A 72,089-nucleotide genomic window follows, 5' to 3' on the forward strand; every position below is an offset into this window, starting at 1 on the left:
CAGATGGCCAAAAGGCACATGAAAAGATGCTCAACATTGCCAATCATCAGGGAAATGCAAATCAAAACTACAGTGAGATATCACCTTACACCTGTCAGAATGGCTATGGTCAAAAAGACCACAAACAGCAAATGTTGCCAAGGTATGGGGAACAGGGAACTCTAGTACACAGCTGATGTGAATGTAAACTGATGTATGTAGCCATTATGGAAAACAGTATGGAGGTTCCCCAGAAAACTAAAAATAGAACTACCCTATGATCCAGCAATTCCACTCCTGGGTATATATCTAAAGAAAATAAAAACACTAATTCAAAAAGATACATGCACCCCCATATTCATAGCAGCATGATTTACAACAGCCAAGATATGGAAGCAACTCTATGTGTCTATCCACAGATAAATGGATAAACAAGATGTGGTTTATATATTCAATGGAATATTACTCAGCGATAAAAAAAGATGAAATTTTAGCTATTTGCAAAACATGGATAGACCTGGATGGTATTATGCTTAGTGAAATAAGTCAAACAGAGAAAGACAAACACTGTATGCTATCACTTACATGTGGAATCTAAATAAGAAAACAAATGAATAAATATAACAAAATGGAAACAGACACATATAAAAAGAACAAACTAGCGGTTATCAGTGGGAGGAGTACTGGGGCAGGGGCAAGATAAGGGTTGTGGATTAAGAGGTACAAACTGCCATGTTTAAAACATATAAGGGCTTCCCTGGTGGCGCAGTGGTTGAGAGTCCGCTTGCCGATGCAGGGGATGCGGGTTCGTGCCCCGGTCCGGGAAGATCCCACATGCCGTGGAGTGGCTGGCCCCATGAGCCATGGCCGCTGGGCCTGCGTGTCCAGAGCCTGTGCTCCATAATGGGAGAGGCCACAACAGTGAGAGGCCCACGTACCGCAAAAAAAAAGAAAAAAAAAAAACATATAAGATACAAAGATATATTGTACAGCACAGGGAATATAGCCAATATTTTAATAACTTTAAATGGAGTATAATCTATAAAAATATTATATCACTATGTTGTACATCTGAAATTAATATAATATGTAAATCAACTAGAATAAAAAATAAAGAAAAGATTAGAATAATCTAGGGAAATGTTATCCCTACACAAAAATGCATAAACAATTGAGAGTATTGGTTTATGTTAAATGTCTCTGTGTTTCACTTGGTCCCATTAGAAGATCAATAAAACCTGTTTGAAAAACAACAACAACAACAACAACAACTAATGGGAGGCAGGTAAACCCCCAGCATAGAAACTGAGCTCTTTCATAGTAGAGGTGTTAATAACATGGAATGAGATCTTAGCACAAAATTCGTAGGCACCTTAGAAAGGAAATATGAGTATTACTGACTCACAGCAAATAGACCTAAATAAACTAATACATAAACAGTATAAAACAGCATGATATACAAAAAGAGAACACTTACTGAAAGATTTCATGGCCTCCCTTATTGCAAGCAATGCCTGTATCATAATTGATGGAAACCAGGTATGTCAGCCTAAAATATGCCTCTTTGACATAAAAATTATTTTGCGCTGAAGGCAATTAAGAAGCGGTAAACAGGGCTTCCCTGGTGGCGCAGTGGTTGACAGTCCGCCTGCCGATGCAGGGGACGCGGGTTCGTGCCCCGGTACGGGAAGATCCCACATACCGCGGAGCGGCTGGGCCCGCGAGCCATGGCCGCTGAGCCTGCGCGTCCGGAGCCTGTACTCTGCAACGGGAGAGGCCGCAACAGTGAGAGGCCCGCGTACCGCAAAAAAAAAAAAGAAGAAGAAGAAGACGAAGAAGCGGTAAACATACAGAAAGATCCCCCTTCTCTGTCCAAAGGCAGGAAATAAATTCTTCTTTTAATGGAGATAGACTCTTACCAGTCCACAGATGGCGCCAGGAATCTGCAAACAAACCTCATTAAATGTAGATAAGGATTACCAGGCCCTAATTGGACTATCACTAGCCCATTGCACTGTCAGTACTTCACAAATTTATCCTTTCTTTGTCTAAAAGGTATAAAAGCTTCCTGCTCTGGTTTCTTCTTCAGGGCTTCATTCTCTTCTGAAAGCTCTCACGTACATGTAAAAATTTAATAAAATTTGTATGCTTTTCTCCCGTTAAAATAATAATAATAATAATAATTTTAAAAAGAAAAGAAATCTGAACGGCTGGTAGGTCTCCCAGCATTTACAAATTCTGCGACTCTGAAATACGCTCCCTCCCACGTCACAGCTCCTCTAGAGGCAGGGAGAGAAGCCTTCCGAAGGCCTGTGTATTACCTGAGATGCGAACTACATTTCCCAGAAGTCTCTGAGGCACAGCTCTATTAGTGCCGTTGTGGAGTTGCATGCTGGGAAAGAGAGGCCGTGCGTTTTCATCTCCGCGGATTCCCGGGTTTCTGGACTACGCTTCCCAGAGGGCTCTGGGGCACGGCCCTATTAGCAGCTCGGGGAGTTGCATCTGGGAGATGCGCTTTCTGCGAGGATTTTTATTCAAGCTCTAGTTTCCCGGTGACCCTGTCCGGAGTTAACCTCAACGCCGGCGCTCCCTCCCGACGCCGTCGGTTGTTGGGCCCCAAGCGGTGAGTAATTAGCATCCCAGGAGGAAAACAGAGCGGAATACGGCGAGCGATGGCGATGAGGGAGAAGGAGAAGAGGCCCGAAACGGAGCCTTGGCCTCTGGCTTCGGGAGCGCTGCGGAGGAAGTGCGATCGTGTGCGTGTGTGTGTCCCTGTGTGTGTGATCAGGGGCTCGGCCATGTCTACAGACTGAGATGTGCGCGTGGGCGTCGGTGAGGGAGACAGGCCCGGTCCCTGTGGTTGTGACGCACTTGCGCGTGAGTGTGTGTAGGGGGAGACGAGACGCGGCCCCCTCCCGGTTTGTGTGCGTCCCGTGCGTGTGAGCATCTGTAGCGGTGACGCGGCCAGGCTGTGCCTCCTCCACTGTGCTCTGTGTGAGTTACATGCGTGTGGGCTCTGCGGGGGTGGCGGGGCCCAGATGTGTCCCCGAGGCTATGAGATGTGCCGTTGCATTTCTGTGGGGTTGGCGCAGCCGTGTACCATGTCTCTGGCGTGGGCGTCAGCCGGTGTGACAGAGCCGAGCTATATGCGATTGTTCAGCTGTGACAGGTGCAGGACTGTGCTTGGGTGTGTGGCCCCGGATTGAGTGTGTAGCTCTGATGTCTCTGCTGCTTCCTCTCCCTTCACGTTCCAACCATGCGGGTACTTGTTTGGGCACAGTGGCCCCAAAGGAAAGTCAGAGCCTGAATACTGTAGTGAAGATGACAAGAATGGCACAGACATGGTCATGAGATGGCAGATTTAGAGCTAGAGGTGCTCTCCATCTAAAATTCAGGCTACCTGAATGACAGAATGGAAGGGCCTCCGGAATAAGATTCTTTTTTGGAAAGGAGAGGTCCCTGACCTAGGAGGTGGGGGTACCTCAATTACTAGAGTCTAGTTTCCACGAATCTCTGAAATACTCAGATGTGGGTGCCCTCTTATTTCTGATTGGTTTTAGATAAGACATGGGAACAGGTGTGGCCTCGGAGGGCATTTTCGGATGTAGTCTGTGCTCCAGAAAAGTCCTAATGTCTCACTCTGACCTCTCTTTCCTCCAGGCCAGCCGTCCCCCAGAAAAAGCATCCCAAGGAGAAAGAATCATCATCACACATCTTGATATCAAGGTTCAGATGAGTTACCTTCTTGTTCAGTAAATGATTTGTGTTTATAGCACTTAAGAATATTTGCTTTCCTTGCCCCGAAATGTCCTCTTTAATAGTGACTTGACCCAGTAATTTCTTCCCAAGAGGTGTGACAAGAGTTGTGAATGTGTATTCCCCATTGGCCAACCCTCTCCAATGAGTACTCACATATTCAATAAGCAAATTGTTCACATCCTCCTGTGTGGTCTTCTAAGACTCCGCTAGGATCGAAGAATACTACTGGGAGGTTAATGTTAGCACTTTTAGTGTGTGATTTGGTAAGGGGGATATTAATTTTTTAGGTGGAATCAAAGGCTAGCTATCTTTGATCTTTTCCACAGGGCTGACTTTCAGAGCACAGCAAGAAAGGAGAAGGTTTGATTGTTTTAGTCAGTTAATGACTAAGTTATCAGCTTTGTGAGGCTTTTAAGAGTGGGGTTTGAGCAAAGGTCTTTGTCATCAAAGGCAAGGATAGTTTTTTTTCAGTAATCAATAAATAGAAATTTGTTGTATTAGCCAGGTCTTATTTGAGGTCTGACAGTTTCAATATGTTTTGGTTATATCTTTGTATGAACTGTGAGAAGCAGTATGGTTTGATGCTGATTACGAGTTTTGGATCCAGAGCAGGGTTTGGCAAACTTTTTCTCTGAAGGGTCACATATTAAATATTTCATGCTTTGTGGGCTACATATGGTTGCATATTGTTCTTCTTTAATAGATTTTATTTTTTAGAATGGTCTTAAAGAAAAATTGCAAAGATAATACAGAGAATTCCCAGGTACCCTGCACCCAGTTTCTTCTATTATTAACAACTCAATTCTGAACCATTATCATTAACTGATGTCTTTGCTTTATTCAGATTTCCTTACTTTTTACATAATGGTTTTCATCTGTTCCAGGATCCCATCCAGGATACCACATCACATTTCGTTGTCACGTTTCCTTAAGGTCCTCTTGGCTGTGCCCATTTCTGACTTCCATTGTTTCTGATGACTGTGACATTTTTAAGTGGTACTGGTCAGGTATTTTGTAGGATGCCTCTCTATTGGAATGTGATGTTTTCCTCATGATTAGACTGGGTTTATGGGTTTTGGGGTGGAAGATCACAGCAGTAAATTACCACTTTCATCACATCGTAGCAAGAAGACATACTATCAACAAGATTTATGATTGGTGAGGTTGAAATTGATCATCTGGCTTAGGCAGTGTTTGTCAGTTTCTTCCACTGTAAAGTTAACTCCTTTTTTTCAAAGACTGTGTCACCCTGAGTGATGGCTGCATATTTCAAAACCCCAAGTACTAGAGCCTAGTCACTCCGACTCTTCTGTCCTCACATCTCTCTCTCCTCTTTCATCCCCCTTACTTACTTTTGAGGACCCTCGTGATTACACTGGGCCCACCTGGCATAATTCAGGATAGTCTCCCTATTTTAAGGTCAGATGAGTCGGGACTTTAAGTCCCTCTGCAACCTAACTCCCTTTTGCTGTGTAATGTAACATATTCACAGGTTCCAGGATTAGGACATGGACATCTTTGGGAGACTGTTCTTTTGCCTACCACAGAGCTATCTATTCAAAGTTCACTTAATGGCTGCAACATACCTGCCCCCTCATAACTGTAGTCCTTTTCTTTGTTAATTTTTTTTTTTAATTTGGGACTATCTTAAGGTATATTTCTTATAATGGGATTAATGCAGGCCTGCTGAAAAAAAATTTCAATCCTCTAAAGCACTTATAAAGAAGAAACAGAAAACTACCCATTACTGTACCTTCCAGAGATAATTACTGTTGATATTTTGGTAGGTATGTTTCCAGTCCTCCCCTCCCCCTCTAAGCATATGTGTGTGTTTTCTTTCTGGAACACTGAATCCTGCCAATTGGTCTGTAAGTGAGCCCAAGACTTTCCAAATCTTAGCTTGTAAAAGGAATCCAACTCAGCCAAGGGTCACATTCTACCTTTGTGCATGCGGAGAGGGGAGAGGCGTGCCCAGTGATCCCGTTCTTGCTTTGAAAAGAATCTCTCACATATTTACACTTTAAAGGATTAGAGAGGCACCATTTGAAACTAATCCCATGGCAACAGATTATCAAGAAAGACAGACTTTCAAAATTAGATTTTCTAGGAGTTGAGTATTGCTTTCACAGAACATGACAGTGATCACTGATACATAATAAATATGGCCTGCACAAGTAACATTTCCATGGGCAGATATGTGAAAAAGAGATGACAGGTTTAAAATGTTCACCTGAATCTCCCATGTCACATAGAAGACAAGATTCAACCACTTACTAATGTTCTCAGTTTGGCATCTTCTCAGTTTAGATTCTTTGAGCTGGAACTGGGTACAGAAATCGTGTCTGTCCCTCTCTTTGCTGGTGGCAAGGGAACATTTCCTCGTTATCTGTCTTAGAATCTTTTTTTGCTTATGTTGTTAATTGGAAAGACTTTCATTTTTAAGAGGATCTTGAAAGTTTTTAGTTAGCATTGATTATATAAACAGCAGTTTTGAGAAATACATATTTTAGCATAAGAAAAACGGGAAACGGCAGGCTTGAGTTTGTTTTATAAAAACGAATTAAGGGGTGTGGAATGTTATTGATCTTAAACCATAACAGCTAACTTGTATTAAATAATTGTTACATGTTTTTGTTTTATGTAGATTATCTTCTTAGTAGTTGAGAAAGTCATACCTGGTAGGTACGATTTTTATCCCAGTCTTACCTGTCAGGAAATAGATACTGTAAAGTTAGTAACTGTCAGAGCAAAGATCCATATCCTAAAAGTCAGACCACAGAGCCTTGTTCTTAAATTCATGAAGACCTCTTGTCCCAAATTACCAGTACCTTTTTAAACATACCTTCTCCGCTGGGTAATTCATCTTAAATTTTTTTCTCAATTAATGTAAGTCAATATCATTATTGGTAAATGTATAGTATGCCATTGTAACAGACTGCAATTGATTTAATCTATCCTCTACTGGGAGATATTTATATTACTACTTTTTTCATTTGTTAAAATGATCCTCTGGAAAATCTGAATAAAACTGATGGATTGTATCGACGTCAAGGTCCCGGCTGTGATATTGTACTATAGGTTTGCAGTGTATTGCCCTTGGGGTAAACTGGATAAAGGAACACAGGATCCCTCTGTGTAATTACTTACATCTGCACAGTGAATGTACAGTTATCTCAATTAAAAAAAAAACTATCCAATAAAAAAAATTCTCTGGGGTCTTCCCTGGTGGTCCAGTGATTTAGACTCCGTGCTTCTACTGCAGGGGGCGCAGGTTCGATCCCTGGTCGGGGAACTAAGTTCCCGCATGCTGCACCGTGCGGCCAAAAAAAAAAAAAATTCTCTGAACATTCTTGTGCATATATTTGTGTACTAGTATAGCTATTTCCTTGGGATAAATTCCAAAAAGTGGAATTTTGAGTCAAAATCATACTTCTGTTAAGCACCTACAATAGTACTTAGAATGACAGATGACTAAAAGGCATTGTTACCTGTACATTACTTGTAGTCCAGCAAGGAAGGGAAACTGAATAGAGAAATCTACGTAGAGATAAATGAAATTTATTTTCTAAGTTTTATGCCTTACATACTTTTTTCTAATAGTGTTGGATGCAAAGTGAAGACTAGCGGGGTCAGGTGATTTAGCAGTTATCTACAGGACACTGGCTGAAAGGACAAGTTCAAAAGCAAAATTCACCCTTGCATCAAGACATAAAACTAAGCAGTGTCAAGATAACTGTCAGTATCTACAGGCCATCACTTGGCATTGTAGTCATTTTTTTCCAGTCAGTACTCCAGCACATGTGGGCATATTTAGACATCAAAGAGTTGGTTTAGGTATTAGGTAGTGAAAGGAAACTAAGAGAAGTTATTCAGTAAAATAATCCAAAGATAATATATTCTGAGCCTTTTCTGCAAGTTCCAGAGGAGTCTGTTTAAAAAAGAGAGTGGAACTTTATCCCTTGAGAATCTAACTGTCTCTTAATAACTTTAAAATAAATAAATGCACACACATTTATATACGTTAAGCCAATGCATGACTGTTGTTAAAACACCTAACAAGGTATACTTAAAAAGAAGAAAATCAAGGTCAAAGGGTGTGTCAGGGTCGCCAAGACCACCACCAGGCTCAGTGATTCTCTAGATAGTGATTCAATATATCATTCTCCTTATGGCTAAGATTTGTTAGTGAAAGGATATACAGCAAAATCAGCAAAGGGAAAGACACCTAGGCAACATCGGAGGAAAGCAGACCCAAGCTTCCGAGAGTCCTCTCCCGGTGCAGTCACACAGGACATGCTTAATTCCTCTAGCAACGAGTTATAGCTACACATATGCAGTGTTGTCTACCAGAGCAGCTCGCCTGAGCCCAGGAGTCCAGGGTTTTTATGGGGGAGTCTGTCACATAGGCACCCTCTGCCCAGCACACACCCAGATTCCAGGCTCTCGGAGGAAGGTTCGTGTTCACTGTAAACCACATGGCTTGTACAAAAGCAATTTAAGAACAGTGAGCCACTTACCAGTCAGGGAATGGTTGGAACACACTGGAAAGCCAGCCAAGGACCCAGTCTTGCAAGCAGGCCTAAGATTAGCGGTTTCAGAGCCACTCTGTGGCTCTTTTCTGCACATGGGATATGTCTTTCTAGGCTTTTTCTATTTCTCTATTTCTGTTTTTACATCTCTCTTTCTATTGCTGTCTCATGGGTTTTTGTGTATGTGTGTGTCTCTATGTGTATTCATATATCTTGTATGTGTGTATATATCTATATAGATATCTTTATCATGTTATACATGTGAGTATGTATCTATATCTATATTTAGAATTTTACAAATGTATTATTGTAACATCTTTCCTACTGACAATATACCTAAAACATCTTTCACGTCTTTAAGTATTTCTTCCAACTTAGCATTTAATAGCCCACTAATACTTTTTTTTTAAATTTTTTGGCCACACTGTGCGGCATGTGGAATCCTAGTTCCCCGACCAGGGATCAAATCTGCACCCCCTGCATTGGAAGTGTGGAGTCCCAACCACTGGGCCACCAGGGAAGTCCCCTAATACATTTTTACACTAATATTCTGCATGTACTTATGCAGCCAGCTTTCCTGGATTCAGAGTGCCAGACGCTACCTGGGCAGTCCCTTCTCCACACTGTCCACCTGCCAAGTCTTGACTGACATCACACTGTCTAGAGGCCAGAAGAGCTCGAGTGTGCACGATGCAGCCTCTCCCCACCCTGGATGGTGTGCCCAAAGAGAGCAGGATGTGCCCAGAGTGAGACTGAGCTCCCTAAACACACCCAGTCTCAGTCCAGGTCACCGTCCCTCTGTCCAGAGTTAGCCAACTTCAGACAGTGAGGTTTGAGGGTGCAGTCTCCACACCAGACCCCCCTCAGTTCTCACACCAACTGCAAGTTCAGGAGTTTCCCAAAACCACCCTCAGGTTTCATAATTCAGGACTAGAAGGAAGAACTCACTGAGAGCTGTTGTACTCCCAGATACAGTTAATGACAGGGAAAGGATAAAGGTTAACATCAGACAAGGAAACAGGTGCACAAGGTGAGGGCCAGGAGGGTTCCCGTCCTGGGTCTTCCAGTGTCTTCTGCCTGTGAAGTCAGGACCTGTTATTCTGCCGACATCAGTGTGTGACAGTATGCTCAGGGTATTACCAACCAGGGAAGCATACCTGAGCTTCAGTGTCCAGAGTTTTCATCTGGGGCTTCAACATGTGGGCAAGATTGATTGATCACGTAGGCATGATGATTGATTGATTTGTTGTCCCGATGTTAATCTCAGTCTCCAAGTCAACTGACAGCCCATGACCCAGAGTTCCCCCAACCCCACCCATCACCTGGTTGGTCTTTCTGGTGTGGCCGGCTTCCACCATGAGATGCAGTGCAGCCTGCCCCTACCCAAAACAAAGACATTCCTGTCAGGTATGACGTAGGTTACCTCTCAGAAGCTGAGGGCAAAGGCCACACCTCTCTTTGGTCAAGGCCAAATTCTTTTTTTTTTTTTTTTTATGGTATGCGGGCCTCTCACTGTTGTGGCCCCTCCTGTTGCGGAGCACAGGCTCCGGACGCGCAGGCTCAGTGGCCATGGCTCACGGGCCCAGCCGCTCCGCAGCATGTGGGATCTTCCCGGACTGGGGCACAAACCCGTGTCCCCTGCATCAGCAGGCGGACTCTCAACCACTGCGCCACCAGGGAAGCCCCAAGGCCAAATTCTTAATCCATATTCCCCCAACAGGGAGCTGGCCAGGAATCCTCCCACTGAAATGTCTGGATCTGACTTCAAGACAAAAAATAAAAGTTCCTCTGTCCTGTCTGTGCAGCTGGGTTTCCTGGGGTTTCAGGGAAAACTTGTTTTGTTTTTTTCCAGAATCCTTTTAATCTTCTCCAGACGTGTTGTGTTTATGTGGGGGGCCTTGTGGGGAAAGAAGATGAGCGTTCTTTGGAAGAAAAGATGGAGAAGTGAAAAGGTTGTATTAAGTCATTTGGGGACCAAGGTGCACTTATTTTAATGCCTCTTTTTCCTTGTCTAGATCTGGCTTCTCTGGATTTTGTGTCTTCAGTAAAGGAGACCCCAAGAGGACCGATCAGTTCTTGAATTCTAAAACCATGGCCCATGTAAGTATGTTTTTCTCTTTCCTTCTTGAATTGTGATATTTAGCTCCTGTGGAGACTTCTTTGAAATATCATGAAGCCTCCTGCCCAAGGGAGTCCCATCCAAGTACCTACTTCTCAGCTCTTCCTGTTCCGGTGAATAATAATGCCATATAGCCTGTTGCCCACCTCTGTGACTAATGTTCACTTAACCCTTGAGCTAGTCACTCAGTATCTCTTATGTACTCACTTTTTTGTCAAGAGTAATTGGAACAATGGAAGCAGAAACTACCTTGGGAGAAATATTTGAGTCAAATCTACGATTTGATGAGTTGGAGACATTGGTCCCATTTGACCACACGAGAAAACTAGAATTCCTCACTCATCTCCACTGATCTTTTTCCCAGGCAGAGAAGAGGGAACGTTCATATTCTTTGGTCTCAGTCTTAGTGTGTAGTGAAAGCTCACACTTTACGAAGCTTTTAGAATTGCGTAGAGCTGTGATTAGGGCCTGTGGACTCAGAGATCATGTTCCTACCAGGGGACCCGGGAGGTAAATTTTGTTTTGCACAGACCTGTCTGTATGCTCCTGAATCAGTTGATACCAGTTTCCTCTAAATCAGGAACAAAGAAAAGGCAAGGCTAGCGGATGGTGACAGGTAAGAAGGTCATTTCATACAAGAGTAATAAATGATCACATACTCCTGGAATTGGGGAAACTTTAGACATTTTGCTCAACCTAAATGTGTAACTGTCATAATTAAATCTAATCCTTCCCTACGATGGAATAAAAAAATGCTTTTGTCATTACAAAGGTGGACTGCTTAAAAGATAACCTGGCAAAATGACGAACCCGAGACTTGAAAACATTCAAACGTGCAAACCCAATTTTCTAAGATAAAAGATCTTATATTACATTTGGGAAGTAAACCCCAGGCATTTTTTTTCTTTCTCCTTAAAGAGAAAAGGATGCTGTAGGAATCCATGCTTGCTGAGAATTCATGAGACAGGCCCGTTAGCAGGCTCTGTGCTTGTGCAGCGGAGGAAAACTGGGATTGGTTTATCCATTTCCTGACAGGTTGGCATGATTAAGAATTCCCCAGGGGCTTCCCTGGTGGTGCAGTGGTTAAGAATCCGCCTGCCAAGGCAGGAGACACGGGTTCGAGCCCTGGTCTGGGAAGATCCCACATGCTCTGGAGCAACGAAGCCTGTGCGCCACAACTACTGAACCCGTGCGCCACAACTACTGAACCCGTGCGCCACAACTACTCAGCCCGTGCGCCTAGAGCCCGTGCTCTGCAGCAAGAGAAGCCACTGCAATAAGAAGCCCGTGCACCGCAACGAAGAGTAGCCCCCACTTGCCGCAACCAGAGGAAAGCCTGCGCGCAGCAACAAAGACCCAACACAGCCAAAAATAAAATAAATAAAAATTTAAAAAGAAAAAAAAGCATTCCCCAGGGTGTAGGTGGTTTCCCTTGCAGCAGGAGGGGCTTCAGCCACAGTCGTATCCTCGCTGGCCCCTCCCCATATCACAGGCTTTTAATCTACTCGCTGTATCCATCCCTGCACAGAGCGTAGCCCTTCCTCCCCCCTCCCCCATCTGGAAACTGTGTGCTTTCGTTTCATCAGGGACGTGTGGGTTTGCGTTTCCAGGGTTTGGTGACGTTCTCCGATGTAGCCATAGACTTCTCTCAGGAGGAGTGGGCATGTCTGGACTCTACGCAGAGAGACCTGTACTGGGACGTGATGTTGGAGAACTACAGTAACTTGGTCTCGCTGGGTAAGTTGCCTGCCTCAGATAATCTGGACTCTGCTCTCTGCACAGTCAGCCCTCTCCTTTCAGGACCACCTTGCAAGATACTAGTTGAATTTCTTTCTTCCTGCACCCAAGGGATGTTTTGAGCTTTGTCCGGTTGGAAATGGGCGTTACGTACGCACCGTCACCTCCTCATCCAGCAGTGATCTTCCCACCTCTGTCTGGCCCCTCCTGTAATTACCTCTCTTCCTTACTGGCCAAAGGACTGATTAGAGTTATTTAATTTATTAGAATAAATGTATTTATTTTATTTCATGACCATCTTCAAAGAAACCAAGCTTCATGCTGTGAGCCTATGTTTACACCCAAATTGCTGTCGATGGTACTTTGGGGACCCACCTTTAGGAGAAATGGCTCTACACAGTGACTTGATTTTCTCTAGCAAACCAGACTCTATGTTTGATGTAGAGGTGGGATGAATGAACAGAATCTGTGTAAAACCACACTGAGCATATTGCATTCCCTACACATTGTACCTGAAATGAGGTTGAAAGTTATAATCTATGAATTCTGAGTTAAATATTGGATGATAATATCTTGTAAATATGTAAGGAAATTTCTTGTTTTTCTATTAGCAAAATAACAGCCATAATATTAATGGCTAATAAATACTGTGCTTGCTCTACACCAGAAAACATTCTGAGCCTGGTGTGTATGTATATGTACAAATACGTTTCGTTCCATTCTCACAAGTTTATGAGCTAGGAAATTAATACGTCTAATTTGTAGATGAGTATACTGGGGCACAAAGTGACTTAATCAAGGAAGCAGAAGCAAACCTGGAACCTAAGAATTCTGGCCCCAGAATCCGTACTCTCAACTGCCAGGTTCTGCTTGCCTCCAGAAGTTTAAATAAAGACCTTTTCGGGAATTCCCTGGCGGTCCAGTGGTTAGGACTCGGCGCTTTCACTGCTGTGGGCCCGGGTTCAATCCCTGGTCGGGGACCTAAGATCCCGCAAGCCTCGACACAAGACCAAAAAATAAATAAAAATAAATAAAAGTTTTTAATTTTTTTAAAAAATAAAGTAAATGTAGAATAGAATAGAATAAAATAGTCCTTTTCCCTACCCATCTGGTTTCCTGTTTGTCCTTCAGGCCTTTCTCTTTTCCTGAGGTCAGTTTTAGGTTGTTACAAATCTGACTAAAGCTCAATCAAAAAATCTTGAGCCAACAGTTTTCTTCTAAGTTCTACATCATGTGGCATTTCTTTTTTTGAAAGCAAGGCATCTCATTTCTAAGCCAGACACAGTTGTCTTATGGAAGCAAGGGAGAGAGCTTCGATAGTTGAGGAGAAAAGACACTGAAGTGCAGAGGAGAGCGCCAGCCAGCCCAGCTCAGGCAAGCCACCATCACCACAGGCGGCCCAGCTGGGCAGGGGGCAGCTGCACCCCTGAGGTGTTTGCAGAGCTCCCTACGAAGGTCTCAGGCCCAAGGCCTCTGAGGAGGAAGTCACCACCTTGAACTTTATCTTCACCCCATTCCCTTCTCAATTTGTTTCCCTTCTCATGTTTCACCCCTACTGAGTAGCAAGGGCATAGAAAACAGGACCCTGTGCCATTCGTAGTTTCTGAAAGTTGGTTGTTATCCTAGCTTCATGTGCTTTTTTCCTTTTTATCTATTTTTTGGTGATACTGCTTCCTGGGTTCTCTGTTCTTCCATCACGAAGCAATATCTGCTTATGTCTCTTTTGAAGCTGTGTTAGCAGTCACTGACACTCAGTACCTAGATTCAGTATTTCATTGGGGGTTCAAAATGGTGGTATTCTATCATTTATTCACTATAAATAATTCTTTAAAGAGAAACTGATCCACCTGCTAATTGGTTGTGTAGTGGAACTGCTCATATTGGATAAGAAAGATGAAAACTTTGTTCTTTAAAGAAAAAAAAAACGATCAGTTTTTAATAACAAAGGGCTGGTTTCCTAGCATGCTCCAAAGTTGGCCATTTAACATTTTTTAGTATCTGAATGAACTCATAAATTTCAACGTGTTTGATGTTTTACAGTCCCTAGAGTTAGCATCCTTATTTTTTTGTTGTTGTTGTTGCGGTACGCAGGCCTCTCACAGCTGCAGCCTCTCCCATTGCAGAGCATAGGCTCCGGACGCGCAGGCTCAGCCGCCATGGCTCATGGGCCCAGCTGCTCCGAGGCATGTGGGATCTTGCCAGACCAGGGCACGAACCCGTGTCCCCTGCATCGGCAGGCAGACTCTCAACCACTGTGCCACCAGGGAAGCCCCTAGCATCCTTATTGATGCTCAGATTTTTCTAAACATTTCCTCCTAAGTGTTTCACAATTTTTGTTATTAAATTTAATTCTACACACATCTTTTGAATGTTGGATCTTTTTATCCAGAATTACTTTTAATGATATTACTTGTGGTTTTGTGTGTACACACAACTATCCAACTGTATCTTTTTATTTTCCTACAGTAGTTCTATATTTGATTTTCTTGGTTTTCCAGGTTTGTCATCACATCTATAAATTGTACTCTTTTTCATCTTCATTTTTGAGATTTGTCCCTCTAATTTTTTTTTTTTTTTGCTTAATTGTTTCAGCTGGTAGGAAATAGTAGAGCTAATAGTAAGTGCCTTTTTTGTTTGATTTTAGCAAGGATGTCTCCAGTGTTTCCTCATTAAGTATTTGATGCTAGACGTGGAATCTAGATTTTAATAAGAGCCCTAGGTGATTCATATTTTTCCCACTGGAGAAGTTTTATTTCTGTTAGAGAAGGTTTTAGTTTGTGATAAGGTTTGTTTTTGTTTTCTTAAAAAGAAACAAAATATGTTGGGGTTTGGGGGTTTTTTTGTTCGTTTTGTTTTTTTCAGATTTGGAATCACCGTATGAGACCAAGAGTTTACCTACACAGAAGGGCACTTATGAGATAAATTTTTCCAAACAGAACTCAAATAGAAAAAGTAAATCCCTTGGCCTTGACTGGATGTGTGAAGGTGAGTTTGAAGGACCACAGGCCCCACAAGAGGGATATATCAATCAAATCAACTGTGGGAAAACACCCACTTGCAGAGAAAATACCTCTGTCCGACCACATCAGAGACTTCATAACAGGGAAAATTCCTATGAATGTAAGGAATGTGGGAAGGCCTTTAGCCGAGGCTATCAACTTACTCAACATCAGAAAATTCACACTGGTGAGAAACCCTATGAATGTAAAGAATGTAAAAAGGCCTTCCGGTGGGGTAATCAGCTTACTCAACATCAAAAAATTCACACTGGTGAGAAACCTTATGAATGTAAGGACTGTGGGAAAGCGTTTCGGTGGGGTTCAAGCCTCGTTATTCATAAGAGAATTCATACGGGTGAGAAGCCCTATGAATGTAAAGACTGTGGGAAGGCCTTCAGACGCGGTGATGAGCTCACTCAGCATCAGAGATTTCACACTGGTGAGAAAGACTATGAATGCAAAGACTGTGGGAAGACCTTTAGCCGAGTGTATAAACTAATTCAGCATAAGAGAATCCACAGTGGTGAAAAACCCTATGAATGTAAAGACTGTGGGAAGGCCTTTATTTGTGGTTCCAGCCTCGTTCAGCATAAGAGAATTCACACCGGCGAGAAGCCCTACGAGTGCCAAGAATGTGGGAAGGCCTTTACTCGCGTCAATTATCTCACTCAGCATCAGAAAATTCACACTGGTGAGAAACCTCACGAGTGTAAGGAATGTGGGAAGGCCTTCCGTTGGGGTTCGAGTCTCGTGAAACACGAGAGAATTCATACGGGTGAGAAGCCATATAAATGTACAGAATGTGGGAAGGCCTTTAACTGTGGCTATCACCTTACTCAGCATGAAAGAATCCACACTGGTGAAACACCTTACAAATGTAAGGAATGTGGAAAGGCCTTTATTTATGGGTCAAGCCTTGTCAAACATGAGCGAATTCATACAGGGGAGAAACCCTATGAGTGTAAGGAATGTGGGAAGGCCTTCAGTCACGGCCATCAACTTACACAGCATCAGAAAATTCATACTGGTGAGAAGCCCTCTGAGTGTAAGGAATGTGAAAAGGCATGTAAACGTGTAAGCCATCCTCCAGGACATCAGAGAATTCATGCTGCTGAGAAACCTTTTGGGTACAAAGAGCGTACAGAGGCCTCTAGTCAACATTCATTTCTTCCACGACAAGAGGAAAATCCGTGATAAGACTTAACACAAGAAAGCCCTCACTGGTCCCTCTTCTGCTTATGGAATATCAGAAGTCATATGAGAGGTGAATTGGGAGAATTGGAGAAATCACTTTTTCTTATTGATCACAACAGACTCAGTGGTAGACTATTTTCTACTGGATAGGTTAGTTTCCTGAATGCGTAGAAACCTTCCAATACCATTTCATCTCTGTCGTATTTCAGATTTGTTCTAAGGTAAAACTCTGCTAATGGAGCATATGTGGGAGAGCTTTTCTCGTGGTACATACCCCTACCTGTTTCCATCACCGTCCCACCTCTTTACTCCCTGTGAGGCACTGAGAAAATTAGCTATTAGTCCCTGTGCATTATCTGTGAAATGGGGATAATCACACCTACCTAATACTGCTGTTGTGATTAAATGAGTTTGGTCCATGTAAGCTCCTTGAACGTGTATCTGAAATGTTGTGTAAGCTCAATAAATATTAGCTGTTGTTGTTCTCATTACCATTAACGTTGCTATTAGGGAATTTTTACAAGAAGACCCCCTGCGGGTGCAGTGAGCTGAGAAAAGACTATCAAACTTCTAGAAGAAAATATGGGGAATTCCCTGGTGGTCCAGTGGTTAAGACTCCATACTTCCACTGCAGGAGGGCACAGGTTCAATCGCTGGTTGGGGAACTGAGATCCCACAAGCCGTGCAGCACGGCCAAAAAAAAAAAAAAATAGAAAATTTAGGAGATTATTGTCAAAGCATTGGGGTAGGCAGCATTTCTTAGTATACAGAAGACATTAAACAGAAAATAAAAAGTTATTAAGTTGGACTTCATCAAAAGTACAAAGTTCTGATCATCAAATGACACCATGAAGGTGGTGAAAAAGCAAGAAGACTGGGAGAAGATATTTACATAAACCTGACAAAGGATTCACAAAGAAAGGATAAAAAGAATCCTTCAAGTCAATAATAAAACAACAAATCAATTAAAAGGTGGAGGGAGACTTGCATAAGCACTTAAGAACACCAAATGGCAAATAAGTAAGAGCAGATGTGTTAAACGTCATCACTCCTCAAGGATATGCAAAGTAAAATCATCATGTGATGTCACTAGACACGCACCAGCATGGCTGACATTAAAATTGCTTATAAGCCAGTGTCTTTGTTGGATATTCAAACGGCCTGTTCAAGAAGGAACAGCGGCTTCCCTGGTGGCACAGTGGTTAAGAATCCTCCTGCCAATGCAGGGGACATGGGTTCAAGCCCTGGTCTGGGAAGATCCCACATGCCGCGGAGCAACTAAGCCTGTGAGCGACAACTACTGAAGCCTGCGTGCCACAACTACTGAAGCCCATGTGCCTAGAGCCCATGTTCCGCAACAAGAGAAGCCACCGCAATGAGAAGCCCACGCATCACAAAGAAGAGTAGCCCCCGCTCGTCGCAACTAGAGAAAGCCTGTGTGCAGCAACGAAGACCCAACACAGCCAAAAATAAATAAATAATAAATAAATTTATATTTAAAAAAAGAAGGAACAGAACCAGCACACTGGACCTCTCCAAATCCTGGAGGTCCCTCAACAGGGATGGGAAGGTGATACTCAAGGGAGGCAAGTGGATTTGCCCTGGGGAAGGGGCCAGGGCCTAGGATCAAGTCCTTGAGAAAGCTCAAGGAGCAGTTAGACTCTGGAGGGACCTGAGCTGTCTTAAGAGGGTCAGTCCTAGAGTGAAGAAAGTGGGTTGTCTTGGAGAAAGGACTTGAGCCCATGGTGGGGAATCTCAGCGTATGGGTGGGAGAGGACTAGAGCCCATGGGAGTGAGTTTGAAAAGCTAGGGGCGGGGCTAATGGCCATGGGAGGGCCTGGTGCATTAGGAGGGAGAGGCTTGAGCTCAGACAGGTCCTGGGAGACTGGAGAAAAGGAGAGAGTCCAGGAGGGGAGCCTCTGAGAGCTGGAGAACTTGAATGCTATCCATGAATGTGGCCTGGGAGATCTAGGGTGGGTGCTACAGCCAGTGGGAGAACTGTGGCACAGGGGATGGCAGTGTGGTTAGAGCCCAGGAGTGCCTTATGAAGGCTGACAGAGGGCTCAGAATCAGGTTGACGTAGGCCTTATGTTTGGTTTATCTCAGGGTTGGGGTTACATTTCACTTCAAGTTACTTTGTCCTTGGGTTACGTATACCTTAGTGTTAGGGTTAGGTTAAGGATTTGGATCCTCAGCAGGGAGGGAATGAGGGAACATGGAACATATTTGGGGGGAGGGATGCCAGACATATACAGACCATTCCACCAACAATAGAACACATATAGAACATTCTCCAGGATAGACCCTATGTTAGGCCACAAAATAATCTCAACAAATTGAAAAGATTAAAAGCACAGATTGAAACCTGACCACAATGTAATGAAACTAGAAATCAACAGAAGGAAAACAAGAATACTATATGGGAATTAAACCACACACTCTTAAGCAACAGATAGGTGAAAGAAGAAATCATAAGGGAAATTAGAAAATACATAGGAGGGAAAATCAAAACAAACCACAACTTACAGGATGCAGTGAAAGGCACGCTCAGAAGACAGTTTGTGGCAGGAAATGCCTACACTGAAAAAGAAGAAAGATCTCAAATCAATAAACTAACTCTACATGGTAAGAAGCTAAAAAAAAGAACAAACAAAACCAAAAGCAACAGAAGGCAGAAAATAATAGGGATTAGAGTAGAGAAAAATGAAATAGAGAATTTTTTTAATGATACAAAGAATCAACAGAACCAGAAGTTGGTTCTTTGAGAAGATGAACAAAATGAGCAAACCTTTAGCTAGACTGACCAAGGGGGAAAAAAGCAATTATGCAAAGAGAAGTCAAAGATAACTAGAGATGCTTCCAGTCTCTTCTAGGTATGTGTGGCTAAAGTGAAACATCACAAAAGCAAAGAAACTTGAACTCATTGACATTGCAAATAAACAGAATAAACCTGAGTGCATTCAGTTACACCAGACCAGGGTTCACCAGAGTTTTTCTGTTGAGGGCCAAATAATATTTTAGGTTTTTCAGGCCACATATGCTCTGGACTACATGTTCCTCTTTATTTTTATTATTATTATTTTTTACAACCTTTTAAGAATAAAAACCACTCAGCCGCTAAACCAAACAAGAATCAGGGCCACAGTCAAGATTTGAGCTATGGACCAGAGTTTACCTGACTGCTGCACTAAATCAATAGGTAAGCGTGGGAAAAGATTCTAGGTCAGCATTATCCAGTTTGGTAACAAACAGCCACATACAATCTTGAGCACTTGAAGTGTGGCCAGGTGGTAAAGTAAGTGTAAAATACACACTGAGATTTGATGACTGTTTGGAAGTAAAAAAGGTAAAATATCTCATTAGTGAGTTTTACATTATATGTTTAAATGATAATATTTTGGATATTTTGAATTGAATAAAGTATATTATTAAAATTAACTGTTTCTTTTTCCTTTTTTAATGTGATACTAGGAAAATTTTAATTATATGTGTGGATGTCATATTTGTTTATTCTGAAATTTGGCAACATTTGTCAAAAATTTTAAATGTGCATGTCTTTGACTCAACATTCCCACTTAAAAGAATATACTATTTTGTAGCATTAATTAAAAATTTTCAGGGCCTCTCTCACCTTCTGAGATGGCCCACACTCTGTCTGTGGAGTGTGTTTCTCTCTAAATAAATCCACTTCTTACCTATCAGTTTGTCTCTCACTGAATTCTTTCTGTGATGAGACATCAAGAACCTGAACTTCATTAAGTCCTGAGACCAGGTGTGTGATCTCAATTTAAAGACCTTGGGTTCAAGTCCCAGTCTGGGTTTTGGCTGGGCTCAATTCCTGGTACGTGGGTTCAAGTCCCAAATCTGAGTTCCACGGTTTCAGCTGGCAAGCCACGAAGGGACAGTGATAAGCTAGACCAACACCCTCTCATCGTCAACACCACTGGGGACACATTCTGTGCCGTTTCTTTGAGACAACTTTTTGGGCACTCTAACACCTGGTTGGGAGACTGCCTTGGAAGGGATAGCATCTAAAATCTCTTGTCATTTATAGATATTTTTGTACTCTGATGCTGTTAGAAAAAGTGCTTCATCAAGGAGATCATAAAAAGGCTATGGAAGCAGTTACAGCAGTTCCACATCAAGATGTATGGCTATGTGAGGATTCCAGCCCATACTGACTTAAAACAAGGAGCTGTCCTGCCCCTGGGCCCCTAGATCAGGCATCCAGAGATTTTTACTCCCTGACAGGAAGAGTCAATGTCCCTACTCAGCCCTGAAGCAGTTACAGATGACTATCACCCCTCTGCTTCCCATAAGAATACAGGAGTAAAATCTCTAAGAGGGGAATGAAATAGGAGGGGAAGGGGGCAGGGCATAACCTTTGAAAGAACAACACAGCCCGAGGCCATGACATAAACTGACTGGAACCAAATCGCTCCAAGATAGTGGACAAGTCAACTTCCACTAGACCTTGAGCCTCAGTATACAGTATACCCTCACTGTAACACATCAGCAAGCTAAATGATGTACCCACAGGCACCGTGACCGCTGCAACACTGATAAGGATCAAAAAGTGGGCATGGCCCAGTTCCTGGAAATCCCCACCCCTTCCCCAAAATAGCTGGAATACTCCTCCCACTCAGCCTATGAAATTACCCACCCCTATAAAAACCGACAACCCCATACCCCTGACGCCTCTCTCACCTTCCAAGATGACCCATAGTCTGTCTGGGAAGTGTGTTTCTCTCTAAATAAATCCACTTCTTACCTAAAAAAAAAAAAAAAAAAAAAAATTGGAATTCCCTGGCAGTCCAGTAGTTAGGACTCTGCACTTTCACTGCCAAGGGCCCAGGTTCAATCCCTAGTCAGGAAATTATGATCCCACAAACCCTGCAGCACGGCCCAAAAAAAAAAAAATTTTTTTTAATCACTTAAAAGAAAATTTTCCATAGACACATATCACCTTTCCCAAAGAACCTCCTCTTATTCTCAGGAGCTCTTTAGTGAAAATTACATTGTTGACTTGTTGTGGAGTTGTTTTGTTTTTCATTTTTCTTTTGGCAGGGTGTGGGGATTATTCCAGTATTCGTATGAAGCAAAACTCATGCACAAATCCATAGAAAACTTCCACATCTAGGTTATATGTGGTTATCCTGGAGGAACAGGCCGTCTTTTGCTAGACAGAATTCATATTCTTTAAATTATTATGTAGGGAATTCCCTGGTGGTCCAGTGGTTAAGAATCCACCTTCCAATCTGGGGCCTCGGGTTTGATCCCTGGTCAGGGGACTAAGATCCCACATGCCACAAGGCGACTTAGCCTGCGTGCTGCAACTACTGAGCCTGTGCACTCTAGAGCCCTTGCGCCACAACTAGAGAGCCTGCATGCCGCAACTACTGAGCCCACACACTCTGGACCCCATGCATCACAACTAGAGAGCCCATGCACTGCAACAAAGAGCCCACCCACCACAACAAAAGATCCCACGCGCCACAACTAAAACCCGATGCAGCCAAATAAATAAATATTTTTTAAAATTTTTTAATTATTATGTAATGAGTAACCTAGCCAACTGTGAAATTTCAAATAAGGGTAGAAATTAAGAGTATTTAAATACTTTGACAGAAGTCTTAGCTGGAATTAACCAGACTGGCCCACAGGCAGGACCTTTGTGGACATGGAAGACAAAGAGTGTACAGTTGTGCTTCAAGCCTGCAGGTAAACAGAAGAGATGAGGCACCGAAGATGGGAAGCGAATGTCTACTGAAGTTGGTGCAGCCGCTATGGGAAACAGTATGGAGGTTTCCCAAAAAGTAAAAAGAGAACTACCATATGACCCAGCAATTCCACTCCTGGTTATATATCTGAGAAAAGCAAAAAACACTAACTCAAAAAGATACATTCACCCCAAAGTTCACAGCATTAATGTTCACAGCATGTCTATTTACAATAGACAAGATGCAGAAGCAACCCAAGTGTCTGTCAACAGAAGAATGGATAAAAAAGGTGTGGTATATAAATACAATAGAATACTACTCAGCCATAAAGAAAGAATGAAGTTCTCCATTTGCAACAGGATGGACCTGGAGGTTATTATACTTATGAAATAAGTCAGAGAAAAACAAATACTGTGTAATATCACGTGTGGAATCTAAAAAATAAATGAATGTGTACAAAAGAGAAACAGAGTCACAGATAAAGAAAACAAACTAGTGGTTACCAGTGGGGAGAGAGAAGGGTTAGGGCAAATAGGGGTGAGGGATTAAGAGATACAAACTACTATGTATAAAATAAGCTACAGGATATGTTGTACAGCACAGGAAAATAAAGCCATTAGATACAATTACTTTAAATGGAATATAATCTATAAAATATTACATCACTGTGTGGTACACCTGAAACTGATATTGTAAATCAACTATAGCTCATTTTTTAAAAAATGAATGAATGTGTGAAGACAGCAGATGTGTATTAAAATATCCCAGTGGAAATATGGAGGTATCAAAAATCCAATAAGTTTGGGCTTCCCTGGTGGCGCAGTGGTTGAGAGTCCGCCTGCCGATGCAGGGGACGCGGGTTTGTGCCCCGGTCCGGGAGGATCCCACATGCCGCGGAGCGGCTGGGCCCGTGAGCCATGGCCGCTGAGCCTGCACGTCCGGAGCCTGTGCTCTGCAATGGGAGAGGCCACAACAGTGAGAGGCCCGTGTACTGCAAAAAAAAAAAAAAAAAAAAAAAAAAAAAATCCAATAAGTTTAAGAATCACTGTGTGATGTTATCTTAAAAATGAATGATGGGGCTTCCCTGGTGGCGCAGTGGTTGAGAGTCTGCCTGCTAGTGCAGGGGACACGGGTTCGGGCCCTGGTCTGGGAGGATCCCACATGCCGTGGAGCGACTAGTCCCGTGAGCCACAACTATTGAGCCTGCGCGTCTGGAGCTTGTGCTCCGCAACAGGAGAGGCCGCGATAGTGAGAGGCCCGTGCTCCGCGATGGGGAGTGGCCCCCGCTTGCCACAACTAGAGAAAGCCCTCGCACAGAAACGAAGACCCAACACAGCAAAAATTAATTAATTAATTAATAAACTCCTACCCCCAACATCTAAAAAAAAAAAATGAATGATGAATGTGATAAAGTCATCCAATTTCCCTATTTGTATTCCAGCTTTACTGAGGTATGACTGTAAATTAAAAATTGTATATATTTAGATTTTTAAAGAAAATTTTAAATAAACACAAAAAATTGTTTTTCATTTCACCAGTAACAAAAAGAAGAGAAAAAATTATAACAGCATTGGGAGTTCCCTGGTGGTCTAATGGTTAGGATTTCGGGTTTTCACTCCTGTGACCCGGGTTCCATCCCTGTTCTGGGAACTGAGATCCTGCAAGCTGTGTGGTGCAACCAAAAAAATAATAATAATACAACAGCATCAAAATTTTTAAATATTTAGGAATAAAAAATATGTATATATTTAGGAATAATTTCCACTCAGCTCTTTGGAAATAATAACAAAGTTATTGAATATCATTAAAGAAGATTAATAAAATGGAGAATCATACCACAAAAAAAGTAAATAAATACAGTGCAACTCTTGACACAATATATAGTTACCTATGTTTTCTTCCCATGTGGCAATCTATGTGTTTTTGCTGGAAAAAGGCACAAGAAGGCACTTCTTACATGCAGGTTAATATTTTATTTTTTCTCTGGTTTCTGGTTACCTTGTACTTTCTTTGTGAGAATTCATCTTGCTGCACAGATATGAAGCATGCACTTTTCTGAGTGGTTACTTAAAAAATGGTTACTTAAAAATTATACAACATAGAAGTCATTTTGTCCACTGGCATTAAATATAGGGCTGTAAATTCATCCCACCTTCACACTCCATAGAGCCTCAAAGTGCCCCTTAAACCAGAAGATACCTTCAGTGCACGGTGGGATTCCACACAGCGTCTATTGCCTGTGGTTAAGATGATTCAGCACCAGGGATGTTTTTGTCAAAAGTCTGGGAGTTGGAGGCTGGTGGCTGTTGATTATTCTTCTCCAAGCTGTGTCGGATCCCATATCCAAAGTATATGACAAATCCTAGTGGAGAAATAAGACAACGAGAAGGAAAAGTAGGTGCTCTCCCTGCTTACAAATGCCCAGCAGGCCTGCTATGATGGTGTCTGACACAGTTTGCGGGGAGAGGTAGTAGAAAGAGGATTGGGCTCAGTCACTCAAGAGGCCTTTTAATCCCAGAAAGCCACTTACCAATCACCATCCAGACACCAAATTGGGCCCAAGTCCCAGAGGTCATCTGCATCATCAGGTAAACATTCACAAAGATGCTCACGAGTGGGAGGACAGGCAAAGCAGGGACCTGCGGGCAAAGTCAGTTATTCCCTGAACACACCGCAGACGTCTGAAAGGCGGGCCTCCACCCCACATGGCCGAGAAGACTTCAGTCCTACTGCGTGTTCAGTGCCTACTGCAGTGTGGATCAGGGAAGGGTCCATTAGTTTTAACAATTCCTCTTCTTCCCTGGTCCAGCAAAGGATGTTTAGGTCTCAGAGCATGCAGACTTCACTCACTCACGTGGACAGGTGGGCACCTAAGGTCACCTACCTTGAAATGAAGAGGAGTGGGGCTCTGGGGCTGCCTCCAAATGATGACAGTGACCCCAGTGATGAGCAGTAGCAGCAGCACAGCTGCGGTTGTATACACGGGGTCTCCAGAGAACACGTGGCTGGGCCACTGGGCCAGTATCAGGCTCAGGATCGTCAGCAGGAGAACTGCAAGGGTCAGGGTGGAGGAGAACAGGTTCCACTCTGGAAGCCAAATAGCTCAAGACCTTGGGTCACACCCCTCCCCAAAAACTGCCCACATCACGAAGGGCCATCATATCTCCAAGACGCCTCTACTGCCAAAATACACACTCCCGTCCTATCCTGTCAATTTCAGAATACCACCAAAGAGAAATCCCCCTGCTCACCAAGCAGTGAGGCACATCCATAGATGATCTGGCCAGATTTCCGAGTGGGGATGGCGTTGATAGGGGCACACAGACGCTTTAGCATCTTTGAGGTTCCTGCTTCAGGTCCAGATTCCAAAGGGCTTTCTTCGGCTACAGGCTTCATCTCAGTTTCTTTCTCTGTTTTCTCAGTCTTGCTTAAATTCTGGTCTGGTTGGTACCTGAATTAGAGGTATTAAGTCAATATTAACAGCAGCCCCTACTCATCCAACATCAAGCAGTCAAATCCATCTCTTTCCCAACTTAAGCCTAGTGGGACATTTAGAAGGCAGCATGAAGGCAAACGACGATTATCCCCCCTTCAATCCCCACGAGCCAAAGACCCCCAGCCAAGGGGTAACGTAGTCTCACCTGAGGACAAGAACAGAAAAAGACACCAGGGAATAAGCAAGCAGGGTCCCGATTGACATGAGGTCCACGAGATCGCTGAGCTCGAAAAGTAATGCCATGACCCCTAGAATGAGGGCACAGACAAGGTGGAGAGGGAGTGAAAAACCAGTAGAAATATCCAAGTTAAGAAAATTGATCAAAGAAGGAATGGGTCTTGTTTATTTACCTGCAAGAGTTCCAGAAGCCAAGGTGGCCATGATGGGGGTGCGTGTACGGGCATGGATCCGGGCAAGTCCCCGGAAAAGGAGCCCGTCATCTGCCATTGAGTAGATGACACGAGGCATAGGAAACATGGCACCCAGGAGACTGGAAGAGAAAATGGGAACATGTGTGAGGACGTGGATAAGCAGGACAGACTGGGGTGTCTACTCCCTAGTCTACGTGGGGTAAGGTGTCTTTCCCTCTTGTCTCTCAATCCCAAAGACTGGGATACCTGAGCATCTGACAGTAGATGGGGAGAAAGCTTTGACACTGACCTGGATGTAAGAGCACAGAGGGTGCCAACAGCCACGACATATCTGGCAGGGGCCCAGCCGACATGGAGGAAAGCGTGTGGTAAGGGGCTGTCAGGATCAATCTGGTAGTAGGGCACCATGAGGGTGAGTGCTGCCGAGACACCAGAATATGCCAAGAAGCAGATGCAGAGCGAGATCACAATGCCCAAGGGGATGGATCGCTGAGGATTTCGGGCTTCCTCCCCTGCAGGATGGGAGGAAGTATTGGGCCAGGAAAACACACTGTGATGAAATACAAAATCCCCTTTCCGGACTTCCCTGGTGGCGCAGTGGTTAAGAATCCGCCTGCCAGTGCAGTGCAGGGAACACGGGTTCAAGCCCTGGTCCGGGAAGATCCCACGTGCCACAGAGCAACTAAGCCCGTGAGCCACAGCTACTGAGCCCACATGCCTAGAGCCCGTGCTCCCAACAAGAGAAGCCACCGCAATGAGAAACCCGCGCACCGCAAAGAAGAGTAGCCCCCGCTCACCACAGCTAGAGAAAGCCTGTGCGCAGCAACGAAGACCCAACGCAGCCAAAAATAAATAAATAAATTTATTTTTTTTAAAAAATCCGCTTTCCTCTTGAACCTCCAAAAGAAACCCCTATGCCCAAGGGCAGCCTAATCTGTGTCCAAACCCCTGATGGGACACCCAGTGACCATGTTACCTGTAGTGGCAATGGCATCAAAACCAACAAATGCGTAGAAACATGTAGCTGCTCCTTGGAAAATCCCATCAAAGCCAAAAGGCACAAACCCTCCAGAACCCAGAGGGCCCAATCTATGGTGAGAGAAGGAGCAAGAAAGAATGTGGGTGAGCTGTGTTCAGCCATCTGTACTGGACTTTTTGGTTAATACCACAAGTTCTGGGCTCCAGGACCCCATCACCTGGATCCATCAGCCCAGATCCCTTTAGTCCCCACCATATTCCCAGCTCTGCACACGTGCCCCCACAAGCATCACTATGGTCGAGGATACCCTCCTAACCTAGAGGTGTCATTGGATCCAGATGTGTTCAATCTGTAGTCCTGTTCCGTGAGCTGCCAGTTGTGCAGATCTCCCTTGATGAAGCCAGAGATGATCATGAAGCTGAGAACCAAAAGGTTCAAGCCTGTGAACACTTTGTTAACCAGGGCCGACTCACGAGCTCCCAGAACCAGTATTCCTGTGGGAAAGATGGAATATGAAACATGCAAAATAACCAAATCCATAGACACAGAAAGCAGACTAGTGGTTGCCAGGGGCTGGGGTATTGAGGAGTTGGACAGTGAGTGCTCAGCGGGTATGGGATTTCCTTTTGGGGTGATGAATTTTTTGGAACTAGAGAGAGGTGACGGTTACACAACATTGTGAATGTACTAAGTGCCACTTAATTGTACACTTTCAGATGGTTAATTTCTTATTGTGACAATCATCGCACAGTAGACAGGTCTATCAAATCATCATATTGTACACCTTAAACTTATACAATGTATATCAATTATATCTCAGTAAAGCTGGGGAAATAACAAAATGGTTAATTTTATGCTATACGAATTTCCTCTCAATTAAAAAACAATCTTTGATCTCAGTACAAAGGAAGAAACTCACTGGTCTAAGTAAATGATTCTCCCCTGGGGTGATTTTTCCCCCCAGGGGACTCTTAGCAATGTCTGGAGACACTGTGACTGACACAATTTGGAGGGTGGGCGTCCCTGGTATTTAGTACATAAAGGCCAGGGATGTTACTCAACATCTGACAATGATTTAAAAAAACAAAACAACAACAACCGGGCTTCCCTGGTGGCGCAGTGGTTGAGAGTCCGCCTGCCGATGCAGGGGACACGGGTTCGTGCCCCGGTCCGGGAGGATCCCACATGCCGCGGAGCGGCAAGGCCCGCGAGCTATGGCCGCTGAGCCTGTGCGTCCGGAGCCTGTGCTCCACAGCGGGAGAGGCCACAACAGGGAGAGGCCCGCGTACCACAAAAAAAAAAAAAAGAAAAGAAAAAGACTCTACTCTTCCACTGCAGGGGGCACAAGTCTGACCCCTGGTTGGGGAACTAAGATCCCGCAATGCCACGCAGCGCGGCCAAAGAAAAAAACCCTCAAATGCACAGAACAGCCCCACACGCCAAAGAATGATCCAGCCCAAACTGTCAGTGGTGCCAACAGTGGGAAACAGTGGTCTGTGTCCTGCCTTCCTGTCTCTCATACCACAGACCCCTCTTTCCAGTCGTAACCCCCCACCATTCTTCCATCCCAAGCCTTTCCCACCCCAGCTCTCCCTCCACACCCCACTCTTCCCATCCTATCACTGAACCCTGTCTCACCCGTGAGCAGCAGTACCAAGCCCAGCGCAAAAAAGTCTGGGTACTTGGCCAGGAAGTAGGGCACACGCAGAGAGAAAGTTCCCTGTAACACCCGAGAGATGTGGTTCCCAGTCAGGCTGTCAAAAGCGGAGCTCCAGGCCCGGGCCACGCTGGCAGTGCCTGCAGCAGCAGAAGAAGGAATATTTATTAACAAACATTCATTGAACCCCTACCACGTGTCATGGGATGTATTTGGGAGAGGTGGGGGGACGCATACAAAATACCTAATCTCTAAGAGTTTCTTTTCGTGGGCTGGGGACAGTAGACCCAGAAGATCCACAAAACAGGTCAACTGTTTAATGTTAGGAGATCAATGTTATGCAAAAAAAAAAGAAAAAGAAAAAGAAAACAGGTTAAGTGGGAGTGAAAAGTCTGGGAGATGAGGGTTGAAATTTTAAATCAAGTAGCAAAGGAAAATCCCATGAAGGCAACAACTGAGGAGAGACTTCCACATGGTGAGGGGATGAGCCTGTGGGACGTGCCTCCGTCTCACCCACTCCCTACACTTTCCTTTCCTTCTTTGTTCTAGGCCCCATAATTGAAGGAAAATAGGATACAGCAGAGTAGAATGAAGTTGTGGGGTTTTCCTGCCACTATTACCCACTTCACCCCACAAGGTGGATAACAAATTTCTCACGAATGAGTCAAGACCTAAATCCCATCTCCTAGTTTCCTGATCTTAAGCCCCACACCGTCCTCCCACTCCCATCATCTCACCGATGACATAGGACAGGATGAGGTTCCAGCCAGTGATGAAGGCACACAGTTGTCCCACTGTGACATAGCTGTAGAGATACGCAGAACCAGAGCACGGTACCCGGGCCCCAAACTCTGCATAGCAGAGCCCAGACAACACAGAAGACAGGGCGGCCACCAGGAAGCAGATGACAATCGCTGGCCCAGCTTTGTCCTTGGCCACTTCGCCAGCCAGGATGTACACACCAGCTCCCAAGGTGCTGCCCACGCCCAGGGCCACCAGGTCTAAGGTGTTCAGACAACGAGCCATGCGACTCTCAGACTCTTCCCTGGGCTCCAGAGGCCGCCTGCGGATCAGCTTCTGACCAAATTGGTAAACATCCTGACACAGCATCTTAGACATAGTTGAGGAGGCTACAACCTGCTGAGAAAGCAAGACACAAAGCCATCAAGAATGTCCATCCACCCCTGGCCCTGGGAGTTCAATTCCACAGAACAATGGAGTTATGGGGAGCCGATGGTAAAAGTACACGTTGGGCAAGTTCTCTGTCTCTGAGCTTTGGTTTCTTCAAACATAAAGAAGACTTTTAATGTATTTCAAAGTTACTGGAAGAGTTGCTTGAAGAGAAGTGAGGGGGAGCAGATTATGTATCCCCAAAATGTGCCATTTGGGGATGTGGACTCTTTTGAGTTGAAGGCAATTAAGACCCAGCAGACTGGACTTCCCTGGTGGCTCAGTGGTTAAGAATCCACCTGCCAATGCAGGAGACATGGGTTCGATCCCTGGACCAGGAAGATCCCACATGCCAGGAAGCAACGAAGCCCAGTGTGCCACAACTACTGAGCCCATGTGCTGCATCTACTGAAGCCCACGCGCCTAGAGCCCGTGCTCCACAACAAGAGAAGCCACCGCAGTGAGAAGCCCACACACCGCAGCGAAGAGCAGCCCCCACTCACCGCAACTAGAGAAAGCCCGCGGGCAGCAACACAGCCAAAAATAAAATAAACTTAAAAAAAAAAACCCAGCAGACTCAGGAAAAGCTCCTTGCCTCTCCCTTAACTGCTCAAAATAATTTAGATTAGGAGGCTTATGCCAGGAAGAGAGATAACTTTTTTTTTAACCAGAGAGAACTTTTTATCTCAGAAAGACCTGCATGGAGTGGCAAACATTTGCTTACCAAGCATTTGCTTTTCCCATCTTCCTGTGAGGTGTCTTCCCCTTGAAGCCCCACATCCATACCCCTTTCTCCTTAGCTCAGGGTAGCATATAAGCCTCAACTGCCTGTCTTTGAACCTCAGAGTTTTTATGGGGCTCCCGTACGTAGGAAATTATTTAATCTGTCGTATATCAATTTAATTATTAGACTCAGCAAAGAACCTAGAAAGAAAAGTTTTTCACCCCTGTAGAAGCAAAAACTTCCAGCACAGTGCCTGGCACACAGTAGCTGCTTAAATACTATTAGGTGAATGGATAAGAATGTTGATCCTTAAAGTGAAATCAACCAGCTTGGGACTTCCCTGGTGGCTCAGTGGTTACGAATCCACCTGCCAATGCAGGGGACATGGGTTCGAGCCCTGGTCCGGGAAGATCCCACATGAGCAACTGAGCCCGTGCGCCACAACTACTGAGCCTGCACTCTAGAGCCAGTGAGCCTCCACTACTGAAGCCCGCGCGCCTAGAGCCTGTGCTCTGCAGCAAGAGAAGCCACCGCAATGAGAAGCCCACGCACCACAACAAAGAGTAGCCCCGGCTCACCGCAACTAGAGAAAGGCTGCACACAGTAACTTAGACCCAACGCAGCCAAAAAAATTTTTTTAATAAATTAATTTTTTTAAAAAGACATCAACCAGCTCTGCTGGTTCCAATCGAGCACTGTGATGTGTAGCTTGTTTGATTTTGCATGAGCTACATACCACTTTGTCCTCCTTCCTTCTATAAAACAGGGAAATTTATTATTATCATCTTTATTCCCTCCCTTCCTTGCTGTGAGTGAAGTGACAGTTTAAGGGGCTCGGTGATCAGAGCGATGAAACCAAGTCCCTGTAAAACCAAATTCCCCTGCTGAGTTTATGATTCACCTCTCCATCCGAAACTTTATTCCCTCTCTTGTCCCAACCTTGTTCCCCTCAGGACTGAGGGGTATCAAAGAAAGGGGGAACTGAACTCAGGCAGGACCCTGCAGGACACTCCTCGTACAAAAGTTTCTCCGTGCCCCCTCGTTGGTTTGTAAAGAAAGGATTTAGTCTCCTAGGTCTTCCGAAGTTCCAAAGAGCAGACTCAAGCAGTTACTAGTTAGGGAAGTGAGGGTATGCAGAAACAAAGGAAAAGCAGTACCAAATGGCCTTAAAGGAAAAAACAGCAGGGACCAACCTGCTTGAAATTCTTAACTTGTCACGTAGGCTCTAAGTAAATAACAAAATGCCTCAACCCTTGTTTTTGCTCTCTTCTAGAAAGAAGTTAAGGGACCACAAGACCTTGACGTACTAGTTTGCTTTGCAGGAACACGTAGATCAATCACAATCACCAATGACCCACTGAGTCACAAAAATGCTGTCAGGAAGTCTGCAACTGAGATCTTATCCAGAAACTAAAATCACAAAGATCACCTCCCCTTTACTCTTCTTTTCTTTAGAAAACTTGCAACCCGGCCAGCCAGCAAAGGTGGATTTGAGATCAACCTATTTCTCCCAACTTCTCAAGAGGGTGGCACCCTCGCCATTGATAAACCTTTCCCTGCTCCAAACACCAATGTTTCCATTTGTTTGGCCTCACTGTGCACCAGGCACATGAACTTGGATTCCACAACAAGCTCACACTCCACACATTTCTACACCAAGGACCCTGAAACCTGAAGCTTTCTCTTTCATTGCTTGCAGAGTGAAATTGAACTGAAACTCTGCGTTGGGGGAGAATGAGATGGAATTTGCAAGGAAGGACAGGCTGTAGCCCAGCCCAGGGAAAGCATCAAACGAGAGTGGCTCCAACTGCCTGGAGGGAGGGAGGACTAATCTTCATTCTGAATCAGAAATGATGAACTCTGTGTCCAGCTCCTCTGGGGCATGAAATGTCTCCTCTCTACAAGGCTGTAGGGCTAGGCGGACCCAGTGAACAAAAGTTATCATCAGGGTGCTTCCGTACCTGATACTCCAAGTTTTGCATTTTGGTTAAGAGCTAGCATTCAAAGAGCCAAGAAACTGGGCTTCCCTGGTGGCACAGTGGTTGAGAGTCCGCCTGCCGATGCAGGGGACACGGGTTCGTGCCCCGGTCCGGGAAGATCCCACATGCCGCGGAGCGACTGGGCCCGTGAGCCATGGCTGCTGAGCCTGCGCGTCCAGAGCCTGTGCTCCGCAACGGGAGAGGCCACAACAGTGAGAGGCCCGCGTACCGCAAAAAAAAAAAAAAAAAAAAGTTCAGCCAATGATAAATAGTAGAGCCAGCTTTACAGAGTTGCTGGGTGTAACGAACCCAAAAGCGATTTAATGTAAATCAGCATACAGTCCTCCTCCTCGGCGCAAAATCCGCAATGCTCAAGTTTCTTACAGTCTCCCCTTGTACCCCCAGAGGAGAAATCCACAGATACAGAGGGCCAACAGTATACAGGAGACTGAAATCAGTGGTCCACACGTCATAAACCCTATAGAAGGGTAAGCTTTAATATTGTTTGAACACCAATCCAAAAAATGAGTCTTAGGGGCTTCCCTGGTGGCGCAGTTGTTGAGACTCCGCCTGCCGATGCAGGGGACGCGGGTTCGTGCCCCGGTCCGGGAGGATCCCGCATGCCCCGGAGCGGCTGGGCCCGTGAGCCATGGCCGCCGAGCCTGCGCGTCCGGAGCCTGTGCTCCGCAACGGGAGAGGCCGCAGCGGTGAGAGGCCCGCGTACCGCAAAAAAAAAAAAAAAAAAAGAGTCTTAGAGCCTCCAGACACTGATGCAACCTCCCCCTACCCCACCTCTTCTTACACAACCGCACACACAGCTCCCAGCTCCTTCTGCTTTCATCTGGAAAATGGGTCTTGCCACCCTCAGGCTGGAGCCAGGCTGACCCAGCTGCACACTTGGAATGCAGAGGTCTCTTTAGGAGGATGTGAACTCAGCGCCCAGTCTCCTACAGAAGAGCGGTTGCCCAAGACTTACCAAATTCTTGGAGCAGAAACTGGAGCCCTGGATCAGAGTCAGTGAGGTTGAGTTTAAGCTGTGTAGGGCTGGAGCTGATACATCTCTAAAAACCAAAACTGGGAACGCTTCCACAATAAAAGACAACCCAATCCCTGGGTGGGGATGGGTGGGGACGCTCGGGGATGGGCGGGGCAAGCCTGCAGCCAATTGAGCGTGTGAGTGGTTACCCTCAGGGGACCGTTCTGAGATTTGGAGTCTGTGTGTGGCAAAATACACACAACAGAAAATTTACCGTTTTAACCATTTTTAAGCGTGCAGTTCAGTAGTGTTACGCACATTCACATTTTGTGCAACCAAACAAGTTTTTCATCTTGCAAAACTGAAACTCTGTACCCATTAAACTACAATTTCCTCTTTCTCCTCCACCGGTTCCTGGTCATCACCATCCTACTTTCTGTCTCTGAATCTGATGACTCTAGTACTTCATTTAAGTGGAATCAAACAATATTTGTTCTTTCCTGTCATGCTTATTTCCCTTAGCAGAATGTCCATATGGTTCATCCATGTTGTAGCATGTGTTAGAATTCCCTTCATTTTAAAATAGATAGCTAGTGGGAAGCAGCCACATAGCCCAGGGAGATCAGCTCCGAGCTTCGTGACCACCTAGAGGGCTGGGATAGGGAGGGTGGGAGGGAGAAGCAAGAGGGAGGGGGTATGGGGATGTATGTATATGTATAGCTGATTCACTTTGTTATACAGCAGAAACTAACACAGCAGTGTGAAGCAATTATACGCCAATAAAAATGTTTTTTAAAAAAAGCATTAAACATCATAACACACATTTTTCTTTATATGTGCGTTTACCTGGAAGTGAAATTGCTGGGTCATCAGGTACCTATAAGTCTGTTTTACTAAATATTGCCACCTTGCTCTCCAACGTTTGTGTGCCAGTTTACACTCTATTCTGCAGGATATATGAATTCCTATCTTGTCAAATCTGGTCACCATTTAGTATTCTCAGACTTTTACAAATTTTGCCAATCTGACGGGTGAGAAACATCATTAAAATTTTAAATTGCATCTCTGGGCTTCCCTGGTGGCACAGTGGTTAAGAATCCGCCTGCCAATGCAGGCGACACGGGTTTGAGCCCTGGTCCAGGAAGATCCCACATGCCACGGAGCAACTAAGCCTGTGTGCCACAACTACTGAGCCCGTGTGCCATAACTACTGAAGCCCGTGTGCCTAGAGCCCGTGCTCCGCAACAAGAGAAGCCACTGCAATGAGAAGCTCATGCACCACAACGAAGAGTAGTCCCCGCTCACCACAACTAGAGAAAGCCCACGTGCAGCAAGGAAGACCCAACACAGCCATAAATAAATACATAAAGAAATAAATTTATAAGAATAAAATAAATAAACTGCATTTCTCTGATTAATGAAGTTGGGCATATTTTCATCTTTACTGGCAATTCCAGCAACTCTTCTATGAATAACCTGTTCACATCTTTGCTTGGTGGTCAGCTGAATTATTTTTCTTTTGCGTGGGGAGGGGCACAATTCTACATAGTAGTTAGCAGCAGACACGCTGAACTGCATTAGTTTGAATTCCAAATGTGTCATTAACCGTTGTTTGTACTTGGATGTTACCTCTCTGTGGCTCAGTTTCTTCTTCTGTAAGGTAAAGATAAAAATAGTATCTCATAGGATTACTCTGGTGGTTAAGGGAGTTAATACATACTAACAATTTAGAACAGATCCTGGCATATAGTAACTACTTAGTAAATGTTAGCTACTCTCATTATCCTACTGGTGGTAAAGTGTCCTTTATATATTTTGGAGAGATTCTTTGTCTGTTATGTATGTTGCAAAAAATCTTTGTCGTTTGGCTTTGTTACCTTTTGTCATGCAGGCATTTTAAATTTTAATGTAAATGAATCAATTTTCTTTATAATTTGTGCTTTTTTTTCCATGTATCTAAACATATTTTTCTTCACAGGATCATAAAATTGTCCTCTTGTATTTTAAAACTATTTTTTAACAAATTTAAGCCTTTAATCTACCTGGAATTTATTTTTTTTATATAGAGGCAATGATCTATTTCTCTTTCTTGCCATACAGATAGCCAATTATTCCAATAAGTTTCCATTTTCGAGGCCACTTTTCTCATAAACCAAATATACATATAAGCCAGAGTCTATTTCTAAGCTCTCGAGTTTGTCTAATTAATCTATTTTTAACCCTACAAAATTCCATACTGTTTTAATTACTATAGCTTTAAAATAATTCTTGATATCTAGAAGAGCAAATTCTCTTAGTTCTTCTCATAGCTGCCCTGCCTATTCCTGAACATCTTCTCATACACAGGAATTTTAAAATAAGTTCACCAAATTTCATGAAAAAACCTATTGAGATTTTATTGGAATTATATTAACTTTGTAGGTCAATTTTAGTTATAATTTATAGTACATGTCCCTGATATTGAGCTTGTATATGCATTAACAAAATGTTTTTATCTTGTTTGATTTTATCATTTTCTTCCATAAAAGTATTAAATACTATTTTCTAAATTTTTTTCCTTGGGTACCATATAAATTTGAATGTAATTGTGAATGGAATTTTTTTTTTTTGGTACACGGGCCTCTCACTGTTGTGGCCTCTCCCGTTGCGGAGCACAGGCTCCAGACACGCAGGCTCAGCGGCCATGGCTCACGGGCCCAGCCGCTCCGCGGCATGTGGGACCTTCCCGGACCAGGGCACGAACCCGTGTCCCCTGCATCGGCAGGCAGACTCTCAACCACTGTGCCACCAGGGAAGCCCTTGAATGGAATTTTTAATAACATTTTCTATTTTCCAATAACTGTTAAATAAAATCTTACATTATAATAAAAAAAAACAAAAAAGGAAAAGGAAATGTAGTGTGTATATATAGACAATGGAATAGTAGTCAGCCATTAAAAGAAGGAAACCTTGCTGCTTGTGAAAACGTGAATGGACCTGAGGACATTATGCTTATTGAAATACATCAGACAATGAAAACCAATGTATGATTTCACTTATATGTGGAATCTAAGTAAATCAAACTCATAACACCATAAATTAGAACTGTAGTTGTAAGGAGTAGGTGGTGGAGAAAGTGGGGAGATATCAGTAAAGGGTACAAACTTTCAGTTAAAAGACAAAAAAGTTCTAGGTATCTAATATATGTCATGTTGACTATAGTTAATACTGCTGTATTGTATTTTTGCTATCTAGTATGAGAGAACTGCTTGTGTTCTCAACACACAGACACACACAAGTAGAAGCTATGGGAGGTGACAGTTAATTAACTTGATTGTGGTAATCATTCACAGTGTCTATGTGTATTAAATCATCATTTTGGACATCTTAAAGAGATCTTCACTTTGTACAGTCTAAATATATGCAGTTTTGTGAATCATACTTCAGTAAACTGGAAAAAAGGAAAACCAATGAAGTGGCATTATCAGCCTACTACAGGATAGATTCCAAACAAGAAAGAGTGGCCTCACACATTAGATATTTACTGAGAATGTACTGTGTTGAAATAACCCTCTATTAAAAATATTCGACTGTTTTTTAAAAAAAATTTTTATTGGGGTGTGGTTGATTTGCAATGTTGTGTAGGTTTCAGGTGTACAGCAAAGTGAATCTGTTATACATATAAATATATACACTCTTTTTTACATTCTTTTCCCATATAGGCCATTACAGAGTATTGAGTAGAGTTCCCTGTGCTATACAGTAGGTCCTTGAATTTTGTTATTGTTTAATCTTTGACAGATGCTCTGTACACTAATGCCATCATCATAGTCACCAATGCTGTATGATGATGTGCATTCAACTAAACCACACTTGACTGAAATTCGAAGGCCACCAAAGCCAACGTTATAAAGTATATACTCAATGACTTTTAAAACACAACCCTGATATTTGAGTAATCACTTATTTCATGAAAGAGGGAAGACCGAAAAACCAAAGAATGATACAACTCTGAAGATCACATAAAAATGTTTTCTGATTATGAACATTCATCTTTAATTTAGAATCTAGATGACACAGTCCTGCATTTCAGAGACTGTTTGTAAATATTCTAAATGAAAGAAATGTTTAGAATTGTATTTGAATAAAATATTGTTTATATAAAAAAAAAGAATTCCCTTCATTTTTAATGCTGTATAATACTCTACTATTTGTACATACCACATCTGGCTTATCCACTCGTTGGTCAATGGGCACTTGGGCTGCTTTCATGTTTTAGCTATTGTGAATAGTGCTGCTATCAATAAGAGTTTATAAATATCTCTTCCAGAGTGTGCTTTCAATTCTTCTGGGTATATCCTCAGAAGTAGAATTGCTGGATCCTATGGTTCTAAAATTTTTGTCTGCTTGTGATGGAGAAAATGATCACATATTGAGGTGGGGGAAGTCATTTTGGCTTATACGTGGTTCAGCCTGAACTCTGTGTGAACTAAAACAGCCTGTCCAACCCTCGCAGCACATCTGCTTTAACCATTGAGGCAAAGAACGTCTGTTTTCAAGATAAGGAGGAACAACTCCCTTCTCATGGCGTCCATGTTACACTCCCTGGAAGATAAAGTTCCCTTCCCAGACTCCACGGTCCTGTTGCCTCACTGTCTATGTATTAAGTCTGTCTCTTTTGAAACCTTGATGGAATATACCCTGTCATTTTGATGTATGTTTTCTGTTCGGATGAGGTATAAAACTGTGCTGAAAACCATGCTTCAACAGAGCAGTTCCAGGGATTCCCTGGAGGTACCCCGAGCTTCCACTGCAGGGGGCACGGGTTTGATACGTGGATCCCTGATCAGGGAACTAAGACCTAAGACCCCCGCATGCCGAGCAGCACAGCCAAAAAAACAAAAACAAACAAACAAAAACCAGAGCATTTCCTCAGACGTAGGTAAGAGGCTGCCTACTGGGCTATAGTGCCCAGTTTGGCTCAAATAAAACTCTTTTCTATTCTTATTATAGATTGTTTATTGATTATTTCCATGGACTCTTGAACTCATTTGATCCTTAAGGACCCTGAGAAGTAGGGGCTATAAGACTGGGGACCCCACTCCCAGCCCTGCTCTCTCCATTCCTCTTGCACTACTCGACTTTGCACAGTCCGCCCATGGCCTGAGACACTCAAATGTGGGGAACCCCCAAGCGCACCTGGGCCCCAACCAGGAGAGGGGAGCTTAAAATCTCTGATGTTAACTCAAGCAACAAAAACATTTAATAAGCGTGGTGCCTGCATCCAGCCTTGCACAAAGGGATGGAAGAAGATAAAGGGGAGTGCGGCTTAGTCCTCTTCTTCAAGGGCCCCTTCTGCTGGGAGAGCTGAGAACCCAGGCAGGGAAGGGAATAGGATGTAAGAGGTAAGGAAGGAAAAACCTGGGAGCGAGAGGGGAGTGTTGCAGCTGGGTGGCTGCTGGTGGAGGCTTGACAGGATTATAACATGCATCAAATAACACACATGCTAAAACACTGGGCACACACCACCAACCTGGGATTTAACTGTCATGGTTGACTGTTACATTAACTTTTATTTTTTTTAATTTTTGGCTGCGTTGGGTCTTCGTTGCTCCGCGCGGGCTTTCTCTAGTTGAGGCAAGTGGGGGCTACTCTTCATTGAGGTGCGCGGGCTTCTCATTGCGGTGGCTTCTCTTGTTGCAGAGCATGGGCTGTAGGCACGTGGGCTCAGTAGCTGTGGCTTGCGGGCTCTAGAGCGCAGGCTCAATAGTTGTGGCGCACGGACTTCATTGCTTCGTGGCATGTGGGAACTTCCCGGACCAGGGCTCGAACCCGTGTCCCCTGCATTGGCAGGCGGATACTTAACCACTGCGCCACCAGGGAAGCCCTACATTAACTTTTGAAGGGTCAACCACACAAGATGGAATGAACTGGCTTAAGCTGTTGTGGAGCGTTTTAGTTGGTTGTGTTGGGGACCCGCTCAAAACCCAAGAGTTGGTAGAAAGATGATTTCAAAGGGAAGACACTGCGATGCAACAGATGCAGAACGACTTCTCAGAGCTTCCCTTGTCTGACTCAAAGCAGAAAATTCTGGTAAGTAAGGCTGCCAGAAACTCCCACTTGGGGAGAGGCTATCACAAAGAGGCAAAGGTGAGTAAACCTATTACTGTAATTTTTTGTCCCGCAGTTTTATAGCCTGAAGAAGGTGGAAAGACCACTCACATCTGCACAAAAATTATTGCAAACTTTCTCATCTCCAGTTTCTCCTCTTAACTTATTTGTCTTTCCCAAAGAAACCCATTTGTTCTTCCCATAGAAGCCTTTTCTCCCTCCCCCTCCCCCTACTAAGTTGAGTATATAAGCCTGTGACTTTAATCATTTAGCAAGTTATACTTTTGTTAGGTCCTGTATATAATCCTTTCTCCTGGTAATTTGCCTTTGGTCTGTCTTTTTTGTAAGCTCCAGTCAAAGACTCTAAGAGGATAGAGGGGGAAAGGTTTTCTGCTCCAACAGCGGCAAAGTTTAAATGCTTCAACAGTGTGATGCTGCTACTGAGTAAGATGTGTGGTCCAGGGCTTCCCTGGTGGCACAGTGGTTAAGAATCCGCCTGCCAATGCAGGGGACATGGGTTCGATCCCTGGTCTGGGAATATCTCACCTGCTGCAGAGCAACTAAGCCCGTGCGCCACAGCTACTGAGCCTGCGCTCTAGAGCCTGTGAGCCACAACTACGGAGCCCACGTGCCACAACTACTGAAGCCCACATGCCTAGAGCCTGTGCTCCACAACAAAGAGTAGCCCCCACTCGCCACAACTAGAGAAAGCCCACACGCAGCAATGAAGACCCAACACAGCTGTAAATAAATAAATAAATAAATAAATAAAATTTATTTTTTTAAAAAATGTGTGGCCAAGTAAAAGAAGTAGAGTATAGAGTTCATTCATCTAACACTGCCAAAGGGCCCACTGTGTGCCAGGCACTAAAATACGCATCAGGGACTTAGAAGTAAAGGGCACTCCCCTCTTTAACAACAGCAGGACATTTGGAGACACTTTATATGGAATCCATTCCACACACATTGTACTGAAATAAACTTCATATACTTAAAGGAGTCTAACTTTTCAAAACAACCATAACATAATAGGAGAAACCATGCAAAGAGTTTAAAATAATATTAGGACAGAGATTTAAGCCTTGAGGATGTTTATCTCCAATATCACATTGTATAGAATTTAAAAGACCCCAATTGTCAGGCATTATCTTGCTGTTATGATTCATGAGAATGTAACTCACTTCCACCTCTGCTTTTTTCTCCTCGCCCTCTCATATGTCCAATATAATTTACCATTATATTTAGTTCATCTCACAGTGACTTTGGTAAATGTAAGAGATATGCTTACATTGTTTTTCTTTTTTCCTTTTTCATTCAACCATTACCCTGTGTTTCAAGGTGAGACTGTCATGACCATCACCCCTCATGACACCCTAATTTCCCAGCCTCTCTCCTTCATATCTGAAGGGTTACATTGCCAGATGGAATATTCTTGGCCAGGAATCTTTTCCTTTCAACACTTTGAATATGTCATTCCCGTCTCCTGGGCTTCTTCTGAGAAATCCACTGATATCCTAATGGGGGTTCCTTTGTAGGTTACAATTTTCCTTTCCCTAGCTGCCTTGAGAATTCTTTCTTTGTCCTTGATTTTTGACAGTTTCATTGTACTGTTTCTCTGAGAAGGTCTTTTGCATTGAGATAATAGGGTGACCTATGAGATTCATGTATTTACATACCCAATTCTCTCTTCAGGTTTGAGAAGTTCTCAGCTAATATTTATTTTTATTTTTTTATTTTTTTATACAGCAGCGTCTTATTAGTTATCCATTTGATACATATTAGTGTATATATGTCAATCCCAATCTCCCAATTCATCACATCAAGCTAGTATTTCTTTAAATAAATATTTGCTCCCTTCTCCCTCCCTTCTCCATCTGGTTCCCAATTATTCTACGATTAGTACTTTGGATGGAACTCCATAGATCACATAGGCTTTCTTTGCTTTTTCATTCTTTCTTCTTTGTTAACCTCTATTCAAAATTCCTATCCTCTAATTCGCTTATTCTGTTTTCCGTTTTCTCTACTCTCCTACAGATGTTTTCTGCTGCATTTTTCATTTCATCCACTGAGTTCTTCACCTCCAGAAATTGTTTGGTTCTTTTTTATGGTTTCTATCTCATTGGTAAAAATCCCACTTTGATAGTGTGTGTTTTGGTTTTTGGGGTTTTTTAGATTTCATTTAATTTTCTTTCTGAGTTTTCTTGTAGCTCACTGAGTTTCTTCAAAACAGCAGTTTTGAATTCTTTAACTGCTAAATCACAAAATGTCATGGCTTTGAGCTCAACTGTTGGAAAAGTATTATTTTATTTTTGTAATGACATTTTTATTTTCTACTTTCCTTGCAGTTTTGCATTAGTGCTTTCACAGCTGGGGTACTGTGTTCCATGGTGGTGTCCTTCGTTATCTGCGGCTTTCTCTTTGTAGCAGTACACCTGTTCCATTCTTCTTGCTCCCTCTTGTGGAGAATTCTTAAGCTTTTACGTCTTCTCTGGTCTTAGAACTCGGCAGACAGCCTCCTGGAAGCCTCTTTTTGGTTTTCCAGAAGGTGGCGCTATAGCTCAAATTTGTGGGCGCCCTTGCCCATAGCAGATGGCCAGTTTTCTGAGCATGCGCCCTGTCTACCAGAGTTCTCTTGGGTGCTGCAGAAGGAAGCTCAAACAAGGAGCCCCCGAAGAGTGGCGGGAGGTGTGGGTTTAGCAATCAGGGCTTTTGAGGGTGCTGGTGGATCCAGTAGGGAGATTCCCAGGTGTAGTACTCCCAGAGGCTTGTAAGAGGACCCCCTGTTGAAAGCAATTGTTTTACTACCCTTTGAAATGCTTATCTGCCTCTTTCCCAATATGCAACTTCTCCCTTGTCAGGGATGTCCAGCCTCAGTACTCTGGGTCTCCAGCGGTGTCCTGCGTAACTAGGGTAGCTGAGCGCTCACTCACCACTTTCCTTCTCTGTGGTGGGAGAGGTGGCCTCTGGATAGATCAGCCCCACGAGATGTTTCCTTGGAGGGGGGAGGGGAAAGTTTATCTTACTGCCACATTTGCTTTGACCAGACTGGTTTTTTTGGCAGTTGGAATCTCCACTGGAGAAGACTGGACTTTTGCACATTCTCTCTCCTGCTTGGGAATCTGCCCGAGTCAGTACTCTCCAGGTTCCCCCCACCTTCTCACCAGCAGGGGAGGGGTCTGCGCAGGTTCCCTGGCTCTGCAGTTTCCGTAGCCCACATAAACATCTTTCTGGTGTTTCCCAGATCCACAGATAGACGGGACTTCTCCAGGGTTCTTTGGGCATATGGTGCTAGATCCCACAACACCCACAAAGGTGCTTTTCTTCCTGAATGGATTTGTTTGTTTGTTTATTTATTTATAAATATAGTTGGTTGGTTCACAATATTACATTAGTTTCAGGTGTACAGCATAGTGACTCAGTATTTTTACATATACTATGTGATATCACTTATATGTGGAATCTAAAAAAAAAAAAATTACAAATGAATGTATATAGCAAAACAGAAACAGACTCACAGATTCAGAAAACAAACAGGTGGTTACCAGTGGAGAGAGGGAAAGGAGAGGGGCAACTTAAGGGTTTGGGATTAACAGACACTAAGCACTATTTATAAAATAGATAAGCAACAAGGAGATATCTTAGAGCACAAGGAATTATAATCATTATCTTGTAATAACTTTTAATCGAATATAATCTGTAAAAATACTGCATCATTAGGCTGTACATCTGAAACTGATATAATATTGTAAATAAACTATACTTCAATTTTAAAAATGCTAGCGTAACAAATAGTTCACAATTGCTCATTTCTTAGTTTCTACTAGAAATTAACTTTTCTAAGGGTTAAGATTCTGGTTAATATATATAATTAAGAAGGAGGGGCTTCCCTGGTGGCACAGTGGTTGAGAGTCCGCCTGCCGATGCTAGGGGTCACGGGTTCGTGCCCCGGTCCGGGAGGATCCCACATGCCGCGGAGCGGCTGGGCCCGTGAGCCGTGGCCGCTGAGCCTGCGCGTCCGGAGCCTGTGCTCCGCAACGGGAGAGACCACAACAGTGAGAGGCCCGCGTACAGAAAAAAAAAAAAAAAAAGGAGGAAAACAACTTTGTGTGCAAGGAAGTTTCTAAAAAGTTATACGGAATGGACATGCATTTTGTTAAAGGAAATTAATTTTGTCCCAAAACTAGGTTAAAGTGAGGAGGGTGGGAGAAGCACAGGATAAAATCTGAATGTAGAGAAGGAAGTTATAGAAAGTTTGTGAAAAAGGAACTCTGGGAAAAGAGTTCTGTTCATGACCAGGTCTGGCAAAGCTGAGAATGAATTTAATTGAGTGAATAAATGTTAATATTAAAAGTAAGTCGCTGCATGGGACTTCCCTGGCAGTCCAATTGTTAGGATTCCACCCTTCCACTGCAGGGGGCACGGGCCTGGCCTCTGGTCGAGGAACTAAGATCCTATATCTTACAAGCCAAGCTGCACGGCACGGCCAAAGAAACCAAAAACCAAAAAAACAAAAACAGACAAAATACCTAATCTCAAAGAGTTCCTTTTCACTGAGTGGTGAGAGTAGACCCAGACGGTCCCAAAAAAATGGGTCATTTTTATTTAATATGTTAGGAGATCAATGTTATTCAAGAAAAGAAAACAGGTTAAGTGGGAGTGGGCAGTCTGGGAGATGAGGGGTTTTTTTTTTGTTTTTTTTGTGTGTGTGGTACGCGGGCCTCACTGCTGTGGCCTCTCCCGTTGCGGAGCACAGGCTCCGGACACACATGCTCAGCGGCCATGGCTCACGGGCCCAGCTGCTCCACGGCATGTGGGATCTTCCCGGACCGGGGCACGAACCCATGTCCCCTGCATCGGCAGGCGGACTCTCACCCACTGCGCCACTAGGGAAGCCCGAGTGTTGAAATTTTAAACTGAGGTGTAAGGGCAAATTCCAAGAAGGCAACAACTGGGCCAAAACTTCAAAATGGTGAGGGGATGAGCCTGTGGGACATGCCTCCCTCTTACCCCTTCCCTACAGCTCCCTTTCCTTCTAGGTTCTTGGTCCACCATTTAAGGAAAGCAGGGTAGAGCTCAGTAGAATGAAGTTGTGTGGTTTTCCTGCCACTGTTATATATTACATCACACAAGGTGGATAACAAATTCTCAGGAATGACTGAAGACCCCCCCTAGTTTCCCATAATAAGTCCTTTGTTTCTCCCACCCCTACCATCTCACCAATGACATTAGAGAGGATGAGGTTCCAGCCAATGATGAAGGCATACCATTGTCCCATTGTGACATAGCTGTAGCAATACACAGACCTGGTACCCAGGTCCAAAACTCAGCATAGCAGAGCCCAGACGACACAGAAGACAGGGTGGCCACCAAGAAGCAGATGACCATTGCAGGTCCAGCTATGTACTTGGCCACTTCACCAACCATGATGTGCATGCCAGCTCCCACGGTGTTGCTCACACCCAAGGCCACCAGGTCAAGGGTGTTCAGACAGGGAGCCGTGGAACTCTCAGAATACTCCCTAGGCTCCAGCAGTCATCTGCGGAGCAGCTTTGGAACAAATTGGCAGACGTTCTGACACAGCACCTTAGATGCAGTTGGGAAGGCTAAAAAGAGCTGCTGAGGACTTCCCCGGTGGCGCAGTGGTCAAGAATCCACCTGCCAGTGCAAGGGGCACGGGTTCGAGCCCTGGTCCAGGAAGATCCCATATGCCACGGAGCAACTAAGCCCGTGTGCTGCAACTACTGAGCCTGCGCTCTAGATCCTGGGAGCCACAACTACTGAGCCCACATACCACAGCTACTGAAGCCCTTGCGCCTAGAGCCCATGCTTCGCAACAAGAGAAGCCACCGCAATGAGAAGTCCACACACCGCAACGAAGAGTAGCCCCTGCTCGTCACAACTAGAAAGCCCGCGCGCAGCAACAAAGACCCAACCAAAAATAAATAAATACATAAATTTCTTAAAAAAAAAAAAAAAGAAAAAAGAGCTGCTGAGAGGGACTTCTCTGGTAGTCCAGTGGTTAAGACTCCGTGCTCCCAATGCAGGGGGCATTCGATCCCTGGTCAGGGAACTAGATCCCATAATGCTGCAACAAAGATCCTGCAAGCAGCAACGAAGATGCTACATGCCACAACTAAGACCTGGCACAGCCTAGTTAATTAATTAATTAATTTTTTTAATGTCCATCCACCCTTGGCCCTGGGAGTCCAATTCCATGGAGCAAAAGAGTTATGGGGAGCAGTCGGTAAAAGGACACATTGGGCAAGTTCTCCCTCTCTGAGCTTTGGTTTCTTAAACATAAACAAGACTTTTAATATGTTTCTAAGTCTCTGGAAGGATTGCTTGAAGAGAAGTGAGGGGGAGTGGAATCTGTCTCCCCCAAATGTGCCACTCTGTCATGTGGATTGTGTTGAGCTGAAAGCAATCAAGACCCTGCAGACTCAGGGAAAGCTCTTTGCCTCTCCCTTAATTGCTCAAAATAATTTAGATTAGGAGGCCTATGGCAGGAAGAGACCTATTACCAGAGATAAATTTTTATCTCAGGAAGACTCACCTGTATACTCCAATAAAGATGTTAAAAAAAAAAAAAAAAAAAAAAAAGACTCACCTGGGGGCTTCCCTGGTGGTGCAGTGGTTGAGAGTCCGCCTGCCGATGCAGGGGACACGGGTTCGTGCCCTGGTCCGGGAAGATCCCACATGCCGCGGAGCGGCTGGGCCCGTGAGCCATGGCCGCTGAGCCTGCGCGTCCGGAGCCTGTGTTCCGCAACGGGAGAGGCCACAACAGTGAGAGGCCGGCGTACCGCAAAAAAAAAAAAAAAAAGAAAAAGAAAAAAAGAAAGAAAGAAAGACTCACCTGCAAGGAGTGGCAAACATTTGTTTACCAAGCCTTTGCCCTTCCCATCTTCCTGTGGGATGTCTTCCTTCCCTTTGAAGCCCCAGATCCCTACCCAGTTCTCCTTAGGTCAGGGGAGCATTTAAGCCTCAGTTGCCTGAATGTCTTTGAGCTTCAGAGTTTATACGGGGCTCCCATACATACCAAATTAAACTTGTTAATCTGCCTTATGTCAATTTAATTATTAGACCAGGCAAAGAACATGGAAAGCCAAGTTTTCCACCCCTACGGAAGCAAAAGCTTCCAGCAAAGTGCCTGGCACACAGTAGCTGCTTAATTGGTATGAGTTGAGTGGATAAGAATGCTGATTTTTAAATTGAGATCATCAGCTCAAGAAAGCTATCAGAACGCTGTGGAGTGAAGCAGGCTTGTTTAACTATAAAGCCATAAATAAAAGCACAAGATATGCCCCAGGTCATTAGGTGGAAGAAAAATGTTACCACCCTTCTAACTGATTTGAAGAAGTGCTATGACAGTCCTAGTTAGACCTCGTAGGGTCAGACACTCTCCTGTCCAATACGAAGAAGGAGCTGGTGATGTACGCCTGGCGACTACTGGAAGAAGGTGGTCTCCTCCCCTCCCCCACCTTCCTTTGATTATAAAATTGTAGCCCACTTAATCATCGGGGCACAGCCTCCTTGCCTGCCTGCCTGCATCTCTCACAAGCGTCCTATATTAATAAATCTACTTCTTGACTGTCACTTTGCTTCTCGCTGAATCCCTTCTGCGCTGAGACACAAAGAATCTGAGCCTCAGTGAGTCCAGAGACCAGTGATTCTAATTAGTGATTCTAATTAGACCAGTGATTCTAATTAAAAGACCGTGTGTTCAAGTCCCTGTCAGGGTTTTGGCCGGGTTCAAGTCCCAATCTGAGGTGCACAGTTTCACCAGCAATTCCACTTCTGGGTGTACATCCAAAAGAACTGAAAATAAGGTCTCAAGGAGATATTTGTACACCCATGTTCATAGCAGCATTGTTCACGATAGCTGAAAGATGAAAGCAACCCAAATGGCCATCCACGAAGAAATGGATAAACACAATGTGGTCTGTACATAAAGCAGAATATTATTCAGCCACGAAAAGACAGGAAATTCTGACGCATGCTATCAACATGGACACAACTTGAGGACAATATGCTAAGTGACATAACCCAGTCACAGAAAGACAAATATTGTTATGATTCAATTTCTAGGAAGTACTGAGAGTAGTCAAATTCATAGAAACGTAAAGAAGAATGGTGGCTTGCCAGGGGCTGGGGTGAGGGAGAAATGGGGAGTTATTGGTAAGTGAGGACACGGTTTCAGTTTTATAAGATGAAAAGAGCTCTGGAGATTGGTTGCACAGCTATGTAGATACACCTAACATTACTGGATTGTACACTTAAAAATGGTTAAAATGGTAAATTTTATGTTATATGTATTTTACGACCATTTTTTTTTTTCTTTTTTGCGGTATGCGGGCCTCTCCCCTTGCGGAGCACAGGCTCCGGACGCGCAGGCTCAGCGGCCATGGCTCACAGGCCTAGCCACTCCACGGCTTGTGGGATCTTCCCGGACCGGGACACGAACCCGCGTCCCCTGCATCAGCAGGCGGACTCTCAACCACTGCGCCACCAGGGAAGCCCTACCACCATTTTTTAAATTGTTACCAATGATAAATAATAGAGCCAGCTTCTCAGAGTTGCTGGGTGGAGAAAACCCAAAAGTGATTTAATATAAATCACTGTACAGTCACCCCTCATGAATACCAAACTCCACGGATGCTCAAGTCCCTTACAGTCACCCCTGTGTCTGCAGATGAGGAACCCACAGACACAGAGGGCAGACAGAAGACTGAAACCAGTGGTCCACGTGTCACATTCACTGTATAAGGGTAATTATTAATATTGCTGGACACGAGTCAAAAAAATAGTCTTAGATCGTCAGGACACTGATCCAATCACCCCCCCCCACACACACACACACCTCTTTTCACACACACCCACAGCGCCCAGCTCCTGTCTTCATGTAGAAAATGGGTCAGGAGCCAGGCTGACCAACTGCACACTTGGATTGCAGAGGTCTCTTTAGGAAGATCTGAACTCAGTGCCCAGTTTCCTACAGAAGAGAGGGTTACCCAAGACTTACTGGATCGTTGGAGTCGGGCCTGGAACCCCGGATCAAAGCCAGTGAGGTTGAGTTTAAGCTGAGTAGGGCTGGAGCTGATACATCCCTAACAACCAAAGCAGGGAGTCCCTGTGCACAAAAGACAACCCTTAAACCCTGGGTTGCTGGGGGTGGCGATGTGTTGGGAAAACTAGTAAAATAGTCTTGTCCAGGCTTCAGAGGCAGAAGCAGGCCTCTGACCGACCTGTGACCCTGCCTGGACTGCCTGCTTGCCTGCACACCTAACAACTGTTACAAGTCAGGCAGCACGGATGATAAGAAAGGGAATGGGTCTTAGAATTTCTTGAGCCCTGGAGACCTGGCCAGTCCCCTGGGGTCTGGAAAATCTTGTGACTTGCATGGTGAAATTAGCAGCATTGTTATAATTGAACCAGAGCTGCATTTTTGCGGGCAGGCTGATAATATCAGTTTGAGGCCTGGAATTATAAACAACAGAAGCCCTGAGAACGCCAATCGGAAATCTAACCAGTAGGACGGACGCACCACCTGGGACCCTTCCCAACGGGGGCTCCAGATTGCCGTTACTCAGAACTTCCCAGCTGCTGTTTGTATCTGGAAGTAGGTGTCAGCCCACTTCGGTGATGTGTACCCTGTTACGTTTTTTCTAATATTCTTATTCCTTTCCTTCTAATGATTGTATATTAAAATTAAGTGAAATCACCTTTCATTAAAGAATTGATTAAAGCTGTTTGTATGTGTGAGACGAGTGGTTATTTTGCCAGCAAATCCGACAAACCTTAAAACCGAAAGCAGGTTTTCGGTAAAACAGGACAGGTTCCGGTGGACGGGGAGGACCTGCAGTGTTGCTATCAGGCCTTGACTCTTCCGTGGTTACCCTCAGGGGATGGTTCTGAGATGCTCTTTACTGTGGTAAAGTACACATATCATAAAATGTGCCATTTTAACCATCTTCAAGTGTGCAGTTCAGTCACGTTAAGTACATTCGCATTTTGTGAAATGAAACTCCAGAACTTTTTTCATCTTGCAAAATTGAAACTCTGTAGCCACACAACAATTCCCCCCTTTTCCCCTCAGTTCCTGGCCATCACCATTCTACTTTCTGTCTCTATGAATCTGATGACTCTAGGTACTTCATTTCAGCGGAATCATATAATATTTGTCCTTTCCTGTCAGGCTTATTTCTGTTGCAACAAAAATAGAAATGAGGTTTTTTCCCTCTCCTGAGAACCAGGAAAATAAAGGGAGCAGTGAACAGGCTAGAGAAGAAACATAAACTGGCCTGAGTTAATCAATCCTAGTTTCGTTTTAACTGTTACTAATTTGTAGTGTCTGTAGTTAGATTTCTCCTTCACAAAGCTAACCTGTCCCCTTTAATCCTGTGTAATTTAGGTAATTAACATCCTGCACCTGGTATTTATTCTTTACTAAACTCTTGTAGCAAATCACCCCTTGTAGCTGTTTGCATTTCAGAAAGGAGGTCTGCAGACTGATAACCCAGACACTAACGGACCCAATTACCGGGTTGCCTGACTCCAGCGATGACTGTTTTGAAATAATGCAAGGAGAAGAATGCAAGACCTTCACCATTTTGACCCTTATCACTCGCTTCGGACTGTGAACTTCCCTATAAGAATCCCTGCAATTCCCCAGGCAGGCGGGGAGCACAGTTCTTGAGGCGCTAGCCTACAGTGTCTTCCCTTTGCCTAGCAAAGAAAGTAAAAAGCCTCTCTATTTCCTATCTTCCAATTCTGTCTCCATATTTTTATTTGGCATCGGTGCACAGGAAACCAGACTTTGGCAACATTTCCCTTAGTAGAATGTCCACAAGATTCATCCATGCTGTAGCATGTGTTAAAATTCTCTTCCTTTTTAAAAAAAATATATAAATTTATTTATTTATTTTTGGCTGCGTTGGGTCTTTGTTGCGGTGCGCGGGCTTCTCGTTGTAGTGGCTTCTCTTGTGGAGCACGGTCTCTAGGCACGCGGGCTTCAGTAGTTGTGGCGCACGGGCTTTAGTTGCTCCATGGCATGTGGGATTCTCCCGGACCAGGGCTCAAACCCGTGTCCCCTGCATTGGAAGCGCAGAGTCTTAACCACTGGACCGCCAGGGAAGTCACTTTAGAACTCTTTTCAATCTTGCAAAACTCAAACTCTCATTCCCCCTGTTCTTAGCAACCATCGATCTACTTCCTGTCTCTATGAATTTGATTACTTCGGGGACTTTATATAAGTGGAATCCTACAGTATTTGCCCTTTTGTGATTGGCTTATTTCACTGAGCATAATGTCCTCCAGGCTCATCCAGGTTGTAGCATGTGTCAGAATTGCCCTCCTTTTTAAGGCTGAATAATATTCTATGGTGTATATATATACAATATTACACAGCACATTCTGTTTATCTGTTCATCCCGATGCACGTTTGGGTTGCTTCCACTTTCGGCTGCTGTGAATGCTGCTGCTCTGAAGATTGGCATACAAGTGTCTCTTCCGAGTATAGCTGCCTTTGTCATTAAAATCCTTTGGTGTAGACAGCGCTTCCAGCTTGTTCATAGGACTGAAAAGAAAATTGTGAGATTCTTGCTCCATGATTCAGATCTCCCTGCACCTTTTGCTTTTCCCTTCACCTTTTCTTTCCTTGGTGCTGTTCCACCCTCCAGCCTTTGCTAAAATGGAGAGTCCTGGAAAAAGAAGGGAATGGTACAGACAATCGTGTGTCTCTCACACGTGTTGGCCAGAGAAAAATTCACCAAAATGATGATTAGGTGAGATCTTGTCAGGAAAAGGAGATGGATTATGTGAGTAGAAAAATTTACATATACCCACTCTAGCTGATATTTAGTAAGTGATCATGATTATGGTGATTATTTCAGGGCAAATCTTGGGGATTCCAAGGAAGAAAGTCATCAACTGCATGAATCCAATGGCAGTGACTCTTGCTGCTGTGCTGAAAAGGAAGAGGAAGAATAGAAGATGAACTGAATCCAGCCTGCTCATATTCCACTCTTGGGGAAAAGTAAACAAGAACAGAAAAAGAAACTTCTACCAAAACTTTACCCATAAACAATTCCCTTGAGCAAAGCTTGAAAGAAATTGAGTTAATCAGTCCCTTAAGAATGATTAGAAGTTTTCAAAGTTTTCTGGGTCCCTGAAGCCTGAACCATCAACCTCCTGCATAAGAAGAATTGAGGAGGGGAAAGGATCTCTCACCTTTCCATTTGCAGTGTGACCTAGTATCCGAAATAATAGTGACCTCTGGGGACCAGGAGAGTTGCATTCTTACAAACGATCTCAAAGAACCTCTTAATTTTTAAAAATCTTGTTGCTCATGATTTCTCTCTGATCCCTAATTTACTCTGTTTGTTTTTTTCTTTTGTCTCTCTTATTTTTCTTTATCTATCTTTCTTCTCCTGTTTCTTTCCTTTGTCTCTAGTTCACTGACTCTGTCTTATTTTCTCTGTCTTCATCTGCCTCTCTTCCCCAATCCGTACCCTTTCTCCCTGCATTTCTCCTTCTTTCTCTATCTGTCCACATTTAATATGTTTCTCTCTTTTCCTCTCCAGGGCCTCTCCTTGTCTCTGTCACTTTTGTTGGTTTTGTTAATTACCTTCTCCTGTGTCTGTTTCATGCCATATGCCTCTCTGAAAAAAAATTCCAGAGTCAGAACTTGGACCCTTTTGGATAGAGAAGACTGTAAACATGCCAGGTAAAATTGTCATCACCTGTTGTCTGGATGCCATTCACACCATCCTCTAAGAGGCTGGGGATGGAGCAGGAGGAAATACTGAAGATGCAGAAGAAGGAATTGAGTTGGGGGAGCTCTTTCTGATTTAGAAGGAAACAGAATTAGACTGTACACTGAAGGAGAAAGGGTGGGGTCTAAACCCCACCCCAAACAGCAGTCTGATATGGTAGCCATGAGCCACATGTGGATATTGAGCACTTGAAATGTGGATGCTCTGCAATGAGATGTGCTGTGAGTATGAAACATCCACCAGATTTTGAAGACGTAGTCCCCCCCACCCCCCCAAAAAAGAATATAAATCAATTCATGAATAAATTTATCATATTGATTGCATATTGAAGTGATAATGTTTTGGATATTTGGGGTTAGATAAAATACGTTTCTAACATTCACTTCTTTTATATATATATATTTATTTATTTTTATTTTTGGCTGCGTTGGGTCTTCGTTGCCACACACAGGCTTTCTCTAGTTGTGGCGAGCGGGGGCTACTCTTCGTTGCGGTGCGCGGGCTTCTCATTGCGGTGGCTTCTCCTGTTGCGGAGCACGGGCTCTAGGTGTGAGGGCTTCACTAGTTGTAGCTCGCAGGCTTAGTTGCTCTGCAGCATGTGGAATCTTCCAGGACCAGGGCTCGAACCTGTGTCCCCTGCATTGGCAGGCAGATCCTTAACCACTGTGCCACCAGGGAAGTCCCATCATTCATTTTTTTAGTGAACTAATTGAGAAAAATATTGGGGGGGCATTACTCCATGCCAAACACTGTACTGCTGTTGGGATGTGTGAATGCGAGAATAACTTCTGTCCTCAAGGATCTTACGTTCCCAGTAAGATACAGAAATACATCATTAAATAAGAGACTGATGAAACACCATAATAAAGTCACAGAAATAATTTTCCCTTCTCTTCCGATGTTTCCCCATCATCCAGACCCATCTCCGGAATATTATACTCCCTTTGTTATAATCTATGTTGTAGAACCTAAGCCATTTGACCTGTAAGGATGTCCCAGAGTCTGGATTTTTTCGGTTGCACCTTCCTGGTGCAATGATCCTATGTCTTTATTTCCTGCCAGTTGACAGCAGGATAAGGTACTGGTTCAGACAGGCATACTCAGTATGCTTCTTGTTCATTTTGTAACATTTGATTTCCTATTTTTTAAAATTTCCTCTCTTTAAAAGAAAAAAAAGCATAGCTATAATAGAAGCTTCTGAGTATGACTCCAAAAAATGTGGTCTGTTTTGCAAAAACAGAGGGAAATTTGGTCTTGTCAGGAACATATTTTCTGAGGAAATGGCATTTACGTTTAAAAGGATAATCAGGCTGGTGATTAGCTAGCAAAAAGCATTCCAGGCAGAGAGAATCATGCAGACAGCCCTCGTCAGAAAAGAAATAAGGGATAATCAGCGTGGCTGAAATCTAATGAGGCAGAGAGAGAGTAATTACGATGCAGAACTAAAAGAGACAAGGTTATTTAGGTCCCTGTAAGCGCTGGTAAGAATTTGGCTTTACAAGGGCACTGGGGTCCATCAAGTTCTTTTGACCTGGGTTTATGTCAGGATAATTATTTGCGTTTTGAAAAGAACATTCTGGTCTAGCTTCAGAACATATGCCAGAGAGGCCAGAGTGGATGCAGGTCAAGCGCATAGGACGCCGATTCCTCATCCGGGTGAGACGTAACCACCCAGGGGGAGCCAGTGGGGGGAAGGGACTCGTTTGCAGAGTGGATGTTTTAGCAGGTGGAATCAAGGACTGTGAGTTTAAATAGACTTGGGGTGGCAGGGGAGATGGAGTGGTCTACTAGGAGTGGGAGTGTATACAATAGATTATGGATGCAGATCAACAAGCCAAATTTGACCTAAATCCAAATTGACTTTTCTCCGACATGCTGCGGGCACCTCGCAAACACAGTAAACGGCAGTCATCAGAGACGCGCTTTCCCGCCCCGGCCACCAGGGGGCGCTCCGAGCAAAGCCATTTCAGCCACAGCTGCGACGCTGTCCCTGCAAACATTTCCTTTTCTGGCCTGGTACGTGGACAAGATAAAGGAAACCAGAATTCTAAAGGCTGTATCACGTGACAAATGGGACCGCTTAAGTTCCAGGATCCTGGGTTCGAAACCTAGCACCACCACTTGTCCTGCTACAGCATGCCTTTAATGTCAGTCTTCATCTTCTTTTTTTTTTTTTTTTTTGTGGTACGCGGGCCTCTCACTGTTGTGGTCTCTTCCGTTGCGGAGCACAGGCTCCGGACGCACAGGCTCAGCGGCCATGGCTCACGGGCCCAGCCGCTCTGCGGCATGTGGGATCTTCCCGGACCGGGGCACGAACCCGTGTGCCCTGCATCGGCAGGCGGACTCTCAACCACTGCGCCACCAGGGAAGCCCAATAAATTTATTTTTTTAAAGTTATTTTATATTGGAGTATAGTTGATTTACAATATTGTGTTAGTTTCAGGTATACAGCAAAGTGATTCAGTTATACATATATTTATTCTTTTTCAGATTCTTTTCCCATACAGGTTATTACAGAGTACTGAATAGAGTTCCCTGTGCTGTACAGTAGGTCCTTGTTGATTATTTTATATATATTAGTGTGTATATGTTAATCCCAACCTTCTCGTTTATCCCTCCCCCAACCCCAAAATTGGGATTTTTAATATCCCCATTTAAGAGATGAGCAAAATGAGGTTTGGCATAGGGGGAAATCATCTATGTAAAGTGATTGACATCATGTCTTACTTGTGATAAGATCTCATTAATTGGGAAACTACCATTATATCATTGTGGTGATAAGTAATACTATTGTTGTTTATTATTGTTTTCATAGTAATGTGTTACCATTATTATCATTATTTTTTGTTAGTACCTATAAGAATTACCACTATTACTTATAAATATTGCTATTATAGTAATAAGCATTACTATTACAGTAATTAGTATTACTATAAGTATTACTATTATCACTATTAGTACTGCTTAAAATGACTATTTATTGGGCTTCCCTGGTGGCACAGTGGTTGAGAGTCTGCCTGCCAATGCAGGCGACACGGGATCGTGCCCCGGGCCGGGAGGATCCCACATGTCGCGAAGCAGCTGGGCCTGTGAGCCATGGCCGCTGAGCCTGCGCGTCCGGAGCCTGTGCTCTGCAACGGGAGAGGCCACAGCAGTGAGAGGCCCGCGTACCGCAAAAAAACAACAAAACCAAACAAAACAATTTATTACTTACAATAAGTAATTGCTATTTTTCTTGTAATAAGTGTGATTGTTATTATCACTATTGCTCTTTTATTATTTAGAATAATAAATACTCTTATTATTTGAATTCCAGGCCTTCGAGGACTCTGCTATAACCACTCTCTACCCTCACTGCCTTCTCTAACTGAAGGCGAATCCCCAAACACTCCATGGCCCTTAGCTCTGACCTTGGCAGGAAGGGAGCTTTTCTGGACTTTTTTTGATCACACCGAGATACAAGGCCTGCCCTTGTATCTAAGAATTAGACTAAGAATTACCAGGGGATTTCCCTAGCAGTCCAGTGGTTAGGACTCCACGCTTCCACTGCAGGAGGCACAGGTTCAATTCTTGGTCGGGGGACTAAGATCCCCAAGCCGAGGCCAAAAATAAAATAAAATTACCGGAAGCCTCCAGTAGGTGGAGCTAAGAACACAAATAAGATCTCGAGTCTCACTCCGACTGCCTGAGTGTGAATCCTAGCTTGTACCAACAAAGCTCCGTGATTTTGAGCAAGTGACTTGACATCTCCAGGTTCTCAAGTCACAGTGAGAACCGCGTTAGCCATTGACTTACTCGTGGCCGGGGTAAATAAATGAAAGCATGTTTGTTAAGCACTTGGCATGCTGATTTGCTAGATGGAGCCATAATTAATTGAGCTACTCAACAAGCTTTCTGCAGGCCAGCACCCAAGCTGAATGATACGAGAGACGTGTCTGCCTAACGCTTCGCCCTTGAGGTGCTCCTACTCAGATGCAGAAGGTGGTCACAGCCCAGGTGGCCCAAGCAAGGGACTTCATGTGTGGAGTCACAGATCTCACCCACTAAACAGGAGTCCTCACTCCAAAAGAAAGTCCTGGGTAACTGCAGACATTTGTCTTCTTGGGGGTTTACACCACTTCCTCAAAGTTTATTTGTCGTCTACTCAACCCCTCTTCTTTCTCCACGTTCACCCAAAATGTGCTCTCCAGTCCAGTTACCTGAGTTGGCAGCTGGGACCACACTCTGCCGGGGTCTCAGTGTGCCCATCTGTGAAATGGGTACAGTGGCAGCCTGTATAGAAAAACATTTTATTGACTTCCAATCACCCACGTTAAAAAAATCAAACTTAAGACTATTTATAACTGACTCAAATATTGAGCACAGATGCAACTGCCCTGGAAAGACACCAGTTGATTCATTCGGACCTGTTCTCTGCTCTCATGAAGCTTCTGTTTCAGAGATCAGGTTCCTTACTATTTGTGAAGCTTCAGCTTTATTCATGGGCACCACCATTCCACCCTCCAGCCTCATAAGAGTTCCTCAAAAAGCATTCAGGAGGGAATTCCCTGGTGCTCCAGTGGTTAGGACTCCTGCGCTTTCACTGCCTAGGGCCAAGGAAACTGCAAGCGTGGCTCAAAAAAAAGCATTCAAGAGCCTTTCAGATTAAACTCTTTATCCTATGAATGCGGGTTCTTACAGCGTCTTCTTACACACCTCCCCACCCTACTACGCTTGCCTGTCTTACCTCCTTTTGAAATGGGGGCCCACATGGACCCCCAGAGTTTGGATGAAACAATCTTTCATGCCCAAATTATCTTTTTTTGGGGGGGCAGTGGGGGCCGCACTGTGAGGCATGTGGGATCTTAGTCCTCTGCAGTGGAAGCGTGGAGTCTTAACCACTGGACCGCCAGGGAAGTCCCTTTTATCCCCAGGCTATCTTCATCCCAAGGTGAAAACATTTCAGCTGCTGAAGATGCAGAAAGAAATCTTTAGATAAGCTTCCTTCATCTGCCTCCCCAAAAAACAGCTGCCCTTAACCATTCCCTCCAAGGGAAGTTTCCTGCAAATTCCACTGCCAAGACAGACTGCCCATTCTCTTAGCATCAAAAAGCCCAAAAGAGGGCTTCCCTGCTGGCGCAGTGGTTGAGAGTCCGCCTGCCGATGCAGGGGACACGGGTTCGTGCCCCGGTCCGGGAAGATCCCACATGCCGCGGAGCGGCTGGGCCCGTGAGCCATGGCCGCTGAGCCTGCGTGTCCGGAGCCTGTGCTCCGCAACGGGAGAGGCCACAGCAGTGAGAGGCCCATGTACCGCAAAAAAAAAAAAAAAAAAAAAAGAGCCCGAAAGAAATTTCCATACCCTCTCACTGAAATCCTAATGCCCCCTCCTTCAGTTAAATTGATATATAAACGTTTCTCATTACTGGGAGGTCTTTCATGTACTTGTTACTAAACCTCTTTTCTCCTGCTATTTATTTTCAGGCCTCCAACTACTAGACCTGATTTGGAAGAGGAAAAGGTTTTCCTCCTGATGCTTTCTTTAGAATTTCTTTCCTAGGATCCCAAATCACAGGGAGTTGCCCTTGAACTGAACCCCTCTACCCAACCACTATAACTCTTGGCCTTCTCAACTTCTGAGAGGCCTGAGCGGGCAGTGAGAGGCCCGCGTACCCGCCCCCCCTCCCAAAAACAAATATTCAGCGAAACTGGATTTTGGAAACTAAAAGACTGTCCTAACAAATCCTAAGCAGATAAAGAAAATGAGATTATGCCCCACCCCAATCCTCTTCAGGATTCTGCAGTAATCCAAGAGGAATTCCCTAAGTGAGCTATCATTGCTCTATGTGTCAAAAATATCTTTTTGCAGAAAGCTCATGAGAACCCATTCTTTGAAATGACCTGGACACCTGAAATCTCTTTTCCAGAAGCTGCAATGCCTTGGAATCTAATCATATTTTCTAGACCTCTCCCCTAATTTCTAGACCTCTCCTCTGATTTTTCTAACAAAAAATTAGTAGAGCTAAGAAAGAAATGGAAATTTCCAAATTAGAGGGTCATAACCTGGGAAGCTCTGAGAACTGTTCCGCCCCTTAGAAGACAAGGCACAGTTATATGAGTTTTTAGATACAGAGGGCTGTACATTAAATGACGCATTATTGACAGTCTACATAATCCAGATCTAAGCAACTTCGTGGTGGGTCATGTGACCCCTTATAAGCTCTAGAAGGAATCCTATCTTTTAAGGAGCTGTTTTGTTGATGCTAGGAGAACGTTGCTCTTTTAGGTCTGGTGATGTAATGCAGATATGCAATGCACAGTGGGGGGAGAGGAGACAAGAGGCAGAGAAGAATTTTTTTATGTTTAAATTTTTCTTGTCTTGCCATAAAATATGAATTTTATTTCACACCCCTACGCTTGCCCTGACTGCAATTTCCATTCCCTCTGTGATGTCCTTCCCGATCTCCCAGACCTGACTCTTTCCATAAAAGCCATTTTATAGATCAGTACTGTCCAGTAAAACTTTCTGTGAGGATGCAGATATATAATATAATATCTGTGCTGTCCAACATGGTAGCCATGGGTCCAGCATCTGCTGTGAACACTTGAAATGTGGTTCCTGCAGCTGAGGGAGAGTTGCCAGATTTAGGACAAAAAAAAATACAGGATACTCTGTTAAATGTGCATTTCAGATAAACACACACTCTTTGGCACATACTTATACTTGTTACCGAGTGAGCGTTGAGGCAAGAAAAGCCAGCAGACCGAGAAAATGGCACACTAAAGTCTCAACATAACCATCTTATCTGGGTATGGATGCCAGTTTTTTAAAATAGAACAGAGAGGGGGAGGATCGATGAGGAAGTAAAGAAAAAGGCCATAAAGTTTGCAAATATCTCCTGGAATGGCCAGCCTCGGGGAGGGGATGTGTTAATTTCTTGTTTCTTGCAGCCATCCACAGGTGGACGGGGTCAGGATACTTTCCTGAACAAAGGCACTCTGGTTTAACCTTCAGGCAGATGGGCAGGGTTCCCGGAGGCAGGCCATTATGTATAGATAGTATCCTTTCAGTGAACAAAAGCAACGGGAAGCACAGTTTAAAGTAAAAGAAACAGATGCAATGTGTAGCCAGATTTAGCTCTTCCCTGTTACATACTGAAAAATTATACTCAAAACTCACTCACGGGGGCTTCCCTGGTGTTGCAGTGGTTGAGAGTCCGCCTGCCGATGCAGGGGACACGGGTTCGTGCCCCGGTCCGGGAAGATCCCATATGCCGCGGAGCGGCTGGGCCCGTGAGCCATGGCCGCTGAGCCTGCGCGTCCGGAGCCTGTGCTCTGCAACGGGAGAGGCCACCACAGTGAGAGGTCCGCGTACCGCACTCACTGTTCATCGGCTCTTCACATCTAACTGGGCATCCTGTATTTTGCCTGGCAACTTTAGACTGAGGAGCTGAATTCTTTTTTCCTACCTTTTAAAAAAAATTTTAATTTTTATTAAAGTATAGTTGATTTACAATGCTGTGTTAATCGCTGTACAGCAAAGTGACTCAGTTTCACATATATATACACATTCTTTTTTTTTTTTTTTTGCCACACTGCAAAGCCTGTGGGACCCTAGTTCCCTGAGCAGGGATCGAGCCTGGGCCCTTGGTGGTGAGAGCATGGAGTCCTAACTACTGGACCACCAGGGAATTCCTTATACATTCTTTTTTATATCCTTGTCCATATGGTTTAATCTCAGGATATTGAATATAGTTCCCTGTGCTATACAGTAGGACCTTGTTGTGAAGAGCTGAATTCTTAATTTAATTTATTTAATTTTAAAGAGCTACACATGGCTATTGTATTGGACAGCACAGAGTAGCTGGTAAAAATGAGTCCAGAGGGCGAATAGCAGGACCCAGCTATTGAGATGTTAGTTTCCCAATGCTGACCAGAGAGGTCCTTCATGGCCCATCTCTCCCCTCTCCTGTCTCCAACCCTTCATCACTTCGGCATGTACTCTCTTTTTTAAACAAGTATACCATCAGTAAAACCCATCTGAGCATGGAATCCTAGAATAAATGGTATGGCCCCGAGTATTTGAGAGTGCAGTTTCTGGAACAAGTGTTAAAGAAAACAAAATTATCCACTTGGACACTTGTAAAATTGGTAAAGACTTGTGAATTCCCTGGCGGTCCAGTGGTTAAGACTCCACGCTTCCACTGCCGAGGGTCCAGGTTCAATCCCTGGTTAGGGAACTAAGATCCCACAAGTGGCATGGCATGGGCAAAAAAAGAGAAAAAAAATGGTAAAGACTTAAAACAGAAACAGACTCACAGACTTAGAGAATGAACTTATGGCTGGGGAGGGCGGGTGGGCAGTGGGGTGGGGGGAAGGGACAGGTTGGGAGTTTGGGACTGACACGTTCACATACTTTATCTAAAATAGATAACCAACAAAGGCCTACTGTACAGCACAGGGAACTCTGCTCAATATTCTGTAATAACCTAAATGGGAAAAGAATTTGAAAAAGAATAGATACTAGTATGTGTATAACTGAATCACTTTGCTGTACGCCTGAAACTAACACAACATTGTAAATCAACTATACTCCAATATAAAATAAAATAAATTTTAAGAACTGGTGAAGACTTTATTTCAGACAAATAAATAAGAATTGTGACCATTGCCATAGGGGATTGAGATTGGGCTAAAATCCAGGGACTCATAGCCAACAGCAGAGTAAAGGTGGGTCAGTGGATGGAAAATTACTAAGAGGAGACATCAAGGTAGGGGGATTCTTACCAACTGGCTTAACAGGATTCTTCCTAAAGGCAGACCAAGGACTTAAACATCATGGGTGTAGGATGAGGAACTTGATCAGATATCAGGAGTTATCAGATATCAAGGATGGGGGTGGAGGCAGCCAGATTCTTTGCTAAGACTGGACCGGGCAGGCCACAGACAGGTCAAAGGCCAAGGTCAAGGCCTAGTTAAGAGGCTTCAGGGGAGCCTGACTGAAGTTCGGTCAAAGAGAGAGTCTTCAGGGACTTCCCTGGTGGCGCAGTGGTTAAGAATTTGCCTCCGAATGCAGGGGACGTGAGTTTGAGCCCTTGTCAGGGGAACTAGATCCCACATGCATGCCACAACTAAAGGTTTGCGGGCCACAACTAAGACCCAGCATAACCAAAAATAAATAAATGAATAAAACTTTTTTTTTTTTTTTTGCGGTACGTGGGCCTCTCACTGTTGTGGCCTCTCCCGTTGCGGAGCACAGGCTCTGGACGCGCAGACTCAGCGGCCACGGCTCACGGGCCTAAGCACTCCGCGGCATGTGGGATCTTCCCAGACCAGGGCTCGAACCCGTGTCCCCTGTTGTTTGTTTGTTTGTTTTTTTGAAAACTTTTAAAAGGAGAGAAAGTCTTGGTCAGTATTGTCCAGGAGGAAGAAATGTGCTTCTACTCTTCTAGGTTCTTCTGGCTGATCTAAGAGTTAAATTGACATGAGACAGATTAACAAGAGAAAATGAAACAAACATTTAATAGCATGGATACATGGGGAGTCCCAGGAAAACTGAGTCAGTTGCCAAAATGGCCAACACTGTCATCTTAAATGCCACCTTCAGCTAAAGACAAGAGAGGCTGTTGGGGCTGGTGGTTTGGGACCTGAAAGGGGAGGAAGACAATTCACATGGAGATGGAAAAGCAAATCCTTGGTAGACAAAGATGTGCTGGGCCGGGCAGGGACAATGGGACAAAGAGGACTCTGATCTCCAGGACCTGCTGAGTTTCCCCCACTGTTAGCTCATATTCTTTTTTTTTTTTTTTTTTTTTTTTTTTGCGGTACGCGTCAGTGGCCACGGCTCACGGGCCTAGCCGCTCCGCGGCATGTGGGATCCTCCCGGATCGGGGCACGAACCCGTGTCCCCTGCATCGGCAGGCGGACTCTCAACCACTGCGCCACCAGGGAAGCCCAGCTCATATTCTTTGCAGACATCTCTGGTCGTAGCTGTATTCTGGGAACACACCCACCTTTTAAATTCTTTAAGCAGTTAAGGGGAAGGTCAAATGTTCTTCCTGAGTCTTTTGGGACTTGATTATTTTCAGCTCCAAATAACCCGCATGCCAACGAGACGCATATTGGGGTGGCCAGTTGTGCTCTCCTACAGGCCTCAGGGGAGCCTGACTGAAGTTTGGTCAAGGAGAGTCTGTGATCAGTATGTATTCTTAAGGGAACTCCCTGGCGGTCCAGTGGTTAGGACTCCGAGCTTTCAATGCCGAGGGCCTAGGTTCAGTCCCTGGTCATAGAACTAAGATCCCACAAGCCTTGTGGGAGGCCAAAAAAAAAAAAAAAAAAAAAAGAATGTACCCTTGAAATGTGATCAAAAGGCACTGAAATGTATGGTCTTCCTCCCCAAAACCCATGATTACAGTCTAAACATAAGAAAAACAAGAGACCAATCCCAACTGAAGCACACATTCTACAAAATACCTGACCAGAATGCCTCAGAACTGTCCAGGTTGTCAAAAATAAGGAAAGTCTGAGAAACCCTCACAGCCAAGTGGAGCCCAAGAAAACATGACAACTGTATGTAGTATGATGTCCTGGATGGGATCCTGGAACAGAAAAAAGGACATTAGGTTAAAAAAAGAAAAAAAAAAAAAAACTAAGGAAATTTGAATAAACTATGAACTGCAGCTAATAATAATAATAATAATATTGGTAACGGTAACAAATTTGCCATACTAATGTATTTTTATATTTATTTTTTTAATATTTTTATTTTATATTGGAGTATAGTTGATTAACAATGTTGTGTTAGTTTCACGTATACAGCATTTTCAGCAGTTTCAGGTATTATGCATTTACATGTATCTATTCTTTTTCAAATTATTTTCCCATTTAGGCTATTACAGAGTATTGAGCAGAGTTCCCTGTGCTATAGAGTAGGTCCTTGTTGGACTAATAACGTATTAATGTACAGGGGAAACTGGTCGCATGTATAATGGGAACTCTGTACTCTTTCCAGTTTTTCTGTAGGTCTAAACTTATTCTAAAATTAAAAGCGTCTTAAAAAAATAAGTTTATTTTTAAAAACTACTGCAAACATACGGACACCAAGGGGGGAAAGCGGCGGGGGTCGGGGTGGGTCGGGGTGGGATGAATTGGGAGATTGGGATTGACATATATACACTAATATGTATAAAATAGATAACTAATAAGAACCTGCTGTATAAAAAATAAATTAAATTTAAAAATTAAAATAAAACAAAAAACCCTACTCTTCTGGATCAGTAATTTCTTAGAAATCCGAAGAATGAGAGTATGTCCCATCCCCCCAACTCCCCACCCCTAGGGCTTTCATAGTAAATAGAATTAAGTTTGTTTACCATTATTAACAGATGTATGGCTACCCTTTGTGTTCTGCTGATATTCAAAATGCTGTCTGAAACAGCTGTCAAATCCCATTCTTTGCTCTGAATGAGGGTGTGAATGTCTTTCCTGCTGAGGAGGGAGGAATTCTTGCCTCCAAGTCCTTGTTTCCCTTTCAGATTACCACCCCCACTCCCGCCTCCATTGCCCTTTACTTTTGCATCAATTTCCCCAGCTCTGGCCCCCTAGTCTTTCCGTTCGCCCCCCAGGTCGCATTTGTAATTGACTTGACCTTCGTCTTGGGCCTGCCTTCCACATGCCCAAGCCCGGTCTTAGCAGAGAATTCGACTAAATCATTTCCCCCACCCTTGATATCTGATCACCTCTGATATCTGATCAAGTTCTTCATCTCTCCATTTAATGTCTTAAGTCCTTGACCTGCCTTAACGAGAATCCTATTAGACTCATGGTCAGAATTCCACCTTTGGAACCTGTTCTCAGTGACTTCCCACCCACTGATCCCCTGACTCTACTCTCTGGCTGCAAATCCCCATTTCTCCTTTTTATAATTGGAGATGCGCTCAGTCCGTCTCCCTTACTGAGAAAGTCTTCACCCTGAAGGAGTTTACTACGGGCCCCCCCAAACTATGCAGCTCTGGCATACAGACTGTTTTGAGTGAAATGCACCTGAAACTGCAAATACAGGAAAAACACTCTGACCTTCCTTCTTTTATGTAAATGTATTTAATACATTTTGTTGTAAATGAGAGAGTTCTAGACACCTCTCTTATATAACCCAATGTAAAAGCAAGTATCATATCATATGATATCTCTTATATGTGGAATCTAAAAAACAATGACACAAATGAACTTATTTACAAAACAAATAGACTCAGACATAGAAAACAAACTCAGGAGTAGAGCGGGGGAGGGATGGCCTGGGAGTCTGGGATTAGCAGATACAAACTACAATATACAAAATAGATAAACAACAGGCTCCTACTGTATAGCACAGGGAACTATATTTGATGTTTTGTAATAAACCATAATGAAAAAGAATCTGAAAAAGAATATATAGATATTGGGTTAGCCAAAAAGTTCATTCGGTTAGTGAATACGTTGTTGAATAAAATTCTTGGTGAAAATGAAAAACGTGCCTTTAATGTTTCCTTAAAACCAAACGAACGCTTTGGCCAGCCCTATATATATAATCACTTTGCTGTACACCTGAAAGTAACACAACGTTGTAAATCAACTATACTTTCCAATTTTTAAAAAAGTGATTATTGATTTAAAAAAAAAAAAGAAAGTAAGTTTTGCCATCTCCTTGCGTCTTGAGTCCTCGTGAAGGCTCCCGTGTCATGTAAAACTTGTATTAAATAAATTTGCGTGGAGCTTGCTTCCACAGCATGGGTAATAAAATCGGAACAGAACGATACAGAGTAAATTAGCATAGGCCTTGTGCATGGATGACACGCAACATTATGAAGCATTCTGTATTTTTTTTAATGTGTATATTTTCCTCCTGCTGGTCAAACTTATGTCAATTTAACTCTCAGGAACCGCCAGCAAGAACCTTAAAAGCACATAAGTTTGCTTCCCTTACAATCCCTATTGCAATTCCTTACGTTTTTTTTTTTCTTTCTCACATGGAACTTTTTTTTTTTTTTAACCATCCATCAATAAAGTAGTGATTTGTAAGGCTGAATTGCTCTTTTGGATAAAAGGAAATAGAGATGGACAGTCTCTGACATAAAGACAGCGGTACCCAGATATAGAAACAATCCCCTTTCTTCAACCTTCCCAGGGATTTGTTGGATGGGAAAACAGAGGCTGGAGGAGTAAACAGGATGTGAGTGGCATGATTAAAGTATATATGTACTGAACGGTTTATATGTGTGTCCTCAGAGCCCAGGCAGACCCTGGAGCTTGACAGACACTCGGGAAAGTGTATTGACTAATTCAGTTAGTTAAGTGGGTCCAAGATTTTACAAGGTGCCTTCAGAAACTCAAAATTAAAACTCAGGATTCTGCTCCCCCCTAAAGCTGAGGCACATCCATGTTTTCTCATCCATGTGAATCAACAGCACGTCCAAACATACATTTGCACACTCCTGACACTTGGAATCTCATCTTTCATGCCTTCCTCTCTCTTATCTATCATGGATATTCCATCATCAATATTATTAAGAATGGCCATCCTGGACTTCCCTGGTGGCGCAGTGGTTAAGAATCCGCCTGCCAATGCAGGGGACACGGGTTCGAGCCCTGGTCGCGGAAGATCCCACATGCCACGGAGCAGCTAAGCCCTTGCGCCACAACTACTGAGCCTGTGCTCCAGAGCCCGGGAGCCACAACTACTGAGCCCAGGAGCCACAACTACTGAAGCCCGCGCACCTACGGCCCATGCTCTGCAACAAGAGAAGCCACTGCAATGAGAAGCCCATGCACCGCAATGAAGAGTAGCCCTCGCTGGCCACAACTAGAGAAAGCCTGTGCGCAGCAACAAAGACCCAATGCAGCCAAAAATAAATAAATAAATTTATTTTTAAAAAAGGAATGGCCATCCTCGAAAAGCTTGAATGTAGATGGTAGGTCAGGCAAAAACACCACTAATTCGCACTTTTTTTTTTTTTTTTTTTCGGTACGCGGGCCTCTCACTGTTGTGGCCTCTCCCATTGCGGAGCACAGGCTCCAGACACGCAGGCTCAGCGGCCATGGCTCACGGGCCCAGCCGCTCCGCGGCATGTGGGATCTTCCCGGACCGGGGTACGAACCCATGTCCCCTGCATCGGCAGGCAGACTCTCAACCACTGCGCCACCAGGGAAGACCAATTCACACATTTTAACTGGATTTCTTATCCACACAATGTACTGAACCCTGAAGGAAATACAAGATAATCAAGGAGAAAACCAGGACAGAACTCACAAAGATGCCTGAGAAAATATTCCCAAAGAGGGCTGTGTCACTCCAAGCCCACTCTACCCCAAGCACTCTGCGACTGTGATCAACCTCTGAAATGCCTCCCAAAGGCTTCTGCTCGGTTCACAATGGGTGTTACTAAAAGTAGAGGTTTGCTCTTGTTTTTCTTTCTTTCCTTTTTTTTAAAAAATTCATCTTTTTAAAAACTAATTTATTTACTGATTTATTTTTGGCTGCGCTGGGTCTTTGTTGCTGAGCGCGGGCTTTCTCTAGTGGCGAGCAAGGGTTACTCTTTGTCGCGGTGCGCAGGCTTCTCATGGCGGTGGCTTCTCTTGTTGCGGAGCACAGGCTCTAGGCGCGTGGGCTTGCATAGTTGTGGCCCTGAGCCACCAGGGAAGTGCTGCTTTTGTTTTTCAAATGTAAAATTATCATAACACAGATACACATTCACAGGGATTTTCTCTCGGTTTCTAGTGTTCTCCCAGAGTTGATAAATTTTTTTTCAGTTGACAGATTCATTTACTGTGTGAACATCTGATTCATTTATTGTGTGAATGTCTGTGATGGACCAGGCACTGGCACACACAGCCCTGAACAAAACAGAAAATGTCGTTCCCTCACCAAGCTTGCATTCTAGTTGTGGAGACAGATGATAAAGAAATAAGCAAATGAGCATATAATGTCAGCTCGCTGTGCATATTATGTATAAATACACAGCTTGGAGGTGAATATCATGAATTGCTATTTCAGAAAAGCTGGTTGGAGGAGGTGTCCATGAGGAGGCATGATTTGAGCAACAGCCTTGCATGAAATCAGGGAAGTAAGCAATTAAATAGCTGGAAAATTCCGGACAAGTAGACCCACCGCATCATTGCAACACTCACAATCTTGCTCTATGTCTTTTCCATAGCCTGTGATGTTCTAACATAACTGCTTACTTTACTGGTTTATTAAATTAATTGTCAACTCTCTTTGCTGTGAGAATGTAAACTCCACTTGGGTCAGGATTTTCTTTCTTTTTTAGGTGCCATTTTATCCCCAGCACTTAGGACTGAGGATTTAGGAATAAGGACAGTACATCTTAGGTGCTCAAGGTATATTAAATGATGCCTATTAAGTAGGGACCCAAGAGAAGCATTTCATCTAGTCTGGAAACAGTCCTTCTTCCATCCCCCCACTTTTATCCTTAACCTCATCACAAAGCAGCAACTTTAAATGGTAGGAATCCTTTTTTTTTTTTTTTTGCATTACACGGGCTTCTCACTGCTGTGGCCTCTCCCGTTGCGGAGCACAGGCTGTGGACGCGCAGGCCCAGCAGCCATGGCTCACGGGCCTAGCCGCTCCGCGGCATGTGGGATCTTCCCAGACCGGGGCACGAACCCGTGTCCCCTGCATTGGCAGGCGGACTCTCAACCACTGCGCCACCAGGGAAGCCCGGTAGGAATCCTTTTAATAAATAGGATTATCACCCGTTCACCTCCAGGCTGTAGATCAATGTTGAGGAAAGAATGCTGTACGTAAAAGGATTTTAAAAACTGTTGAGGATCTTAAAAACAACAACAACAAAAAAACCTATTCTGATTGGTATGGAGACCACACAGATAAAGCTAAGAATTGGGTGGGGAAGGTGGAAGAGTCCAGGCGATTGTAATGACAATGAGGTCTAGTGATTTGCAGATGAAGACCTTTCAATTCAGCAGGAAGAATTTCTGATTTAGTCCCAACCTCCCCTGGCCACCTCAGGCTATCAAATCTCAGTTCTTAAGTCTCTGGAATTTCTGAATCCAAAAAAATTAAAAAAAATTTTTTTAAAGCAGCTCATTAAAGAGGAAAGATATTAATTTGAGAATTAATGTTAATTAATAGTTAACAAATCAATTATACATCAATAAAGCTGGGGAAAAATTGGAAAAAGCAGCTAATAAAGATTAAAACTTGAGGTTTTAATTGGCATATTAAATTACCAAAATTGCAAAGGCTATTTGACCAAGTAAATATGTAATTGTCAACTCAGAGGAATAAAAGTCATCTTACAAGTGTCTCACCACAAATGTTAGGAATCACTGGGAAAATATCAAATAGGGTCTAATGTAAAATTTAATTTACATTAAAGTTACTTAAAATCAACTTTGAATGTAAGTCTTTGTTTAATGTTCCTTAAATTCAATTGCATTAAAAGAGTTTTTCACCCTTAAAAACAAATGCTCCATGCACCTTTACTAATGTGCCAGTTCCGGGGCTGGTTTGGGGGTGGGGGACCAGGTGAATAAGACAAACCATTGTCCCCCCGGGAGCTGAGCTCAAAAGACAACTGTGACAAATAGTTGAACTGGTAGGTTAGTTATTAGGCTAACAGAAATGCTACACCCATGAAACGTGAAAGACACGTAGGGGTCAGCGCTGAATGTACTCCATGAGGGTGAAAGGCAGGAAGAGAAAGGTGCCCGTGGCTGACAAAATGGCAAACACACAAAATAAGGTGATGGGTAGGTGCTTGCCGGGGATGTATGAGAGGTCCAGGTGGGATGGGGGAGGAGTGGACAGGTTAGATCTGACTCTGAATGGGCTCAGCAGATGCCAGGTCAGAAGTAGTGCTCACCCCCAGCAACCTTCACCAGGACCAAAGCAAGAACTTCTAAACCTGGGTTCAATTCCATTTACTCTGGCCATGTTTTCTTGGGCAAATCACTTCATTTCAGTACTTCCAAATGCAGAGAACATTTGGAGGGTTAACACGGATTTGTAGAAGACATCAGAAACAAATGTCTCCACTCCTATCAAACTTGCTCTCAAGGGCTTCCCTGGTGGCGCAGTGGTTGAGAGTCCGCCTGCCGATGCAGGGGACACGGGTTCGTGCCCCGGTCCGCGAGGATCCCACATGCCGCGGAGCGGCTGGGCCCGTGAGCCATGGCCGCTGAGCCTGCGCGTCTGGAGCCTGTGCTGCGCAACGCGAGAGGCCACAGCAGTGAGAGGCCCGCGAACCATCCCCCCCCCAAAAAAAGTTGCTCTCAAAAATGCTCATTTTAGAGAATTCCCTGGCGCTCCAGTGGTTAGGACTGGGAGCTTTCACCGCCTTGGGCCCGGGTTTAATCTCTGGTCGGGGAACTAAGATCCCGCAAGCCAAGCTGCGTGGCCAAAAAAAAATGCTCACGCGAAAGAAAAAAAGAAAATTTCAAAGAGAAAAAAACAAAAAAGGAAATTTAAAAAATGCTCATTCAAACACAGCATTGTAAATCAACTATACTCCAATAAAAAATTTTTTAAATAAAAAATTAAAAACCAGAAAATTTTAAGTAATAAAAAATGCTCATTATAGCACTATTAATAAATTATCCTAAATTTATAACAATTGAAAATGTCTAAAATTAGGGGATTAATGAAATTATGGTAAAAGCATACTCTGTACTGCCATTCAAGCATTAAAGCACATTTATTTATTTTTCTACTATTTTATTTATATATTTTCTGTAGTTCATCCAACCATCCTTAGCAAGTCCCATGGACTTGTTACTCCTTGTCCAAGATTTGTTACGGGGAGAATAATAATAAGACCTCGAAAATATGAATCAGTTTAGTAAAATTGTGCACATTTTTAAAAGATACTGAAAATATTTTGAGAAATTTTATTCTAATATTCATGGTTGCTAAAACCTATTTTAAATCCTTTTTAATAGGCTACTGGATTTAAAGAGCACAGAAGTGACCCCACATCAATGTTTATATGAATATGGAGAGATTCAGATGAAATAATATGAACAGCAATTAGCTGTGTGCTTGTTTGTTGTTTGTTTTTTTTCTGTCCATCACCCTACCTCTACCTAGATCATAGTTTCTCAGCTTCAGCGCTATTCACATTTTGGGCAGGGACAATTCTTTATTGTGAGGGGCTGTACACTGTCGGATGTTTGCCAAGATCCCTGGTATTACCCACTATAGGCTGGCTGTACTCCACTCCTCACCCCAGTTGTGACAACCAAAAATGTCTCCAGACATTGCCAATGTCCCCAGGGGAGGAAAAAAGTCACCCTCAGATGAAAACCACTGTTCTAGACTATAAAATCCATGGTCTTCTTCACCTCAATCACCCCAAAAACTAGCAAAGGGCCTGCTGTGTTTTATTTGCTCAATAAATATGACAAATCAATATTATATGTAAATAGTTGTTGAATGAATAACTGAGTCCCTTCTGGGTACTTCTATCCTTTTTTTTCCCCCAGTTTGTTTGCAACAATAGTTTGTTCTGGTGCTATAAACAATAAAGGAGTCAACAGTTTAAAAAAAAAAAAGAAAAAGAGGGTGGGTCTGACCCACAAGGAGGCTGGGTGGGCGTGGGTGGAGACCAGTGGAGGGGAGTGGTCTTCCCCTCAAGGTCTGGGTCGCTGGCTATATAAGAGCCCAGGAGCGCCCAACTCTCATCACCTGAAGAGAAAAGCAGCGTGACTCAGCATCTTGTAAGTTTCGCCTGCACTTTATTTCACCTTTACTTTTCCATCCTCTCCTCCCTCCAGGAAAGAAACTATTTTAATTTTTTTTTGCGGTACGCGGGCCTCTCACTGTTGTGGCCTCTCCCGTTGCGGAGCACAGGCTCCGGACGTGCAGGTTCAGCGGCCATGGCCCACGGGTCCAGCCGCTCCGCGGCATGTGGGATCTTCCCGGACCGGGGCACGAACCCGCGTCCCCTGCATCGGCAGGCGGACTCTCAACCACTGCGCCACCAGGGAAGCCCTATTTTTATTTTATGCTTTGGGACTTGCCTTCCCTTCTGCATTCTTAAATTCGATTTGGGTGCATGTCCCCTCCTTTCACCCTAAGTTCTCTTTCCTCTCCAGCTTTAACCCTATGTGTGCTCTTCTCTCCTTCGGCCTTTGGGTCCAGAAGCTGTATGTCTGGGCGTAGTGTTTTGTCCATGACTTGGGGTATCTACATTGGGAAGCTTCGGTCTTCACTCATTGCGGACCAATTTAAGGCCGGTTCTGTAAGTCTCGTCTTTTTTTACCTGTGGTTTGGGGTGTATTCAGTGTGTTAAGTTTCGACAGTTGGTTAACAGGTTCAAAATGGAGGCCCTTATGGTAAACCCATCTCACCTACCCGAAACTGTTGCATGCGCTGAATGCTCATTAATTGAATTTTGACTCGTGTTCATTGCGTGCGGAGGGGATGCCGTGAGCTTGATTTCCATGGTCAGATTTCCTTATCTCTATCTCTTTCATTTTCCAGATTTGGGGATTAAGGTGGGCTTCATCTTAGTCCTTTGCAGGCGTTCCCTGTCTGGTAAGTCCTTCAGTTGGTGATCATGTCCCTTATGGAACTTCTCGGCCTGTGGTACTCAAACTGTGGGGGCACTTTCTGTTCTGCGAAGGGAAGTGCCGCCATCTTTTGAGTGTTACCGATTGAGAAAGTAGCTTCCGGGACTTCACTGCGGGTCCAGTGGTTAAGCTTCCGCTGCAGGGGCCGTGGCTCCGACCCCGGGTTGGGAAATAGCGTCCCGCGTGGCACGCGGCGAGACAAAAGATACCTTCCATTTGACATAGTGCGGTGGTCCTCGACACGCTTTTTGAACTCCTGGACTGGGTTTATTGGGCTGAGC

The 72,089-nt window shown here is 43.9% G+C and overlaps 1 protein-coding gene across 1 annotated transcript; it reads right to left on the reverse strand.

Annotated features, from left to right (window-relative positions):
- Window positions 1-24,279: 24,279 nt before the first annotated feature.
- LOC307066131 (cationic amino acid transporter 3-like) lies at window positions 24,280-32,865 on the reverse strand (the record flags this gene model as incomplete). The annotated part of the gene is made up of 12 exons (XM_079723224.1): window positions 32,797-32,865; window positions 29,277-29,676; window positions 28,521-28,679; window positions 27,199-27,376; window positions 26,880-26,992; window positions 26,193-26,415; window positions 25,883-26,022; window positions 25,678-25,780; window positions 25,288-25,487; window positions 24,921-25,087; window positions 24,567-24,675; window positions 24,280-24,398 (listed from the first exon to the last, which is right to left on the reverse strand). The coding sequence occupies exons 2-12, from the start codon at window positions 29,656-29,658 to the stop codon at window positions 24,280-24,282; spliced, it is 1,893 nt and encodes a 630-aa protein (XP_079579350.1). The 5' UTR covers window positions 29,659-29,676; window positions 32,797-32,865.
- Window positions 32,866-72,089: the final 39,224 nt, after the last annotated feature.

The sequence above is a fragment of the Hyperoodon ampullatus genome (assembly GCF_949752795.1).
Source record: "Hyperoodon ampullatus genome assembly, chromosome: 18".
Classification (NCBI taxonomy): domain Eukaryota; kingdom Metazoa; phylum Chordata; class Mammalia; order Artiodactyla; family Ziphiidae; genus Hyperoodon; species Hyperoodon ampullatus.